The sequence below is a fragment of the Monodelphis domestica genome, chromosome 4 (assembly GCF_027887165.1).
Source record: "Monodelphis domestica isolate mMonDom1 chromosome 4, mMonDom1.pri, whole genome shotgun sequence".
Lineage (NCBI taxonomy): Eukaryota > Metazoa > Chordata > Mammalia > Didelphimorphia > Didelphidae > Monodelphis > Monodelphis domestica.
This window is the reverse complement of record NC_077230.1, coordinates 160,157,618-160,229,706: the sequence shown is the minus strand read 5'-3', so window position 1 is coordinate 160,229,706 and position 72,089 is coordinate 160,157,618.

Here is a 72,089-nt window from a genome sequence, read left to right as displayed (position 1 = left end):
ATTCAGTATGGTCAAATTATTTATATTCCTATATGTAAAGATGTTATTTTTAACTCTCAAAAATTGTATTCACTACTATAGTATTTAGAAGAATTATTTATAGGTAGAGATTGGGGTACTAAGTGTTCTCAGATGATATGCAAAAATAGAAAAGGGGGAGTGGATGACAAATGATGGCAAAAGAGAAACTTGAAGGAATAAGAAAAATAGGATAATCTATAGTACACAAAGGGGCACATGGGAAAGAGAGAAAAAGAAAACTATTATAAGAAGGAGAGAAAGAGAGTGTTAATAGATAATACTTAAACATTACCCTCAGTCATATCAATTCTGAGAGGGAAGAGCATCTAGATTCATTGGGGTATCTAATTCTTTCTTACCCTATAGGGAAAGTGAGAAGGAAAAAAACAAAGTAGGGAGTGGGATAAGGAGTACAGAAAGGAAAGGAAAGGGGTGGGGGAAGGAAATTTAATAGACACTAAAAAATAATAAGAGGTAAACAAAAAGAGAGGGGGTGAAAAGGGAAGTAAAATAAGGGTGGGAATTAGGGGGACTGATTAAAAGCAAACCATTTGTTTAAAAAGAAATAACAAAAGAAGAAAGGGCAGAACTAGCAGCAGAAATCAAAATGTTGAGGAATACACAGTTGGTAATCATAACTCTGAATGTGAATGGGATGAACTCACCCATAAATTTCAAGCAAATAGCAGAGTGGATTAGAAAGCAAAATCCTACCATATGTTGTTTTTTAGAAACACAAATGAAGTATGTAGACACACACAAGGCAATGGTAAAAGTCTGAAGCAAAATCTATTGGGCTTCAACTAAGAAAAAGAAGGCAGAAGTCTCAATCATGATAACTGACAAAGCCAAAGTAAAAGTAGATCTGGTTTAAAGAGATAGGGAAGGTAATTACATACTGTTAAAAGGCAGTATAGACAATGAGGAAATATCAGTACTCAACATGTATGCATCACATGGTATAGAATCCAAATCTCTAAAGGAGAAAGTAGTGGAGTTGAAGGAGGAAATAGATAGTAAAACTATGCTAGTGGAAGATTTGAACCTTCCTCTATCAGATCTAGATGAATCAAACCAAAACATAAATGAGGAAGAGGTAAGAGATGTGAATGAAATCTTAGAAAAATAAGAGTTAAAGATCTGTGGCAAAAAATAAATAGGGACTAAAAGGAATACACCTTCTTTTCAATAGCTCATGGTATATTCCCAAAGTTTCACCATGTACTAGGGCATAAGAACATGGCAAATAAGTGTAAAAGAGCAGAAATGATAAATGCAACATCTTCAGATTATAATGCAATAAAAATAATAATTAGTAAGGGTATATGGAGTGGCAAAGCAAAAATTAAATGGAAATTAAATAATATGACTCTCCAAAATCAGTTAAAGAACAAAACATAGAAATAATAGTTTAATTGAAGAGAATAACAATGATGAAAAATCCTACTAAAATCTATGGGATAAAGCCAAAGTAGTACTCAGGGGGAAATTAATATCCTTGAGTGCATATATTAACAAATTAAGAAGGGCAAAGATCAATGAATTTGGCTTGCAAGTAAAAAACTAGAAAGTGAAGAAATTAAAAATCCACAGATGAAAACTAAATTAGAGATCATAAAAATTAAAGGAGAAATTAATAAAATCAAAGTTAAAGAAATATTGAATTAATAAATAAGACTAGAATATGGCACTTTGAAAAAAACACAAATAAAATAGACAAAGTACTGGTTAATCTAATTAAAAAAAAGAAAATAAGAAAACCAAATGAATAGTATCAAAGATGAAAAGGGAGATCTTACCACTAATGAAGAGGAAATTAAGGCAATCATTTAAAACTATTTTGCCCAATTATATTGCAATAAATGCCACCATCTACATGATATGGATGAATATTTGTGAAAATAGAAATTGCCTAGATTAACAGAAGAAGAAATCGAATACTTAAATAATCCCATATTGGAAAAATAAATTAAACAAATCATCCAAGAACTCCCTAAGAACAAATCCACAGGACGACATGGATTCATAAGTGAATTCTATCAAACATTTAAAGGACAACTAATGCCAATACTACACAAACTATTTGACAAAATAAGCTAAGAAGGAGTTCTACCAAATTGCTTTTTTGACCCAAATATGGTACTAATTCCAAAGCCAGGCAGATCAAAAACAGAGAAAGGAACTACAGACCAATCTCCTTAATGAACATTGATAGAATAATTTTAAATAGAATACTAGCAAAAACACTCCAGCAAGTGATCATGAGGGTTATTCATTATGATCAGGTGGAATTTATGCCAGGAATGCAAGGATGGTTCAATATTAGAAAAATCATCCATATAATTGACCATATTAACAAGCAAACCAACAAAAATCACATGATTATCTCAATGAATGCAGAAAAACCCTCTGACAAAATATAACACTCATTCCTAATGAAAACACTAGAAAGTATAGGAATAGAAAGGCCTTTCCTAAAAATTAAAAAAAAACAGTATTTATTTAAAATCATCAGCAAGCTTCATATGCAATGGGTATAAATTAGACACTTTCCAAATAAGATTAGGAGTGAACCAAGGCTGCCTATTATCACCTCTATTATTAAACATGGTACTAGAAACACTTGCAGTAGCAATAAAAGAAGAAAGATAAATTGAAGGTATTAAAATAGGCAATAAGGATACCACGTTATCACTCCTTGTAGATAATATAATGGCCTACTTTAAAAATCCTAGAGAATCAACTAAGAAGGTAGTGGAAATAATCAACAACTCTAACAAAGTTATAGGATACAAAATAAACCCAAATAAACTATCAGTATTTCTGAATATTTCCAACACAACTCAGCAACAAGAATTATAAAGAGAAATTATATTTAAAATCACTCTAAACATTATAAAATATTTAGGAATCTATTTGCCAAGACAAACAGAGGAATTAAATGAACACAGCTACAAAACACTTACCACATGATTAAAACCGGATTTAAACTACTGGAAAAATATTGCTCATGGGTAGGACAAGCTAACATAATAAAAATGACAATCCTACCCCAATTTATTTGCTTTTTCAATGTCATACCTATCAAACTACCAAGTAACTTTTTTACTGAATTAGAAAAAAAAACTATAAGAAAGTTCATTTGAAAGAACAAAAGATCAAGAATATCAAAGGAAATGAGAGGAAAAAATGTGGAGGGGGAACTAGCAATACCAGATCTTAAACTGTACTATAAAGCAGTTGTAATCAAAACAATATGGTACTGGTTAAAAACAGAAGGGAAGATAAGTGGAATAGAATTTGGGTAAGTGACCTCTGCAATACAGTGTATGATAAACCCAAAGATATTATCTTTGGAGACAAAAATCCACTATTTGACAAAACCTTCTGGGAAAATTATAAAACAGTATGGAAGAGATTAGTTTTAGATCAAGATCTCATATCTGATGCCAAGATAAACTCAGAATGGGTGAATGACTTCAATGTAAAGAATGAAAGTATAAGGAAATTAGGTGAACACAGAATAGTATACCTGTCAGATCTTTGGGAAAAGAAAGATTTCAAGACCAAACGAGGATTAGAAAAAAGTACAAAATGTAAAATAAATAATTTGATTACATTAAATTAAAAAGATTTTGTACAAGCAAAACCAATGCAACCAAAATTAGAAGGGAAGCAATACATTGGGGAAAAAATCTTTATAACAAAACCTCTGACAAAAGTCTAATTACTCAAATTTAAAAGGAGCTAAATCAATTGTACAAAAAAGCAAGCCATTCCCCAATTGTTAAGAGGGCAAGGGATATGAATAGGCAATTTTCAGATAAAGAAATCAAAACTATCAGTAAGCACATGAAAAAAAGTTATCTAAATCTCTTATAATTAGAGAAATGTAAATCAAAACAACTCTTAGGTACCATCTCACACCTAGCAGATTGGTAACATGATGGCAAAGGAAAGTAATAAATTTTGGAGGGGATGTGACAAAATAGGGACATTAGTACTTTGCTGGTGTAGTGTGAATTGATCCAACCATTCTGGATGACAATTTGGAACTATGCCCATAGGGATTTAAAAAACTGCCTGCCCTTTGATCCAGCCAAACCACTGTTGGGTTTATATCCAGAAGATATAATTAGGAAAAAAGACTTGTACAAAAATATTTATAGCCATATTCTTTGTGGCGGCAAAAAGACTTGGAAATTAAGGGGAAGCCCTTTGATTGGGGAATGGCTAAACACATTGTGGTTTCTGTTGATGATGGAATATTATTGTGGTATAAGGAATAATTAATTGTTCAAATTCCATATTAACTGGAACAGGAACTGATGCAGAGTGAAAGGAGCAGAACCAGAAGAAACTTAAACACAGAGAAGAATACACTGTGGCCCAATCAAATGTAATGGACTTCTTTATTAGCAGCAATGCAGTGATCCAAATCATTTTTGAGGTACTTATAAGAAAGAATGCCATCCACATCAAGAGAAAGAACTGTGGGATCAAAAACACAGAAGAAAAACAACTGCTTGATCACATTGTTGTTGGGGGATGTGATTAGGGATGCAGACTCTAAATGATCACTCTAATGCAAATATCAATAATATGGAAATAGGTCTTGATCAATGTCACATGTAAAACGCAGTCGAATTGAGTATTGGCTATAGGATAGGATGGGAGAAATGGAGGGAAAGAATATAAAACCTGTAACCATGGAAAATTTTTCTTAATTAATAAAAAATTAAACTTAAAAAATCAATAATTCAATAAATTTTGAATATAAGGGGAAAAAATAAAATTTCCTTTTGAAAAGAAGATCTTGATTTAAGAATATAAAAGGATATAATTTTAATAGGGAGGAATTAAGGGAGAATAGGATTTCTAGACCCCCAATTTAATTATAAACTAGTAAACATAAAAATAAATTATTTAGTATTGGTTAGAAATATGGAAAAAAATTGTCAATGAAACACATTAGCCAAGGGAGAATTAGAAAAAAAAAAAGAATTTAAAAGCCCGGTGTTCAAAAGCCAAAAACTACAGTTGATAAGAATGGAAAGAAAAATGATGGGTTAGCTGAGCAGAAATTTGCCTTACAACAATATTTCATTCCATATTCTCCAATAAATTGAAAATGAATATATGATCTGAATATTAATGTCCATACCATAAAATATTAGAAGTAAAAGAGATAATATTCCTTTTGCATATATAGATGGGTAATGCATTCTTAGCCAAAGGATAGAAGCAATTGCAAGAATTAAAACATATAAGTTTGGTTACACAAAATTGAAAATCCTTTGCACAAATACATTTAAGATATTTTAGTTCTATTGGTGCCAACATTTTGTTAGGAAAGGTAAAGAGAAAAAATGAAGAGAAATATATAATTAACTCTTATTACTAAATTGAGTAGTAAAATTCTATGATGTTATTTTTGACTTCTCAAAAGAATTGTATATGATTAAACACAATATGAATTTCAAGTCAAATAAATCCTGAGTTTTTACCTCCACAGAAAATTTGCAAAGATAACAAACTATTAAAATATTCAATATTGGAAGGTTGTAGAAAAACAGATACACTAATAAATCTGGAGTGAAGTCAAGAATTGATAGATCTGAAAATTAACTTAGACTTATGCAAAAAAAAAAAACCCTACAAAATGTTCACATTATTTTGCTCAGAGATTTCACTTCTAGGATTAGGCCTCAGAGAGGTTATCAATTAAAAAAAGATCCATATATACCATGATATTGATAGCAACACTTTTTTTTTTGCTTTTTCCACTTTATTTTATTTTTATTTTAATATTATTTTATTTGGTCGTTTTCATACATTATTCACTGGAAACAAAGATCGTTTTCTTTTCCTCCCCTCCCCTCGCCCCCCCCCCCCCCCGCCTTTCCCTCTCCCATAGCCGACGCATGATTCCACTGGTTATCACATGTGTTCTTGACTCGAACCCATTTCCCTGTTGTTGGAGTTTGCATTATAGTGTTCATTTAGAGTCTCTCCTCAGTCTTATCTCCTCCAACCCTGTAGTCAAGCAGTTGCTTTTCAGCGGTGTTTTTACTCCCACAGTTTATCCTCTGCTTGTGGGTAGTATTTTTTTTTAGATCCCTGCAGATTGTTCAGGGAAATTGCATTGATACTAATGGAGAAGTCCATCACCTTCGATTGTACCACAATGTATCAGTCTCTCTGTATAATGTTTTCCTGGTTCTGCTCCTTTCGCTCTGCATCACTTCCTGGAGGTTGTTCCAGTCTCCATGGAATTCCTCCACTTTATTATTCCTTTTAGCACAATAGTATTCCATCACCAACATATACCACAATTTGTTCAGCCATTCCCCAATTGAAGGGCATCCCCTCATTTTCCAATTTTTGGCCACCACAAAGAGCGCAGCTATGAATATTTTTGTACAAGTCTTTTTGTCCATTATCTCTTTGGGGTACAAGCCCAGCAGTGGATAGCAACACTTTTTTTGTTTTGGCATAGAAACAGAAACAAAAAATATTCAGTAATTGAAAAATGCTTAACAAATTGTACAAAAATGTCAACAGATATTACGGTCAGAAAGAGTGAAACATGGAAAACCAGCATGAACTAATCTAATGAGAAGTAAGCAGAGCCATGTAATGAATAAAATGTAACATAAATGTAAATGAATAAAGTCAGTTATAAAGTAACCAAAACATTGTGAAATTATGCAGAAAATCTTGGCCTCAAAGAGCTTTAAGCAAACACTTATCCACTCCCCTTCTTCCTTCCAAAATTGAGGATAAATGAGTTTTGAGATGTTGCATATTAACATAATATTTTAAAAGTATTGATGATTTTAAATGTTTTGCTGATATCTCAACCTTCTTTTTCCCCTTTTTTTTCCACTTAAAAAATCTTGGTACTAAGAGATGTCTTGCTGAAAGGAGAGAGTGATAAAGGGTACAATTCAAACTACTTTATTTTTTTTAAGTTTGCATGAAAATAAGAACCCAGAGAATAATTTTAAAATGCAAGGGAAAATGAGAATGGGTCAGTCATCATTTGTGACTTCAGTGGACTTTCATTAATTATAGATAGAAAGATAGAAAATAGGAGAGATTATTAATCTTATACCTTATAAATATACCTAAAATTCTTAATACTACTTAAATTTCTTGAAACTACCTCTGTCTTCTGAGGACAGTTTCTTTTGCCTGGAACTCCAGGACTATCTTAACATACTCTATCTAAAAATTATTCACTAACTACCTAACTCTGTAAGATATAGATAGCAACCAGTCAATGAGTTACTTCAATCAGTTTTCTAGAGCAACCCAAGTAGCCCCTTGGCTCAGAGATAGACCTCTTGCTCTCTAGAGATCTTAGAGGCAAAAGACCCTTGTATAATTGTAAATCTGTTACTCTAAAAAAGAACTACATTTCCCAGTAGCCCACTGATTTCCTATCATTACATACTTCCTTTACACAGGGGATAAATATTGAGTGGGTGGTTCTGTTGGCTCTCTTAAGCCTCCTGTCAGCATGGTGATGGTGGTTAGTGGGGATTTTGAAATGGCTAATCAGCCATGGGCACATGGTCTTTTATTTTTGTATCCTCTTTATTCCTTGATTTCTAATGATCATTAATACATCTTTAAAAAAGTATAATTTTTATTATTGACATTTAATTTTGAAGTTTATATCCCCAACTGTAAGCTTTTATTCCCCATCTTTTTTTTTATAATTTTAAACATTATTTTATTTGGTCATTTCCAAACATTATTCACTGGAAACAAAGATCATTTTCTATTCCTCCCCGCACCACCTCCCGCCACCTTTCCCTCTCCCATAGATGACTCACGATTCCACTGGTTATCACATGTGTTCTTGACTCGAACCCATTTCCCTGTTGTTGATATTTGCATTAGAGTGTTCATTTAGAGTCTCTCCTCAGTCATATCCCCTCAACCCCTGTAGTCAAGCAGTTGCTTTTCAACTGTGTTTCCACTCCCACAGTTTATCCTCTGCTTGTGGATAGTATTTTTTTAGATCCCTGCAGATTGTTCAGGGACATTGCATTGACACTAATGGAGAAATCCATTACCTTCGATTGTACCACAGTGTATCAGTCTCTGTGTACAATGTTTTCCTGGTTCTGCTCCTTTTGCTCTGCATCACTTCCTGGAGGTTGTTCCAGTCTCCATGGAATTCTTCTACTTTATTATTCCTTTTAGCACAATAGTAATCCATCAACAACATATACCACAATTTGTTCAGCCATTCCCCAATTGATGGGCATCCCCTCATTTTCCAATTTTTGGCCAAAACAAAGAGCACAGGTATGAATATTTTTGTACAAGTCTTTTTCCTTATTATTTCTTTGGGGTACAAACCCAGCAGTGCTATAGCTGGAACAAAGGGCAGACAGTCTTTTAATGCCTTTTGGGCATAGTTCCAAATTGCCCTCCAGAATGGCTGGATCAATTCACAACTCCACCAGCAATGAATTAGTGTCCCCACTTTGCCACATCCCCTCCAGCATTCATTACTTTCCTTTGCTGTTATGTTAGCTAATCTGCTAGGTGTGAGGTGATACCTCAGAGTTGTTTTGATTTGCATCTCTCTGATTATAAGAGATTTAGAACACTTCTTCATGTGCTTATTAATAGTTTTGATTTCTTTATCTGAGAACTGCCTATCCATGTCCCTTGCCCATTTATCAATTGGAGAATGGCTTGATTTTTTGTACATTTGATTTAGCTCTTTATAAATATGAGTAATTAAACCTTTGTCAGAGGTTTCTATGAAGATTTTTTCCCAATTTGTTGTTTCCCTTCTGATTTTAGTTACATTGGTTTTGTTTGTACAAAAGCTTTTTAATTTGATGTAGTCAAAATTATTTATTTTACATTTTGTGATTCTTTCTATGTCTTGCTTGGTTTTAAAGCCTTTCCCCTCCCAAAGGTCTGACATGTATACTATTCTGTGTTTACCCAATTTACTTATGGTTTCTTTCTTTATGTTTAAGTCACTCACCCATTTTGAATTTATCTTGGTGTAGGGGGTGAGGTGTTGATCTATTCCTAGTCTCTCCCACACTGTCTTCCAATTTTCCCAGCAGTTTTTATTGAATAGTGGATTTTTGTCCCAAAAGCTGGGATCTTTGGGTTTATCGTGTACTGTCTTGCTGAGGTCGCTTTCCCCCAGTCTATTCCACTGATCTGCCTTTCTATTTCTTAGCCAGTACCAAATTGTTTTGATGACTGCTGCTTTGTAATATAGCTTAAGGTCAGGGACTGCAAGGCCCACATCATATGTGTTTTTTTTTCATTATTTCCCTGGATATCCTTGATCTTTTGTTCTTCCAAATGAACTTTGTTATGGTTTTTTCTAAATCAGTGAAGAAGTATTTTGGTAGTTGAATGGGTATGGTACTAAATAGATAAATAAGTTTGGGTAGGATGGTCATTTTTATTATATTGGCTCGTCCTATCCATGAGCAGTTAATGTTTTTCCATTTGCTCAAGTCTAGTTTTAGTTGTGTGGCGAGTGTTTTGTAGTTGTGTTCATATAGTTACTGTGTTTGTCTCGGGAGGTAGATTCCTAGGTATTTTATTTTGTCTAGGTGATTTTGAATGGGATTTCTCTTTCTAGTTCTTGCTGCTGAGCTGTGTTGGAGATATATAGAAAAGCTGATGATTTATGTGGGTTTATTTTGTATCCTGCAACTTTGCTAAAGTTGTTGATTATTTCAATTAGCTTTATGGTTGAATCTCTAGGATTCTTTAAGTAGACCATCATGTCATCCGCAAAGAGTGATAACTTGGTCTCCTCCTTGCCTATTTTGATGCCTTCAATTCCTTTATCTGAATATCCTTTATTTGAAAGGATGTCTCGCCATTGTCATTTTCCTTGATGAAATTATTAATTGTTTCTATGATTTCTTCTTTAACTAAACGGTTTTGGATTATCATATTGTTTAATTTCCAATTGGTTTTAGATTTGGTTTTCCATGTACCATTACTAATCATTATTTTTATTGCCTTGTGATCTGAGAAGGCTGCATTCATTATTTCTGCTTTTCTGCATTTGTGTGCTATGTTTCTGTGACCTAATGTATGGTCAATTTTTGTGAATGTGCCATGTGGTGCTGAGAAGAAGGTGTATTCCTTTTTATCTCTATTTATTTTTCTCCATATGTCTATTAATTATAATTTTTCTAAGATTTCATTCACTTCTTTTACCTCTTTCTTATTTATTTTTTGATTTGATTTATCTAAATTTGATAATGCTTGGTTTAAGTCTCCCACTAATATGTTTTTACTGTCTATCTCTTCCTTCAATTCTCCTAGTTTCTCCATTAGAAATTTGGGTGCTATATTATTTGGTGCATACATATTGATTAATGATATTTCCTCATTGTCTAAAGTCCCTTTTAACAAAATATAATTACCTTCCCTATCCCTTTTGATCAGGTCTATTTTTGTTTTGGATTTGTCAGATATCATGATTACCACTCCTGCCTTCTTTCTGTCAGTTGAGGCCCAGAAGGTCTTACTCCATCCTTTAATTCTGACCTTGTGGGTGTCAACCCACCTCATGTGTGTTTCTTGAAGACAACATATGGTAGGGTTTTGGATTCTAATCCATTCTGCTATTCATCTACGTTTTATGGGTGAGTTCATCCCATTCACGTTCAAAGTTATGATTGTATTTTGTGGACTCCCTGGCATTTTGATATCCTTCCCTAATTCTAACCTTTTCTTCTTCGGCTCTACCTTTTAGTCCAGTGATTTACTTTGAATCAGTCCCCCTTGTTCCCTCCCTTGATGTTTCCCTTTTTAGTCCCTCCCTTTTTGTTCCCTCCCCCTACCCCCTCTCTTTCCCTCCCTTTTGGTTTTCCCTCTCCCCTTCCCTCCCTTGGTTTTCCCTTCTCTCTACCCTTTTTGGGTAAGATAGAATTCAAGAACCCAATGGATCTGGATGTTTTTCCCTCTCAGAGTTGATTTCCCTGAGATTAAGATTTAAGTAAAAAACCCTCTCTTCCTCTCCTTCTTATAGGAGTTTTCTTCCCCTCCCCTTCCCATGTGAATCTTTGTGTGAGAAAGATTATTCTATTTGGTCTTTCTTTACCCCCTATTTATACATTACATTTTCCCCACATATTAGTATACATAGATTGATATAAATGTAGTCCTTATAGAAGAGAGTTTGAGTAAAAGAAGAAGATAACATTTTTCCCCTTTCCTTAATATTTACCTTTTCAGGTATTCCTTGCTCTTTGTTTTTCGGTATCAATCTTTCCACAGAGCTCTGGTCTTTTCTTTGCAAAAAGTTGGAAGTCTTCTATTTTGTTGAATGCCCCTACTTTCCCTTGGAAGTATATAGTCAGTTTTGCTGGGTAGCTGATTCTTGGTTGAAGACCCGGCTCTCTTGCCTTTCTGAAGATCATGTTCCATGCCTTACGATCATTCAGAGTAGAACTTGCAAGGTCTTGTGTGACCATGATTGGCATTCCTTTATATCTAAATTGTCTTTTTCTGGTTTCCTGTAGGATTTTTTCTTTTGTTTGAGAGCTTTGGAATTTGGCAATTACATTCCTGGGAGTTGTCTTTTGGGGGTTTAGTGTAGAAGGTGTTCTGTGAGCTCTGTCAGTGGCTGTATTGCCCCCTTGTTCTAGAATCTCTGGGCAATTTTCTTTGATTATATCTTGTATCACCATGTCGAGTTTGGTGTTTATTTCTGGCTTTTCTGGAAGTCCAATTATTCTTAAATTCTCTCTTCTCCCTTTATTTTCCATATCTGTCACCTTGTTGGTGAGATATTTCATGTTCTCTTCTAATTTCTTGGTATTTTGGCTTTGCTTTATTAATTCTTGATCTTTTACATGATCGTTGTCTTCCAGCTGCCTGATTCAGGCCTTTAAAGCCTGGTTTTACTTTTCACTTTGGTCAAACTGGTTTTGTAGATGCGTGAATTTATTTTGCATTATTTCCCACTTTTCCTCCCAGAAGGCTTCCATCTTTTTGGTCATTTCTGATTCAAATTCTTCATGGGTTTGTGGAGAGTTTCCATTTCCTTTGGGAGGTTTTGGAGCATTTTCTTGCGTATTATCTTCTATCTCCTCTGTATTTTGTATTTTGGCTCCATAGAATGTGTCCAAAGTCGCCCCTTTCTTCTTATTTTTCTTGGTATTTTGGGGCTTCTGTGCTTCTGTGGAGTTTGCCATCTCTGAATGTGGAGGATTAGCTTTTCTTATCTCTGTCTGGTGTTCAGAGGCTTTAGTCCTGGGCAGATTGTCGGTTCTATGAGCTTTCCCTGGGTTAAATTGAGTGTGTCTTTAGGCAATGACTTTCACTGGAACTGGAATGGAAGGGTCGGACCAGGGGGCCACACTCTCTCCCGGTTCTCTTTGTTTCCCTGCTACTAAAGTGCCCCCTCCACTGGGTCGGGTTGCTTTCCGGAAGTTGCCTTCAGAGTAGCTGGCCGTGAGGCTGTTTCGTCAGCCCTGAGGGTTGCTGTTGTTTCAGAAGACCCTGCTCTCTGTGGAGGAAGGAGCCTCGGCTTCCTGGAGCTCCTAGGGCAGTGACTTTCACTGAGACTTGGATAGCAGGATCCAGCTGGTGAGGCTGTCTTGCCCGCCCTGAGGGTTGCTGTTGTTTCAGAGGACCCTGCTTTCTGAGGGGGGCAGGGCTGTGGTTTCCCGGAGCCCTGGACTCTGTGCTCCTACCCCTTAGGTCCAAGTGATCTCGGGTTCTGGCTTTTGAGGGGGGCCATACCTTTTGATCCAGGTCCAGGTCCAGGAGGAGGATTCCCAGGGTCTGTGGTGTTGATCGTTTTGAATTTCGGTGCCTTAGGAGCTTATAGTTTGAGATCGGTCGGGAAGTGTTTTCCGGAGATCTGAACTTTAGCTTTCTCTAAGCCGCCATCTTGACCAGAAGTCCTCATCATTTCTTATTAATCATCAGACTGACTTTGAATGAAAAAGTCCTTTGCTGATTGACCAAGGGTTCTGAAAATCACCAGAGACACCAGGTCTCCTAGTCCTTCTTGATACTAATTCTGGGTCCATAAGTGCTCTAGATAAGTACAAGTGATGTCCTAATCATTCATAATTTGGAATACTTCAACTCAGTAAAGGTTCTCTAGCAACTCCTGATAATGAAAAACTTTCTGAAACAATTCAACCTTATATGTTCTAAAATAAAGTAACATCTCACATCTTTCAATGAGTTCCTCAGATAGGAAGCTAGGAAGGAAGGAAGGAAGGAAGGAAGGAAGGAAGGAAGGAAGGAAGGAAGGAAGGAAGGAAGGAAGGAAGGAAGGAAGGAAGGAAGGTGATAATCATTCTGGGAACTTAGCCATTAGACTACCAATATCTCCTCAACCAGACACTATGATAATGAAAATTATAATTAGAACTCTATTTGTAATAATAACCATAGACATTTGTGACTTTCCAGATGGTATAGTCAGAGGTGTCTACATAAAATGGACCTCTCTATTTAGGTTTTATAAAGTTTATTCATAATCAAAAGTAATTCCAAATTTTCCCTTCAGACTGAATTTTTATAAGGTATTTATCAGGGTAGAAATATGAAATTATCTCCATTCAATAAAAAAGAAAAATGCTACCACATTTTTAATCTCACCATTTTGGTGGTCCCACAATTTTAAATCAGTCCCTCTTTGGGTTATAGGCACTTATAATCATCATGGTGGCTGCTGGATCAGTTCTTTAAGTTGAGTAATTTCTATCTTTTATTCTAGCCTGTAACTGATCTAAACCCCCCCCCCCCAAAAAAAAAAAAACAAACAAAAAAAGAAAACATTGTTTCCTCAGAAAGGTAGCACAATTCCAAGGGCTTCTAACACCCTTTATTTTAAGGATTTGCTACATCTTATGGGTCTCCTTTTATTGAGGACTTTCATTAGTTGCCTAGGTATAAATTCTATTGAATATGTAATTTTCAAGTCAACAGAAACATAGAGTATTTAAATCATGAAAGAAAATAACTTTTCAAATTTTATGCCATATATTTATAACAGAAGTTAACCTTCTTGCCTATAATAATTATCATGGACCTATGTAACTCTCTAGAATGCATACTCAGATATATCCACACAAAAGAGACTTCTTTAGGTTTTTTTATTTTCATATACATAATAAACAAGTGAAGCCAAAATTTTCCAGTGACAGAATTTAGCATAAATCACACAATCTATTAAAACCAGAGTAATGGTGATGGTATTTGTGTATGGGTAGAGGGAGTTAGTGTGGTCATTCTTAAAAGTTCTTGTACCTGATATAAGTTTTCTGTGTCACTATCAACCTGAGAATATTGTTCTTTCTATATCTGAGAATATATTCTTTTTAATGAGATGAATGGAATTCTTTAATCTACACTGAGACTCCAGTGGTTCCTTTTAAGACAGTAGATAGCCTTTTTGTCAGGAGATTCTTAGAGTTATCTTTAATCCTTGCATTGCAGTTAATACTGAAGTAATTCACAGGTGATCATTATACACCATTGTTCTTTCTTTGTATAATACTCTGCTGGTTCTTCTCATTTCACTTTGTATCATTTCATGTGACTTTCTGGATTGTTTTTTATGATCATATTGTTCATCATTTCTTATGGCATAATAAAATCTCATTGCAATTACATACTACAGCTTGTTCAGCCATTTCCCAAATGATAGATAGTCCTCCAGTTTCTACTTCTTTTTTTGTCAAAACAAAAATATTTTTTTTACAAATAAGATCTTTCTATCTATCTTTGATCTCTTGGAATTACAGACCTAGGAGTGGTATTACAGGATCAAAGGGTATATCCAATTTGATTCCCTTTTGGACATCATTCCAAATTATTCTCCAGAATGACTGAATCAGTTCATAGATCCACTAATACTGTGTTTATGTCCCAATTGTCCCACATCCCCACCTACATTTATTGTTTTCATTTTTTTGTTACATTAGTCAGTCTGATAGGTGGTATTCCAGAGTTGTTTTCATTTGAATTTCTCTTGTCAGTAGTGACTTGAAGCATTTTTTTATATGATTAAAATAGTTTTAATTTCTTCAGCTGAGAATAGTCTGTTCATATTCTTTAATCATTTGTCAGTTGGAGAATTCTTTGTATTCTTATGAATTTGACTCAGTTTTCTATATATCTGAGACATGAGGACAGAAATGAGGATTTTGTCAGAGATACTTAGTATGTATCCCCCCCCCCCCCCCGTTTGATGTTTCCCTTCTAATCTTGGTTGGACACTTTATGAAAAAAATTCTTAATTAAATCTAGTCAGTTATCCATTTTACACCTCAATGTTTCTTATGTCTTATTTGGACCTAAATTCTTACTTAATCCACAGGTTTTATAGGTAAACTATTTTGTGTTCCCTGTATTTGTTCATGGTAATACCCTTTATTTCTAAATCATGTATCCATCTTGACTTTGCTTTGGTATACAACATAAGGTATTGTTTTATGTTTAGTCATATTCAGTTTTTCCAGTTTTGCCAGCAATTTTTTCAGAGTGATTTTTTTCTAAAAGCATTACTTTTGAGGTTTTTCAAATATTAAGTTATTATAATCATTTGATAACTGCTTAAAATATGCCATTGATTCATTACTCCATTTTGAATACAGAACCAGATTGTTCTTATGGTTACCACTGTATACTACAGTTTAAGATCTGGTATAATGGTCACCTTCCTTTTCTATTTTTTTTTACCATTATTTCCTTTGATAGTCTTGGCCTTTTGCTTTTCTAAATGAATTTTATTACTATTTTCTCTACTTCTATGGAAGTATTTTTTGAGTAATTTTGCTGGTATATCATTGATAGGGAAATTAGGTTGAATTGTCATTCTTATTTATTTGCTGTACCTACCCATATGCAGCTAATATTTTTCAAATAAGAGTTCTCTCTTTCTGTTGGGCATTACTGGTAGTTTAGAGATACACTCATGATTCATATGTTTATTTAAATAACCTGCAACTTTTCTAAGTTGTTAATTGTTTTGATGAGGTTTTTTTGGTTGATTTTCTAGGAATTTCTAAGTATCACCTTAATAATATCATCTAAGTAAATATCAACTACTAAATCAACTACAAAAATTAATAGATTTATTTCTTCATTACCTATTCTAATTCCTTCTATTTCTTCTTTTCTTATTTTTATTTCTAGCATTTCTGGTATAATATTGAATAGTAGTGGTGATAACAGGCATCCTTACTTTATTCTTGATGTTACTGGGGAGATGTCTCGATTATCCTTGTTACAAATAACACTTGGTGATGGTTTTAGATAGATGTTATTTATCATTTTGAGGAATATTTCATTCATTCCAATGCTCTCAAGTGCTTTTTTTAAAAATAGGAATGAGTGTTGTGTTGCCAAAAGTTGTTTTTTTTTTTACATCTATTGAGAAAATTGTATATTACTCTTGGTTTTGTTATTGACATGGTCAACTATTCTGATACTTTCCCTAACATTGAATCACCCCTGAATTGGTATAAAACCAACCTGATCATAGCGGGTTATACTTGTGATAAATTGCTGTAATTCCATTGCTGTTTCTTTATTAAATTTATTTTTTCTTTCAATATTCATTATGGAGATTTGTCTATAGTTTTCTTTATCTGTTTTTTCTCTTCCTACTTTAGGTGTCAATGCTATATTTGTGTAACAAAAGGAATTTGTTAGAATTCTATCCTCAGTTATTTTCCCAATTTTGTTTTTTTTACAAAATTGGAGTTAATTGTTTTTAAATGTTTTATAGAATACACTTGTGATCCATTTGGCTTTAGGAATTATTTTTTTCTGTTAGGGAATTCATTGATGGATTGCTCAATTTGTTTTTTATAAATAAGAGATGATTAAGAATTCTATTACCTTTTCCCTTAATCTGGACACTTATATTTCTTTAAGTGTTCATCTGTTTAATTAAATTATTAAATGTATTGGTAAATATATAAGAAAAACAGCTCCTAATAATTGCTTTAATTTTCTCTTCAGTGGTTGTGAATGTGTTCTTTTTATTTTTGTTAATTACAATTTGTTTTTCTTTCTTTTTTATGAAATTAACAAATAGTTTATCTACTTTACATATTTTAATAAAAATGAGCTCCTTGTCTTATTTATTAGTTCAATACTTTTCCTACTTTCAATTTTATTAATTTCTTCTGTGATTTTTAGAATTTCTGATTTGGTGTTTAATTAGAGATCTTTGGTTTATACCTCTTTAAAAAATTAATTGTATACTCAATTCATTGATCTGTTCTTTCTCTATTTTATTGATTTAAGAATTTAAGATAAATTTTCCTCTAATTACTGCTTTTACTGCCTACCTTTAATGTTATCTTGTTTCATTGTTGTCCTCTTTAACAAAATTGTTAATTGTTCCCATGATTTGTTCTTTGACTCATTCATTCATTAAGATAAGGTTATTTAGGTCAAGATGGCGGCATAGCGGCAGTGAAAGTTCAGACCTCAGAAAACCCATCCTCACCAATTAAAAATCAAATGCTCCTAGGGGACTGAAAACCAAACCTAACAACATAACAGAGCCAAAGAACCCTCCTGCTGGACTCAACTTAAAAGATACAGCCCCCACCCTGGCCCCAAAAGCCTGAATTTGAGAACACTCGGGTTTAAGGGGAAGGAAGAGAAAAGATCCCACAATCCCTCCCCCACCTACAATATTTCACCTCCAGCAGTGGCTGGAAACTATGGGCAGGCAAGGACACTAGTCTGGAGGGAATACTTTGAGGGCAAAGCTATGCAAGGCTCAGGGCTTTGAACACAGGTGGTGGGGAGGCAGTTGGAGGAGAAGCACAAAGTAGTCAACCTAGTTGCAGCCAAGAAAATCTATATTTCCCCCCCACTTCCTGAGGTTTTGGCCTCAGGGCACATTCAGCTCTGCGAGATCAACTCCACTGGGCTTAATTTTATCAAGTCTTCAGAGGGCAAGGAGGCTCAAACTTCAATACCCCTCCCCTACAGACTGCTCTTATAGCCTTGCTAAACTCCAAGGGTGAAGGTTGGCAGAAAAGCCCAAATCCATAGATCCAGCACATAATGAGAGGAGCAAGACTACAGTCAACTACAGGGGGGAACAAAGGGACAAATATGAACAGAAAACAGAAAAAGAAAAAAAGAAATTACAATCAACAGATTCTATCCAGGCAATGTGCAAAGAGCAAATGTAACAGAGAAGGATCAAGGAACACAAAGCAAAAACACAGAAACTCCAGCAAATTGGACATATGCTTTGGAAGAACTCAAAATACAATTCAATAGCCAGTTAAGAGAGGCTTAAAGGGATCTAAAAAAACACTATCCACAAGCAGAGGATAAACTGTGGGAGTAAAAACACCAATGAAAAACAACTGCTTCACTCCAGGGGCTGAAAGGAAATGACTGAGGAGAGACTGTAAATGAACACTCTAGTACAAATACCAACAACATGGAAATGGGTTCGAACCAAGAACACATGTGAAACCCAGTGGAATTTTGCGCCGGCTTTGGGAGAAGTGGTGGGAGGGGTGCGGGGGGAAGGAAAAGATAATGATCATTGTTACCAACGAATAATGTTTGCAAATAAACAAATAAAATAATGTTAAAAAAAAGAGAGAGGCTTAAGACAACTGGGAAAAGAACTTACAAAGCAAGATATGTCATCTGAAAACAGAAAATAATGTCTTGAAAGCCAAAATGAATCAGCTTGAAAATGAGGCAAAGGAGATAAAAGATGAGGCAAAGAAGGTGAAAGATGACCTCCAAAGAAAATCATACCAGAAGGAGAAGGATGACCACAATACAACCAATAGAAGCAGCAACTTCACAAGGCATCAGGAAATTATAAAACAAATAAAAAGAATGAAAAAAATTGAGGAAAATATGAAACATTTCATTCATAAATCAGAAGATTTAGAAAATCAGTCCAGGAGAGACAACATAAGAATCATTGGCCTACCAGAAGACTCCAAGTCAAAAGAAAAAGCTTGGGCATCATCCTACAGGAAATTATCCAAGAAAACTGCCCCAACATTCTAGAAGAAGAGGGAAAAGTGGAGATTGAAAGAATCCACAGATCACCCCCTGGACTTAATCCCCAACTGAAAACACCCAGGAATGTTATAGCCAAATTCAAGAACTATCAGACCAAGGAAAAATATTACAAGCTGCCTAGAAGAAGTAATTCAGATACCATGGAACTACAGTGAGGATAACACAGGATGTGGCTGCATCTACACTGAAGAATGGAAAGGCATGGAATATAATATTCCAGAAATAAAGGGAACTAGGTCTACTACCAAGAATCAACTACCCAGCAAAATTGACTATATTCTTGCAGGGGAAAGTATGGTCTTTTAATAAAAATAGAAGAATTGCAAGCATTTGTAAATAAAAGGCCAGACCTGAACAAAAAATTTGATGCCCAAAAACAGAATTTAAGAGAATCATCAAAAGGTAATTAAGAGGGGGAAGCTAGGTAGCTCAGTGGATTGAGAGCCAGGCCTAGAGATGGGAGGTCCTAGGTTCAAATCTGTCCTCAGACACTTCCCAGCTGTGTGACCCTGGCATGTCACTTGACTCCCATTGCCTAGCCCTTACTGCTCTTCTGCCTTGGAACCAATACACAGTATTGGATCCAAGACGGAAGGTAAGGGTTTAAAAAAAAGGGGGAATTAAGAAAGGGAAGACAACAATAACAAAACAAACAAAAAAGCAAACTTTTTTAAGGGACCTAATAAGTTAAAATGATATGTAACCCTACAAGAAAAGAGGATATTGGTAACTCTTAAATATTGTTATCACCAGGGTAGCTAGAAGAATTATACTTCGAGGAAACAGTGACAAACTGTATAGGATGAAATGCATAGAAATATATATATATATATATATATATGTATGTATGCATGAAAATATATACATAACAACTATAGTTATTTATACCAGGAATGCTGATGGAGTTGTGATTTGATCCAACCATTCTGGAGGGAAATTTGGAACTATGCCTAAAGGGCTTTAAAAGAAGGCATGTCCTTTGATCCAGCCATAGCACTGCTGGGTTTATATCCCAAAGAGATAATTAGAAAAAAGGCTGGTACAAGAATATTCATAGCTGTGCTATTTGTGGTGTCAAAAAAATGGAAAATGAGGGGATGCCCTTCAATTGGGGAATGCCTGAACAAGTCATGCATGTTGGTGATAGAATACTATTGTGCTCAAAGGAATAATAAAATAGAGGAATTCCACGTGAACTTGAATGACCTACAGGAATTGATGCAGATTGAGAAGAGCAGAACCAGGAGAACATTATACACAGAAACTGATACACTGTGGTACAATCGAGAATAATGAATTTCTCCATTAGTGGCAATGCAATGATCCTGAAAAACTCAGAGGGATCTAGGACAATGAACACTATCCACATTCTGAGGAAAAGCTGTGGCAGTTGAAACACCGAAGAGAAACAACTGCTTGGTTACATGGGTCAAGGGGGATATGATTGAAGATGGAGACTCTAAATGATCATCCTAGTGCAAACATCAACAACATGGAAATAGGTTCTGATCAAGGACACATGTAGTACTCATTGAAATTGTGTGTCGGCTACAGGAAGGAGTGACGGGAGGGGAAGCAGGGAAAGAATATGATTCTTGTAACCAAGGAATAATGTTCTAAATTGACTAAATAAAATTTTCAAAAAAAATTGTATGCAATATGCTAGCCAAAAAAAAAAAAAGATGCGGTTATTTAGTTTCCAATTACTTTTTTGTGCTTTTTTCCCTGCAGCTCTTTGGCCTACATGCTAGATTGAATAATTTTATGTCTTAGCCTTTCAGGGACAGATCTATATCATGCAATATCAGTTAGCAATAGCATTAACAAATGGCTGCCACCAAAATTTTAGACAGGAAAATCCATGAAATTAGATTGTACTTTTGTACTTTTCCCTGTAGTAAACCTGAAGAGTTTTTCAGAACCTTCTTAGTGATATGGCTTAGCATAATAATATTCTCCAGTTGCTTAGGCCCTGGTACAGCAATATATCCTTGCATGGAAGGAACATGGCTTTCAATGGATTATGTTCCAAACTCAGTTTCTTTGGGAATGGTGTTGAATTTCTACTTCAAGATAGCCTAGATCAGAGGAGAAATGATATTACTATTGTAATGGACTTTCCCAAATAAGAAATGAGGAAGGGTTTAAGTTATTCATGGCCACTTAAACATAAAGCATTTATATGTCATTCTATTTGCTAAAACCCAAACAAAATATGAATATCAACCTGTTAAAGGGAGCCAGGAATGTGACTGTGTGTGTGTGTGTGTGTGTATGTAGACATATATAGAAAGGTGGAGATATAAACAGATACAGAAAAAGAGGAGAGAAGAAGAAAGGAGAGAAGAGATGATGAAGAAGAAAAAAGAGAGAAGAGGCAGAAGGGAGAAGAAAAGAGAAGTGGGAAGAGAAAAGGTAGAGGAAGAGGGAAAGAAAGATGCAGGAGGGGAAGGAGGAAAAGTGAGATAGGAGTGTGAACAGGAAATGGAAGGGAGAAGTCAGATGAACAGAAAGATATGTACAAAAAGAAAGACTATTGTTAGCATCCTGATGGCTAGTATTTTGGTAATGTCATGTTGGCAGGAAGGTACAAACTCCCCTTTATAAATTATTGTCAGGAAAGAATAAAATTAATGACAGCACTTTAAAAAAAGAATTATCATGAAATTCCTTTTAATTCTGGTTTTCCTAGAATATTTATCAGTGCCCCAGATATTTTTAATGATGTATTTTTTTCCAATATGCACAAAAAGTAAACTGCCTTGACATTAGCTTTAAGCTGTAATATTTTCTTATATAGTAACTTTCTCCATGTGCCAGGAACCACCAAAGACCATGCTGTTCGGCACAGTCACATGTGGAAACCGGGGACTGCAAAGCAGCCCTCACGAAGGATGGAAACATCCACTGACCCCCCCCCCCCCCGCAAGTGACTTTCCTTATTAACATCCCTTATTATTGAAATTGCTATTATTATTATTATTATTTAGCCCAGGAAAAATAGATGAGAGTGACATGCTTTCAGGGTTAATACAGATTTCCCATTCTGTCCCCCCAGAATATTACCAGGAGATCCCACCTACAAAATTAAACCTAAGTATTCTTAGATAGGACACTATTTTCTAGGCATAAAAACTTCTAGCAAAGCTGTGTCATATTGATTTGAACTTCTGATCCTGCACTTAGCAACAATGTTTTGTTGACTCTCTTGACTATCTCCTTAGGCTTCATATCTGTTGTTATATTCTATGGAAACATGTATGTTGAGAATGAAATTGTGTGCCAAGTAAATGTGTGATCATGAGGGCATAAAATAAAGCTACGCTTCAGGCAAAGCAGAACAGTTTATCCTATGAAACCTGTGCTGTGGTTTGAATATGAAAGCTATCTCCCATTCATCATTATTTAGCCTAAGTCATCACATTCAGTCAGGAGGAACCCTCGGTTTTGCAATCTGCAAATTGGCTTGTAAAACCCATGGCAGTATCTTTCCCCTTATGAATATATAAATTTGTGGATTCTCTTTATGGCTGAAGATATTACTCATTTGCTTGGTACAAGTTTAGTACATCAAATTCTTCAAAGGAAATATCGTCCCATGAGCAGTCTATAGTTTTAGAAAGTAGTAGTACAAGTGATCAAAACTGTTATAAAACAATGTTCATGGAATTAATTAGCAAGATGACACAGGACTGCCATTGATGGGGTTCTGAGGTAACTGATTTGCCATGTGGTACCTCTATTTATACTAATAAGGGCTTTTATATTAATTAATTACATTAGAATATTTTTCCAGGGATACATAATTCATGCTCTTTCTCTTCCCTCTTCCCTCCTCCTACCCATAGCCAATGAGCAATTCCACTAGGTTTTACATGTATCACTGATCAAGACTTATTTCCATATTATGAATATTTGCAATAGAGTGATCATTTAGTGTCTACATCCAGTCATATCCCCATCAAAACATGTGATCAAGCAAATGCTTTTTTTCTGTGTTTCTACTTGCACAGTTCTTTCTCTGGATATGGATAGTATTCTTTCTCATAAGTCCCTCAGAATTGTCCTGTATCGTTTCACTGCTGCTAGAAGAGAAGTCCATTACATTTGATTGTGCCACAGTGTATCTGTATCTGTGTACAACATTCTCCTGGTTCTGCTCCTTCTCACTCTGTTAAATAATAACTGCTTGAGTTGCTTATCATCAGTGTTGTAATGTCATCCTAGCAAAGGTCAAATGAAGAAGAAAGGTGCCAGTCCTAACATATGGAATCTGGAATTATTATTTTGAGAATTAATATAATTATTTATTGCTCAAAAATGTAAAACAAAACATTTTTTATTGATAGAAAAGAGGAAAATATATCGTAGCACTATTTGGTTTTAGATTCTTGACCTAATTTCCTAACTAGAAGATATATAAGAGAAGAGAAGAAATAGAATTATACATGTATAAAATTTTTTAAAAAGCAGTTGCTTAAACATTTACTTCATTCTAAGCATGAAGGTTTAAATTTTTAGGGGTAGGAGTTTGAACAAAAACCATTGTGCCGTTTGTTAAACACAAAACACTTAGTTTGTTATTAGGAAATATAGATAGGAAATAGGAAGGAGGAAAGTGAAAGTAATCTTATAATAGCTTGTAACTATACCCTAGATTCTGTTCCTAACTAAATTTCTCTAAAACTCCCTAAATATATGTGCCTCAGAGGGCAGTATCTTCTGCTAGGCCAAAGTCCTCACCTAGTCTCCTATTCTCACTATCTAATAATGTAAGTACCATCTGTCTACCTTATCTACCCAGGTTATTAATAATCAACAAGGCTATTAAGGCTTTGATTCTGTTCTCTGTCTCCAATCAGAGAAAGTGCCTAGAGCACAACCTCTCTCCAGGAGACCCAAAGACCAAAAAGCCTTTGACAACTCTGTGCAACTGAATTAACTCCCCTTGGCCACACCCTTCTAACTGTCACTAACTGAAAAGCAGCACAACAGGGGGTCTCTGCCTGACAACCTGCACAGCAGGGGGTCTCTTACTGAAAAATATTATTGCTCCTTTTCCTCTTAAACATAAAAAAGGAGAAATTATTTAAAACTCTCTTAACATAAACCCTGCCTCACACAGATGCTAGATACTCTAGATAAGTCAAAACCTCTTATTGCTCTAGACAGTTCTCTGAAACAATATGTCACAAAGAAGGTATTGACCTGACTGATAGAAAGAAATTACCTCACTTGGGATTCCCCCATGTTCATGAAAATCAAAAGCCTTTTTCCCTAACCTTATCTAATTGAAAAAAGTAGTGGTATTAAAATGTTCAAAATAACAGGTTTTTCCCATTACATTAGGAATCAAGGAGGGTGATTTAAAAATGGAAATAAATAAATAAAATGGGAAATCAATCTGTATTTCAAAAATATCAGATGAACTATATTGTCACACAATGTGACAAAATATATTGTCACACCATTGAATTCAAACTTAATTCTGATTTGTACCCACTATTTGCTAAAAGAAAATAGTGACAATGAAGATGAATGGGAAGCATTTAAAAAACAAACTTAAAGAAAGATCAGATAGGTCTAATGTACTAAGATTGGTATTCTTTTTGGTTTTAGCTTCACAGTTCTCTACTAAGTCAAGTGCAACACATATGATGCAATAACAGGCATGATATGTTAAATCCTTCCAATATGTTTTCCAGTGCAACCTGTGCACAGAACATATATGGTTGAGTAAAGGCCCAGACTCATCTGAGCTCTTACAAATTCCTCTTAAAACAACTTTAAAATGCCTCAATATAAATTATGAAGTAGAAGAACTAACAAAAGAACAGGATAATGGAAGACAAGCCAAGGCAACCTAGAAGGTTCAACAGGAAAGATTTGACTTACTATGGTGAGGGTGTAGCACAGTTCATCATAGGCAGTAACTCAACAAACCAACAGAAGTTGTGCCTCCGCAAGTTAGAGCAGATGTTGAGGATGACTGAATAATCCACAACTGTTAGTCCACATACAGAAAGGGGCCTAGAGAACTGGTTAGAAGGCAATAGGATATTTTAGATCCATAAAGGGATACGCTCAAGTCACAATATCAAGTTGGAGACGAACATTATCACACTAGAGCTCGCAATCACAGGTAAGTAGGATCCCTGGTCAAGTTCCAGGGTAGAAAAGAATTCTTTCGGTCATACAAAAATCAGATGCCAGGCAAAGAAAGAAACAGTCATAGTCCTTCTTATATCATACCAACTTGGGAAAATTGAATATTTATAGACCACTAGAAAAAAAAAACACAGAAAAATCTAATGCTTGAGTGAGTTCCCCCATAGTCAATGAGCAGTCAACTTTAACATAAAAATAAAAGTCAAGAAATAGAATATTAAAGTTGACTCCTCATTGGCCTGAATGACCATGTAAATTTACACTGCTGAGAGGGAAGATGAAAACAAAAATTCAGAAGAGGAAAACAATGTCAAAATGGCTACCTGTAAATCCTCATAGAAATAAATGAATTAGTTTCAGGTCCAAAAAGATTTTCTGGAAGAGCTCAAAAATTATTTTAAAAATCAAATAAGAAAAGTAGAAGAAAAATTAAGAAAAGAAGTAAAAGTAATGCAACAGAATAATGAAATAGAGTTAACAGTTTGGTTAAGTACATCACAAAGAATGTGAGAAAGATGAATAAAAATTCACTAAAGAAAACAAATTCTTAAAAAGTTGAATTGGCCAAATTGAAAAGAAGATATAAAAGCATACCAAAGAATATAATTCCATAAAAATTAGAATTGGGCAAGTGGAAGCTAATGACTCAATACAACATCAAGAACCAATAAAACAATAGAATGGAAAAATAGAAGAAAATATGAGATATATCATTGAAAAAAAATAACAGACCTGAGAAATAGTTTGAGGATGGATAATTTAAAAATTATTCAACTGTCTGAAAATTCATGATAAAAAATAGAGCCTAGACATCATATTTCAAGACATTATTAGAGGAAACTGTCCTCATAGCCTATAACCAGAGAAAAAAGAAAGAAGCCACTGATCTAACTTAGAAAAGAGATCGCCCCAAATCCAAGAATATTATTGCCAAATTTCAGGGCTCCTAGGTCAAGGATAAAATAGTGCAAACATCCAGAAAGAAATAATTCAAATATTATGGAGTTACCACTAGGATAATACAGGGTTTGGTAGCTTCTACAGTAAAAAGGATAGAGGACTTAGAATAAGATATTCTTGAACTAGGATTATAATTAAGAGTTAAAAAGAGCTAGAATTGTAATTAAGAATCACCTCCCCAGGGGGAAAACAAAAACTGAGTATAATCCTTCAGGGAGGAAAGTGGATAGTAAATTAAATAAAGGATTTCCAAACATTTATATTGAAAAGAAAAGAGCTGAAAAACAGTAATCAAAGCTGTGAATATGAATACCATGAATTCATCCATAAAAAAGAAGTGGAGAAACCAACGTTGTTTACAAAAAATAAATAAAGTAGAGCAACACAGAGAGTAAAAGTAAGGGGCTAGAGCAGAATCTATTATGTTTCATCTGAAGCTAAAAAAGGCAGGGGTACCAATTATGATCTTAGACAATGAAAACAAAAACTAGATCTGATTAAAAAAGATAAGCAAGGAAACTATGCCTTGCTAAAAAGTATCATAGACAATGAAGTAATGTCAGTACTAAATACATAAGTACCAAATGGCATAATATCTAAATTCTTAAAGAGAAGAAAATTGATTACAAATGAAAAAGGGAAAACAAAAATAGTGGGGATCCCCAATTTTCCCTACTCAGGACTAGAAAAATCTAATAAAATTAATAAAACAAAATTAAGAAGATAAATATAATTTTGAAAGGGTAAATATGATAGATTTCTCAAGAAATTGAATGGGAATAGAAAGGAATCCACCTTTTTCAGTGTTTACATAGCACCTGCTCAAATCTTAACCATGTATTAGGGCATAAAAACCTAAAATCTGTATTTGACAAAATAGAAATATCAAAACAATCCTTTTCAGATAATAATTAAAATATTATAGTAACAATAATAATTACAAACATTAAAGCCTATAGAAATAGATAAAAAATGAAACAGAGAGAGTGATGGAGCCAAGATGATGGCATATTAGCATTAAAAATGGATATTTCGCTGACTCTTTTTTGAAACCAATTTTTAAAAAGTGCTTCAAAATAACAGGAGTCAAAAATCCAAAAGCAAGATAGAGGGAGAGGGATCACCTCTGAATACAACTTGAAGTGTGGGCAGAGAGAGATGATTTTCACTCAATAAAGAGGAAGTAGAAGCAAAAATTGTGCAAAGAGGAGTGCTGATCAACCTCCAACACACACACACACACACACACACACACACACACACACACACACACACATGCACGCACACACACCCTACTGTGCCAGATTCCAAATATGAGCATAGGCCAAATATGGGATTTTAGGACACAGGCTGCACTAATATAAGAACAACTCAGACCCATCCCCTTGAACTCCCAGGCACTGGAACCACCCTGCAATGAGGTCTGGAAGGCCTTAACACTTGGCCCTTTCAAGACTGCCATGCTACAATAAAGAGTTAGCCTCAAGACAAAAGTGCTCATAGTGTCTCATCCTGCAAGCTAGGAGAAGAGACAGAATCAGCAGGCAGTTTTCAGAATTCCCAATCTACAGGCAAAAACATCTAGGAAAATTAACAAACAGCAGAAGAAACATTTAACCCTTGAAAATTTCTACAGGGACAAAGAGCAAAGAGTAGAACCAAGAGGAGATGGTGAGATCCAAGCAATCACATGCAAATCTTCAACAAAACAAAACAGGAATTTGTCTCTAGCTTTAGAAGAAATCAAAATGAAATCCAAAAACCAAATAAGATAGGCTGAAGAAAAATGAAAAAAAAAATCAATGAAAGTAATTCAAAAAGAAAATAAGAGTTTGAAAAGCAAAATTGGTCAGCTGGAAAAAGAGGAACAAAAATCCAGTGCAGAAAAGAGTTCCATGTAAAGTAGAATGGACCAAATGGAAAAAGAGAATCATAGAAGAAGGTCAAGGAAGAAATTCTGTCTTTAAAAATTAGAATTGGGCAAATAGAAACTAATAACTTCTCAAGACATCAAGAAAAAATAAAACAAAATCAAAAGAATGAAAAAAAAAACAGAAGAAAATGTGAAGTATCTCATTGAAAAAAAAATTGACCTAGAAAAGGGAGAGAAAATTTAAGAATTACTTGGGTACCTGAATGTAATGACAAAAAAATGCCTTAACATTATATTACAAGAAATTATCTAAAAAAACTGCCCTAATATTCTTGAACAAAATGGTAAAATAGCAATTGCAAGAATCCAAAGATCACCTCCTACAACAAATCCACAAATGACAATTCCCAGGAATGTTATAGTCAAATTCAATAGCTCTCAGACCAAGAAGAATATTATTAAAGCAGCCAGAAGGAAACAATTCAAATACCATGGAGCCCCAGTTAGTTAGGAAATAATTAAAATGATACAGGAAAATCATGGAAAAAGAGTTAAAAGGTTGATAAAGGATGCACAAAAAGAATTGAATAAATTAATATCTTAAAAAACAGAATAGCCCAATTGGTAAAAAAGGCTCAAAAATCCAAAGAGGAGATGAACTTATTAAGAAGAAGAATAGGCCAAATGGAAAAAAGATATACAAAAATGCACTTAAGAGACAAAAAAAAACTTCTTGAAAGGCATAAGTGGCCACATTGTAGAAGGTGGAGGAAAAGAATTTCTTATAATATAGAATTGGCCATATTTTAAAGGAAGTACAAAAGTTTAAAAAAAATTAAATATAATTAAAAATTAAAACTGTCCAAGTGGAAGCTAATGACTTCATGAGAAATCAAAAAACAAACAAAAAAAACTGAAAAAGAGGAGAAAATGTGAAATATTTCTTGGGAAAAACAGCTGACCTGGAAAATAAATTTGAAACTAATCATTTAAGAATTATCACACTATCTGAAGCCATGATTAAAATTAAAAGGAGGAAAAAATAATTTACCTATTACCTTATTAAGGAGATTCCAAAAGTATAACTCCCAGGAATATTAAAGCCAAATTCCAAAACTCCCAGGTAAAGAAGAAAATATTGCAAAAAGCCAAAAAGATAACATTTCAAATATCATGGAGTCACATAACACAAGACTTAGTAGTTTATACATTAAAGGATTATAGTACATGGAATATGATATTTCAGTGGGCAAAGGAGGTATGACTTTAACCAAGAATCACTTGCCACTTTGACCAAGCATCAGTAAAGCTAAGCATAATCCTTCAGGGGGAAATGGATATTCAATGAAATAGAGGACTTTCAAACATTCCTGATGAAAGAACCAAAGCTGAATGGAAAATTTAATTCTCGAAAAAAAAAGACTCAAAAGAGGCATGTGAAGGTAAACAGCAAAGAGAATCAGAAGACATTCAGTAAGGTCAAATTCCTATACAGGGAGATGTATCTTGTAACACCAAATAACTTTGTCATTACTGGGACAGGTAGAAGGAGTAAACATAGAAAGAGGTTGAAGGTGCTACTTGAATATGATGGGATGATTTAAAAAATTAAACTAAATCAAAGTCTGAGAATACATTGGGAGGAGGGGGAAAAGAAAAAATACTTGGGAATCTGCCTGCCAAGAGAAGCCAAACTATTATATGACTACATTTATTTTGTAAATATCAGTAAAATCAGATCTGAATTATAAGGGGAAAAAACAAACCTTAATTGCTCATAGGCTGAGCCAATATAATAAAATTGACAGTTCTACCTATATTACTTGATTTATTAAATGCCATATCAATCAAATTACCAAACATTATTTTAAAAAGCTAGAAAAAAATAACAAAATTCATCTGGAAAAAGAAAAGATCAAGACTATCAAGGGAATTTAATGAAAAAAAATGAAAATAATGGTGACCTACAATTATAGACATTAAATTGTGTCACAAAGTTGTAATCATTATTTTTTTTATTTGAAAATTTTATTTAATTAATTAATTTAGGATATTTTCCCATGGTTACATGATTCATGTTCTTTCCCTTCCCTCCTCTGAAACCCCGCCCATAGCCAATGAGCAACTCCACTGAGTTTTACATGTAGTCTACATCCCCAATCATATCCCCAACAACCCATGTGCTCAAGCAGTTGTTTTTCTTCTGTGTTTCTGCTCCCACAGTTCTTCCTCTGAATGTGGATAGCATTCTTACTCATAAGTCCCTCAGAATTGTTCTGGATCATTGCATTGCTGCTAGTAGAGAAGTCCATTACATTCAATTGTGCCACAGTGTATCTGTATCTGTGTAAGGTTCTCCTGGTTCTGCTCCTTTCACTTTAAAACTATAATCATTAAAATCATTTAGTATTGACTAAGAGATAGAGTTTTGGATCGGTTAAATAGATAAGGTAGGTAGGTAATTACCACAGTATTCTGGTATTTGATAAACACAAAGACTGCAGTATTTAGGACAAGAACTCATATTTTACAAAAACTGATGGGAAAAGTAGAAAGTAATCTGGCAGAAACTAGGAATAGACCAATACCTCACACTGTATAAATTCTGTTTTATGAAAAGAAAAACTTTATCCAATTGTGGGACTTGTGAGAAAAACTTCTTTTATTGTTTGAACCCAGCCCTGTCTGACTAGGAGGCTAACAATCTCTACCTGTTTCTTAGTAAAGTACCTAGGTTATGCTAACCAGAAACACAGTTATATCCAAAGAGTGATGTGAGGAATTTTGTCACAATTATATATCTCAAGCAATCTTTATATCTCACTTAAAAACTGACCCCATACTAGTCAATCATTTATTGTTTCCTTGTTCCTTCACTTATTTAGATAGACAGTTGGGGGGAGTGGGACAACTCTTTTTCTGATTTCATGGAATCGTAGTTATTTTTTCTCCTTTCTATCTTGGAAATTCCCCATTATTTCCTCCAATTACAAATCATTTTACCTAAATTTGTATCCTGCTTAGTTGTTTCTTTTTAAATTAATTTGACTTAGTTATTTTTAATGCATTTTAGTCCATTTCTCCCTGTCTTAGTGGTCCAGTGTTAAAAATGAGAAAGGGGACTGATTTCTATTTCTTAAGCAATTGCTATGTATTGCTTTAGAAATTGATGCTCAGAAGCTCACACCTTATTCGTTTCATCTTTTACTCAGCATGATGCTATTTTTGTACATTTTACAGAAAAGGAAACCTAATCACAGAGAAAGTAGTGATTTGCCTAGGATGACATAGCTAGTAAGTGACACATACAGAACAGGATATGAAAGCAGGTCTTCCTGACTTCCTGATCCCAGTTCATGCACTATATCCATTGCTACATTGATCAATATCTACCTATATATCTTTCTATATACCTATCATCCATCTAGCGAACATGTTCTAAAAGTCTTGTGGTTTTGATTTTAAGCTATTAAAATGTCAAGCTGCACTAAGACTTTTGGGACATGTATTTTTCTTGTTGTTTACAATTAAACATGGAGGGATAAGGGTAATATTTAAAGTTTAAGTTGTCATTCTGCATTTGCTGTAAATTCAGCACAGTAGGGTCATACTCATATAACTAGGGAAAGTTATTTTCTCCTGATTTTTATTAAGATATCATAAAGACATTTTCCTTAGAAAAGTCTAACTCAATTCCTATTCCAGTTTTTCTAGACAGCCCTCTTTCCCTGCTGTTGCATCAATTCCGCTGATTCCTCACCAGAGTAGCTGTGACTTTCTTGACTTCATATTGTCTCCATGCTAGATCACTCAGATAACTAGCCTCATCCTGTCATCTTAGCTCAGAATATTTCTCAGTTTCAGCAGTAGAAGGGTCTGGTTAAGATAGAGTTAAAAACCCCAAGTTATGTTGTTTCATCTAACATAAATAATATCATCTGAGATACTCTTCTAGCAAATATGACTCTAGAAACAATAATATTAAGTTTTTTTTTCTCCTCTCAACCATTCAGTATTTGAATACAACAAAGCAGAACATATATTATTTGATAAGTATGCTAGCATGATAGTAGTTACTTACCTTGATGATGGCTTAATTTATGCATATTAAAAACCTCTTTTTTCATGCACCCCTATTTCTTGTAAAAGGAAATAATTTCTATTTTTTAATCAATAACAGTTGACAAAATAATTCTGCCTTTCAATGTTGTCTAAAGAATTTTATGCTAAAAATTCTCAGATACAAGCTACTTATTTACATACAAAGTCAACAGTGGGAGTATCTTGCCTTGAATAATTCTATTTTGCTATTTCTGCTTATGATAAATTTTATGTAACCACTTCCCCTTGTTATAAGTGAAATATTAACAAATTTTTGCCTTTCTTTATGACATTCCATCAGGTGTTTTTAACTGAAACATTTGAGGTCTCAATATGAGTTTCTTCTTTTCTTTATCTATTTTGGTATGGTTCAGATAATTTATTATGAAAACTCTACTGTGTATATACTCTACATGTTTAGGACTTCTAAGGAAGATGATGAGCAATAATTTGCACTCTCAGAAAATAATCTCTGCTTTAAGTCTGAGTTCTAGCAACATCTCTGTGTATGCCTATTCATCACTGCTTGAAGTAAGAGAAGTTTATAGCAGTGACAATAAATCGGTATTCACCTGCTGAGTCCTCAGAGTCATTATTCTGAACTTCTACAACGTCTAACATTACGCATGCATGTACTGCACCGTCATTTACAGATGCAATGAGAGAAAGCCTGATAAGATGAGTCTTTGGGAGAAGGAAAGGCATATAACAAATACAAAAATTAAAACACTCGGGAATAAGGTAAATACTGAGAGTAAGAACTGGGAATGAGACAAATATTGGATTAAGACAAATACTGCTGTAGATTCCAATGTCAATTCTAACAGTGCTGGTAAAGATTGGATTGTGTTGACAGTTGAAGATGAGAGGCTAAAGCAGAAAGCAAAAAAAAAATTCTTCTACACTTGAAGCCTATGTCATTGTATTATTTGGCTCAGTTGACTTAAATTACTGGGACATAGGAGACTAAATTTAATAATGGAAAGTAGTACACTTATGTATATCTAAGCTAATAAATTAATTCAAATTTTTGATAAGTATAAATTGACAGCAAAGAGAAATCTGTGAGGGTCATTTAGATAGGGGACTACATTTATTAATTTTGATGATTGTGGTAACTTGACTGGACAAAATAATTTTTAAACCCAGCATTTATTATAGGGTTTTCTTTATAGAAATGTGGACAAGAAATCTTAAATTAAAAGCAAAAATTGGATCATAAATAAACTATCGTTCCAGGATGAAATTTTAGAAATTTTGTATTCATATCACCAGTGTTTTGCAGCTTTAGCACAGATGTAAAAGTATGCTTATTATACTTTATCTTTAATGTCACTCATACAGAGTTAACACTAAGTAAAATAGTATAATCTTGTCATAGAATTTTGCTTCTTACCAACAATTTGGGTGATGAATGGAAGATGATCTCCTTAACAAGATATTAAACAGATTATACAACTATCTCTATACGCTCTGATTTATCAGAATGGGTTGATTAAGTATAGAAGTCTTTAATGACTGCAAGTGGGGAAACAGGGACTTGTAGATAGCTCCAGTTGGGGACTTCTTTTTTTAAACCCTTACCTTCTGTCTTATAATCAATACTATGTATTGGTTCCAAATCAGAAAAGTAGTAAGGGCTAGGTAATGGGGGTTAAAGTGACTTCCCCAGGGTCACACAGCCAGTTTAGGACTTCTGAGTCATATTAGGACTAGTACCTATTGGTTGTCTAGACTAGGTTGAAACACCATTATGGTGAGCCCCCAGGAGCAGTGGCACACTGACATGGATAGAAAGGAGCATGGGTGAATTGGCCCAGGTTGGAAATGGAGCAACTCAAAATTTTCATGTTAATCAATAGTGGACATTTCATTTTCAGCCTGTGTGAAATACAGATATTTAGTCACATAATAAGGCATGGACAATACATTAGAGTGCAATTTCCCAAATAATTTCACTCTAATTCTACTTGAGATACAAACAGTACTCTTCTGAATACAATAGGTTACATGTATGTATATAAACACATATTGTAACAATTAAAGGAATTGTTGAGGATGGAAGAGGTACAGGGGATAAGGAAGGTTTTGTAACAGGGAATGGAGGAATTGAAGGGATAGAGGGAATAATGATGTCAGTGAGGTAAAAGGTGAGAGATACGCCCTGATGAGAGGCTGTCTTTGAAAATGGGGTTCCTGAGAAATGGGCCCACTATGATAGGCTGAGGGGATGTCTTCTCTATTGATTGATGGTGAAGATACCCCAGAGCAGGTAAGCATGGACCCTCCTGAGGGACAAACCTTCCCCCGAACAAGGTCACCTGGCAGAGGTCCAATAAGGACCATATATGGTTGAATGACTGTCCTTAGTTTCAGCTCCCTCTGTGTCACCCTGAAATGATAGTTCTCCTCTTATCTGACTGCAAATTATTTAAATAAAAGATGAATTTAATAACAAGTTTGGATAGGGATGTTATCAGGGTAGAGGGAAGAGGGGTTCCCTATCAATTGTTTGAGTCTCTCTCAGCTTTTGAGCTGAGGCCAGGCCTTCCGGGCTTGTTGAAGGTTTCCTTTATTCCTGTTCATGCTAATCTATGTTAGCTTTCTTAAGTTCAAAGTCTTAGCAGTAGACAGCAAGAAGAAAAAAAGGTTCTGACCTTCAGATGGTTGGGCCTGTCTTTTCAACCTAATGTCCTAAAGATCAGCCTTACAGTTCAAACCGCTCCCCTTAAATCCTTTTATTAGATGGCATGATCACAAGAATCCAGTTAGAGCACACAGTTGGGAAATATCCAAGAATAGAGGTACTTCTATACAGAGACAGGGAGAGAACACTCCTTCTAGTATGAGGACCAGGAAAGAGAGAGTAACTGTCACTCTCCCAGTTGCCCTTTCCCCACAAACTGTCATCACTATCCATCAATCTTCACTCTAACATTCCAACTGCTGTATGTTCCACCCGAGTGGCATAAAGTCCAGAGCTTGATTCAATTTTCCTTTTCACAATATACATATATGCCCACATGTTGTAGGTGTGGGTATCTATATATGTAAATAAATTTTCTGTGTATATATACATATATATATGTAACTTAAACAAAAAAAAGTATTCCATACATAAGTGTCCAAAAATATGAACAAACAATTCAAAACAGAATAAATACAAATTATTGACAGTCTTACAAGAGAATGGTCCAAATTACTAAAAAAGAAAATCGAATAAAATTAATCCTTAGATTTTTTGTAATAACCTTCATATTGAGACACAGGCAACAAAAGATGTGCATGTTAATTTTGGAGAAGTCGTGGGAAGATGATTTGACTAGTACATTGTTGATATAGCTGTGGATTAGAACAACCATTTTTGAAAACTATTTGGAATGATGCATACCAGTGTACCAATGTCTCCTGTGTCTCATAATTGATACCAAAGTTCTTTATAGAGATCTTTAAAGGGTCTGTGAGTCTCTCCTTCTGAGCTCCTTGTGAGTGCTTGCCTTTTCTGGGCTCTCCATAAAATAATCGTTTAGGCAAACAGGTTTGGCTTTTGAACAATGTGGCCAGTCCATCAGAGTTGTGCTTTCTTCAGTAGAATTTGACTTGATAGGTTATCTCAAGAAAGGATCTCAGAGTCCAGTTCCTTTTCTTGCCAGGTGGTGTTCAGAATCTTCTTCAGACAATTCAAATGGAAGCCATTCAATTTCCTGGTATGGCATTGGTAAACTATCCAATTTTCACAGGTATGCAACATTAAGGTCAACACAATAGCTCTATAGCCCTTCTATATGACATGAATGATAGGTATCCTAATATCTCTTCTCTCCTACACTTTAAAACTTTTAGAGCTTCCCAAGCAGTGAACTAGCACCAGCAATGCTTTGTGTCAGTCTTTTCATCTTTGTACATTTCCTTAGAAAGTATAATGCCAAAGGAAATTAACTCATCCACAGCATTCAAAATTTTTCCATTTGCTGTTAACAATGTTAATGTGTATGGATGGTTAGGCATTGGTTTGTGGAGAAACTATATTTTCTTAGTGTTAATTGTCAAGCTTAAATTAGTGACAGAGAATTGATCCACTTTCTGTTCCATCTTGGTCTTAGAGGATGCATTGTGTTCATGATCATTTGTGAACAAAATTGTTATGCACCAACTCTCCCTCCATTTTAGTCTTTGCTTATAGACTTTTCAAGTTAAATAATTTACCTTTAGAGTGATAGTTGACTTTGATGCATTCTTTGTCCTCACCAAAGCTGTTCAACAATATTGTTGAAAACATCATGCTGAAAAAAATGGGAACAAAAATGCCAGACTTCATTCTATTGGTGAATGGAAAAAATTCAGGCATTCTTGATCTCCTAAAGGATAAATTCCTTTTGCCATATAACCTGGACAATGTCTGTTGACTTTTGTATGAGTAGACGTTCTGCCTTGTAAATCTCTTCTGGAATGGAATCAACAAAACACAAAACAAAAACAAAAAAATCAAATATTTTGCCAAGGAGAATTGCCTAATAGAACACAAAATCTTTTCTTCATTTGGAAGTTCAGCTAGAGAGAAATTGACTTTAGCCAGAGATATATGGTCAATGGATTCATCATTGCTTAGCAATGGTCTATTGAGAATACTATGGAAGTGTTCAGAACATCTCTTCAGGATTATATCCTTCTTACTAATTAGTGTGGCCCCAATAGTGCTGAATAGTTGAGATGCACCATAGTCTTTGGCACATAAATAGCTTTCAGGACATCATAGAAGCGTTTAACATAAAATTGAATTTCAATTGATTTTTTACTGAACCAAGAATTCTGCATCTCTCTATGATGAATTCTTTAAGGCAGATAGATGAATTATCTTGCTGGTAAATCCTGTACAGTTCTTATTTATTATTTAGTAGCTTCTGAATTTCCCCATCATTTTCATTAGACTAATCATGATGGTTATGAATGCTCTGACCCAGATGAGTAAATGTGGCACTGTACACCAAAATTTCTGAATGCTGACCATTCCTTTTCTGTTCCACTGTTTTCAACTGTGTTGGCTCAGCTGTCCATTCAAGTCAACAACATATTGTTTGGGCACAGAGAAATATTCTAATCTGTTGACATTAAGTTTTCTGGTAGTCATCTTGCCTTGGGGCTGCTGTTTTTGTTGAATGCTAATGTTTAATTGGAGAGGATAAATCTATGTTTGGTCTGACATATTGCCTTCGTTATTTTCATGATTTGTTCGTCTCTTTTCCTTACAATGATATTATCTATTAAATGCCAATGTTTGTTTTGAGGGCACTTTCATGAAATTTTCTTGCATTTACACAAATGGAAGATAATGTTAGTGATGAGAAGGTCATGAGATGACAACTCTTCAGAAGTAGCTATTGCTGTTGCTGTTTTTTACTCCATTACACCCAAAGACGCCATATCATTTATGATAGTTCTGTGCCTACTCTGTTAGTCATCCCGAATTACAAACTGATCCTCTTTAAGCATATTGAAGATGAAAGTCTTTACATCTTCATAAATTTTTTCTTTGACCTCATCAGAGTAATCATGGTGGGATCAAAGTTATTGATTAAGTTAGTGTGGTACTTTCCTGCAAGTAGCAATCACTGTACATGTTATAACTTCTTAGGACAATAGAAGAGAATTTGATGGCAAGTAGACACAAAAGGTGGATGAACAGTCCTTAAAGGGGCTCAGCAACCCTCATATCAGACATACTAGTCTTTCCTGAGTACCTTATACTCCATGTAAGAGATGGAACTTGAGCTTCATCTTGAAGAAAGAGAAGAATTCCATGATAGAGAGGTGAGCTAGGAAAGGATACAGCTGGGACAAAAGCATGGAGATAGAAAGTGAAATGTCACAAATGAGATACAAAGAGAAGACTAGTTTGGTTGGATTGAAGATGAGGCAACCAGAATAAAACTCAGCAAGATTGAAAAGATAAATTGATGCCTAGTTGTAAAATGATTTAAAAGCTAAAGAGAAGGGTTAATAATTTAATCTTAGAGTGAAATTGAAGCCACCTATGTTTACTAAATAGAGGAATGAAATGGTCAAAGATAAATTTCTTTCAATCACTTAATCAGCAGTGTTAGGAATGAAGTAGAATAGAGGTGATACTTGAGGCAAGGAAATCATTCAGGAGGCTGGTGCAATAATCCAAGAAAATTTTGATAAGAACTAGCATAAAGGTGATACTTGTATGATCAAAGTGTTTGAATGGAGAGGTCTTATGGAGGTAGGATTTGTGAATGGAAAGTTGTGGCAACTGATTGAAATCAGTCTATTTTCATATCAAACATCACATATAGATAGTAAATTCATGCACATGAATTCTTTCTCAATATGCTGCTAACATTAGCACTGTTTTTCAAAGAACTGCTACTCACAACACATGAGGTATTGGATTTTAAGGAATTTGTAACGTAACATGAATGGGAAATTTTAAAACATCAATGTCTCATACCTTACAGAATAGGGAGAATTCATGAATTCATGAGTGCTATCATATATGTGATCTCATTACTGGACCCAGAAGGAAATGATATGTGAAATTAACCCCTATTAAGGGATATAGAGGTCAATTATATGTAGACCTAACTAGACCAAAAGATATATGGATTGTATTCTTGGAAGATGAATTGAAGATTTGACCAAGAACTTGAGAAGGCCTATCAAACTTGATTATGTGTTCTTGCATCTGCTAACTTGTGTGGAAAAGAAGGGTTTTACAAAATAAACATATAGGTTATGTTTCAGATGCCTTTGATGTCCTAGGTATGAACCTAAGGGATTAATGGTTACAGGTGCTATTTTTATTTGAAATTTAAATTTAAGTCTAAGTTTTTGGGAAAGGAAAGGGGGCATAGGAAATAAGAGGTTGATGGCAAAAATAATTTAATATGATTTTGTGAATTATGACTTGGGATGTATGAATCAAAGATTTCTGACAAATTAGGTACTAAATTTCATCCTAACATTGTAAAATTGTTAGAGATTTAGTAACTTGATCAAGATGATTGTGATAATAAATATGGGAAGGAAGAAGATATACAGATTAAATTCAGATAAAGGTTTTATTTTATCTGTATCTTTATGTAACAAATCTGAGACATGACAAAGAAAGAAGAATGATTAGTATAATTTGGGTACCATGATGATGAAATTGATGAGCAATATTTATGTCATTAGATATTTATATTCCAATGCAGAGAATATAGTTAAGCATTAAATTTTAACACAAAGAAGTAAATATGACAACACAAATATAATTGAAAATTGATAGAATTGTACTTATGACTGGAATATGCCAGTGGAAGATCATCTTATAATATATAGAATATTAATAATATATTATATTACTAATATATATCAATTAATTATATTATAATATTATTAATAATATTATACTATTAATATATAAATGATAATGAATAGGAAGAGAAACATGTGACATAAATGTGAGAATATATCACACTAAACAACTACATGTATGACACTAAATTGATCAAGTTAAAAACTGCAATTAAAAATACATCTGTGCTGGGTGACTTCAGTATCATAGCATCTGCTAAAAGTCTCATTCTATTGAAAACAGAGGAACTGATGAAATTCTTTCATGCCATTAATATTCTATTACCGACAGTTCTAAAATTAAAAGTTTGTAAATATGGAAATTATTATTATTGATAACAACAGAATGAAATGACTAGATTATCTTAGCTTTTATAAAAGTTAAAGAAAAGGAACAGGAGACATAGTCATGCATGTATTCTAGACCTTAGGAAATCAGAATGTTATTACTGCTAAGTATTGTCTTCACAGCATTGCTAAAGAATCTAAAAGGGAAATTGATTCAATAGAAACTGGAGGCCCTGTAAACTGAAATTCTGGCAAATGGATTCCAATATAGTCTAGGGGAAGAATAAAAGAGGGAGGGAGGTAAATTAATGTTAGCACATGATAAGTTCTCTAATGAGTTCATGTTTTGAAAGGACTTTACACAGAAAGCAGGAAAAAGACTACAGAACCAATGATAAATGAAAGAGTAGCATAAACTTGTATAAATTATATTAAGAAGGCAAGAACCCTTTGGCTCAGAAAGAACTGAAACTTTCAAAACATGCTAAAATTATTAGATATATTCTTTGCTTAGAGGAAAGAAGAAAAAGGAAGGGATAGTCTACTTCTTGTGGAACACAATAAAAAACCCCACAACCAGAGTATTCAGTTGATATATATTCTTGGGGAATAACTTGGGGAAATGGTAGAAAAGTTATGAATATAATGAATATATAGGGACACATACAGAATGTATGGAAATGAAATAGGGGATAAAATAGGGGGAATAGTAAAAAGTATATAATTGGTGACTTAAGGAAGGGGAATCCAGATAACAGAGTAAAAGAACCACTATAGCCCACATCTCCCAAATTTATCCTCCCAAAATAATTTAAATTAACACATAAAATTCTGAAGCAGCAGAGCCAAACAGAGTTCAGGGTGAGATATTCTTCCACTCCAAGACAACTTAGGAGGTAATGAGAATTCTGGGACATAATGGTAGAGATTGGATGGGAGTCCATCTTAATGAAATTCTAGTGGTGGGCCTTGATGATGGTGACAGCAACTGCAGCAGCTTTGAGATCTCTCCAGTATGATGATAAAGAGATCTGATAACCAGTAAAAAAAAAGAGATTATAATGGATTCTTGGCTAGCATAAAAATATGGGATTGGATATTTTTGGCAATTCCATTGCCTATAAGCACTTCTGAGCTCAAAAGTGGAGAGGAACAACTTTAACCAAAGTGGATCAGGTAACCTGAAGAAAAGTACTGATTTCAAGGGAACAAGGGTTATGAAAAGCAGAATGGATTGAAATCCCATGCAATCAGAGCTCCATACTGAGTAAGAATCAGACCACAGAATAAGAGAGCCATCACCCCACCTCCTGTCAGGCCATATTATCTTGAAAATATCCCAAACTTCAAAATCCACAGAACCAACTTTGAAAAATAGCAATGAAAAAAGAATAAAGCTTAGGATAGTGTTCCTTTACTAATTGATTGGGAAAAGAGTCCAACTTTAACATTAAGTTCCAAGTCAGCATATAGACTAGAAAAATGAGAAAATAATAAAAAAGAAACTGATTACAAAAATCTAATATAGTAATAAGGAATAACAAGATACAAACTCAAAAGAAGATAACAATGTCATAACAAAAACAAGGATAGTATCAAAAGAAAAAATGAGAATTGGAAAATAATGTATGATAAAACTTACTTCAAGACATAACATTATTTACCAAGTAAAATAAGAATGAAAGAGTTCAAGAATAATAAGGGACTAGAATCAAGATGGTGGAGAAAAGGAAAAATCTTGCCTCAACTCCTCACAATTACCCTTCAAACCATGCTAAAATAGCACTCGAAAAATGAATCCTGGGTCCATAGAACCTATAATAGGACAAAGTGAATTAATTTTCCTCTCAAGACAATTTAGAATGTTTTAAACTTGTGCTATGGTGATGCCCATAGCCTGAGGCCAACATAGCTCTGAGTGCTAAGACTTTCAAGCCATCAGCATAGGAGACTGAATCATTAGCTTTCAAAACTCTCGGTACACAGTGCAAAAAAAGGCAGGCAAAATTAGCAAAAAGCAAAAGAAACACCTAACCCTAAAAAACTTCTATGGAAACAAAGAGTAAAGCACAAGATAAACAGGGAATGGTGACATCCAAGCAAACACATCAAAAACTTCAAAGAAAAATGGGAATTGGTCTCTGACTCTGGAAGTACTTTTAAAAAAAAACAATGAAAAAAATCAAATAAGACAGGCTGAAGAAAAATGAGAAAAAGAAGTGAAAGTAATGCAAAAAGAAAATAACAGCTTAAAACCAAATTGGTCAACTGGAAATTGAGGCACAAAATTCCAGAGAAGAAAGGAATTCCAAAAGAAACTTAATTGACCTAATGGAAATAGAGGCAACAAAATCCAATGAAAAGTAGGATGAACCAAATGGAAAAGAAGGATTGAAAAATTTATTCTTTAACCTAGACATTATTTCTACATCATGACTTTCCCCATTTTTGATATATTATGGGATATTTTGGCTTTAGAATTTTCATAAGAAATTAAATTGGAATTTTTGAAAGTTTTGTAGAAGCTGAATATGACATAGTAAGACCAGAAGATGACCCACACACACACACACAAAAACTGTAGGAATTCAGAAATTCATAAAATATATGTAGAATATTGGATGATATCAGTATATTTTATTTTTAATACCTTAAATACAAAATTTCTTTTTTAAAGTTAAATTAAGCAAAAAGTTAAAGTTTGCAAAAACAATGCAAAAGTCAGCAGATACAAAAAGACAAGATATGTGGAGGCATTTAAAAATTTTTTAACAACTAATAAATACATATAAGGTATAAATGTCCCAGAAAAGAAAAAGAAAAAAAAAACATTCAGATGTCTCCTCTGGTACAAAGGAAAAGCCAAAAATGTTGCATAGATCTTCTAGATCACAAGAGCACCACAACCCTAACTCATTCAATAAGTAAAAGACACATATATAATTACAGAAATTGTAAAGATTACCTAAATTGTATTTCATAGAACTAGAGAAAATAACAAATTCATCTGAAGAAAAAAGTCAAGGATATTAAGGGAATTAATAAAAACATTTCTGAAGGTAAAATACCTAGTCATTATATATATCAAACTGTACTATACAACAGTGATCATCAAAACAATCTGGTACTGGACAAAAAAAAAAAAGTAGTGGATCAATGAAATAGATTCAGTAATCAACTTTACAATTTGACAAAAGTTACTGGGAAAACTGGAAAAAAAAACATGTGACAGAAATTAGAAATAGACTAACATCTCACATCATAAGCAAAGATAAAATCAAAATTCATAAATCATCTAGAAAAAAGGGGTGGTAGTACCACCCTTTTGTGCTCTAGGGGAACACAAAGTAGTATACATATTTGACTCATTGATAATGGAAGAATTCATGACCAAAAAACACAAAGATAACATTATGAGAAGTGAATATAGATTTTTGACTTTTTTTAAATTAAAAAAAAAAACCTTGGCATAAACAATATCATTGGAACCAAAATTAGAAGGGAAACAAAAAATTGGGGAAAATTTTAGAGCAAATATCTCTGACAAAAGCTTGATTTCTTAAAAACATAGGTAAATGACAATTTTATAGGAATTTAAGTCATTCCTCAATTGATAAATGATCAAGGCTTTTGAGGACAAGCAGTTCTCAGATGAAGAAATCAAAACATGTGAAAAAAATGCTCCAAATTACTACTGATGATTGATACAAAAATTAAAACAACTCTGAAATGTCACCACATGCCTATCAGATTCCTAATATAACAAAAAAGAAAATTATAAATGTGGGGTAGAATGTGGGAAAATTGGGAAGCTTAATTCACTAATGTTATATCTATGAACTAATATAAGCATTCTGGAGTGTAATCTAGTCATGATAAAAAGGCCATAAAATTGGACATACCCTTTGACCCAGCAATAAAACTGATAGGTCTATAACCTCAAAATATCAAAGATCAGGGAAAAGGAGCTACTTGTATAAGAATATTTACAGTAGCTTTTTTTGAAGTGGCAAAGAATTAGAAACTAAAGGGATATTCATCAATTGGGAAATGGCTGAACAAGTCATTGTCTATGGTTGTATTGGAATACATTTGAGCAATAAGAAATAATAAATGAGAGGATTACAGAAATTAAAAAAAAGACATATGAACTCATATAAAGTGAACTCAGGAGAACATGGAGAACATTGTATACAGAAACAGAAATATTGTTAAGTGATCAAGGATTCAAGACAATCTACAGGGATACATGAAGAAAAGTGCCATCAACAGTCATAGAAATAACTGAGACTGAGAATATAGATCAGTCCATACTCATACCTTAGTTTCTCCATGAGCTTTTTCTTACATATATGATACATGTGTTCTTTCATAACATGAAAAATATGTAAAAATATATTGCATGACAACATTGGAATAACTTATATGAGATTATTTACCATCTATGGGAAAGAGGAAGGGAGGGAAAGTAGGAAGAAGAGAATTTGGATTACAAAATGTCAGAAAACAATCATGAAAATATTTCTTCATGTAATTGAAAAAATATATGAGGAATAAAATGTGTGTGTGAAGGAATTATAAAGGAAAACTGCCTGTATATACTAGAACCAGAAAGCAAGATAGAAATAGAAAGAATCTACCAATTACAACAAATTACAACAAAGATTGTAAAAGAAAAATTTTCAGGAATATCATTGGCAAATTCCAGGTCTCCCAGTCAAAAAGAAAAAAAAATTAATCAGTCAAAAATAAACTATTTAAAGATTTCAGAGGAATGATCAAGATCATGAAATATATGACAGATGTTTTATTTTTTTAAACCCTTACCTTCCATCTTGGAATCAATACTATGTATTGGTTCCAAAGCAGAAGAGTGGAAAGGGCTAGGCAGTGGGGTTAAGTGACTTGCCCAGGGTCACACAGTTGGAAAGTGTCTGAGGTCAGATTTGAACCTAGGACCTCCTGTCTCTGGGTCTGGCTCTCAATCCACTGAGCTACTCAGCTGTCCCCTGACAGTTACTATCTTAAAAGAATGAAGGGCTTGAAATGTGATATTCTAAAAGGTAAACTAGGATCACAATTAAGAATAACTTATCCAGTAAAACTAAGTAAAATATTTTCTGGAAAAATGGATATTTATTAAAATAGAAAAATTTCAAGCATTCCTAATGAAAAATGAGGGTTGTATAGAAAACTTTTATATAAAAACTCATGAGAAACATAAAAAAGAACAATTATAAAGAACCATTATAATGTACCACTATTTACCTTCTTAAATGGGAAGAAGATACATGTAAATTCCAAGCACTTTATCACAATTTGTGCATTTAGAAGCTAGATAGAGGACATGAAAGTGAGATGATTATATTGTAAGGACCTAAAAAAATATATCTGAGAGAAAGAGTAATGCACTTGGAGAAGGTGGAAGGTAGAGAAAGCATAAGCTAAATTTTTTCACACAAAAGAGCTTTTATGGAGGGGAAAATGGTAGGAGGTGAAGCTTGAACCTCACTATCATCTAAATTGGTTCAAGAAGGAATATACACACGTGTGTAAATAATTTTCATGATAAATTAATAAAAACTCTCCTTCTTGAATCTACACACACACACATGTACACATGCACACACACATATACTCACACTCTGTAATTTATACCTATCTATCTTTCCCCACAGGGGATGTAGCAGGGGAAAGGTATAAAAGAAAGAAATAGTAATAAAAGAGAAGCCAAATTAAAGAAGGTCATTGTAAGGAGCAGAATAGATTTCTTAAGAGTGAAAAAATAAAAAGAGAGAAGGATAAACAGAAGAAAATATGATGGAGGAGTTAAAGAAGTTTCCTTTCTCTCCCCTCCCCCATTCCTTTAAGAGACAGAGAAGCAGAAACATTTCACAGTAAGAGTCTTTTGATTGACAGGCTTGTTTGTAAGAAAGCTGAAGATTCCATTACCTAGGAGAAGGAGCTCTATAATGGAAACAGTATTTTGAAGTGGGCTTTGACCTCTGTAGTTTCCTAGAGGGAGGAGCTGCATGGATCTTTGTCTCAGTGAGATTGGCAGGTGGAGATTCTAACTGAGAAATCTTTCTGCCCCTTTGCCTTTTAAAGAGACAGAGTGAGAAATTAAGAAAAACTATTTTAAAAGAGGGAATGTACTCAGAAATCATAACTGTGAATGTGAAGGGAAAAATCATTGAATGTTTTGAAAATGATAAGCCATATCTACTAAAAAATCAAGCATTATCTGTAACATAAATTATAATCCTTCCCAATAAGATTAAGGATGAAGCAAGAATATCTATTATCACCACTTTAATTCAATATTTTATTAGAAATATTAGCTATAGTAATAAAACAAGAAGAAGAAACTGAAGGAATTAAATGGGAAACAAAAATGAGGTAGCAAAAATAAAATCTTTTAAAAGAATATGATGATATATTAGAAAATAATCTCAAAAATTAAATGAAACAATAAATATTTTAGCAAAGTTGCATGGAACAAAATAAATCCACTTAAATAATAAGCATTTCTATATACGACCCACAAAACCCATTCTATTTTTTATTATTGCTTTTCTTTTATTTTATGAGAGTATTTGATTTTTTTCTATTCTCATTTTTTGTTCTTAAGGTACATACAATCAATATTAATTTTTTTATTCAGCAGTAATATAAGTTATATATACAAACTTGCAATAATATTAATGCATACCCAGAAAGCATTAAACTGTGGGAACCTGCCATTTGTTGATAAAATGTTATGGGACTGTGATTATGTTTGTGTCTGATTGTAGGAAATGGGATGAAAAAAGGAGTTCAGACTTCATCTATACAATGCCATAGAAGCAGAGACTTAACCTGACTAGTGCCAAAAATAGCACACAGGTCAAAAAGAAAGAAACCAATCCAGGCAGGATTGATGAACTTCTAAGCCATTACAAAAGGATTTGAACCTAGTGTGAGACTCGAGGTTGTGATGCTTGACATATGTTAAGACATAGCACTTCCTTGTATCCACACTCTTTATGAAATACTCACAGACAAGTACCAAAGTTTAGCTATCATCCTGGCTCCCCCCATCCCTGAGAATGACAAAAAATCAGACCATGGAATGACACTTCCCTATCACAAACACAAAAACATCTAGTCCTTTTTCTTTCTTATAGCATGGCAACTTCCTGTAGTCTTGGCTGTGAATGGGTAAGTGAAATATTACTGCATTCTGTCCTACAGAGTTGTGAGATAGAAATTACTTTAATTGGACCTTAATACAAGGACCTATTATGAATTTATTCTTGCTTACTCAAAAATTTTTATACATAGATTTTTGATATTTTGATTCTGATTTTGAATTCTTCCTTTTCAGAAAAAGTTTAATTTTTCTTCAATTTTTTTATTTTATGTTTTTGTTTTATGTTTTTCTTTTGATAATTGACTCATACAACCCCATAACTCAAATATGCATCATGAGCTGACCTGAGTGTTTCTTGACACCCACTTCAGGGTGGGGATAGATTGTATTTTAATAAAAACCCAAGATTTAAAATTTTTGTTCAAGAAAGATCTTCAAGGAAAGAAGTCTGCTAACTCCTAAAATCCAGAGAATAAACTGTTTGCAGACAGATGCCTGAAAAACCTACACTACATCAAGAGTTTCCAGAATAATCTTTGGGTGTGGTTGATTGAACTGAAGGTTGATTGAACATTTAATTTGAATGTATACTCTTATGCCAAAAGAGGATTACCCCCCTTATTGTTTTTTATCAATACACCAAGCAAAACATTGGTTTTGCTTTCTCTCTTCTATTCCCCTTTTCTCTCTAACGATTGTAGTTTCTTCTTAGAAGGTAAACATTTTGTATGCACCTGCAGTTAGAAGAATTTAGAGGTACAAGATGATTATGTTTAGTGATCAATTGGGGAGCCTAGTCCCCCAATCATCATCAGGGGGGATTGTGAATTTTAGATTTACTCCACCTTCCTTAATTTTTAGAATTCTAGCAATCAGGAACATATATGCCCCCACTTAAGGATTAACTGTGATGAGGATGACCTATGACCAACATGTGCTAGCAAGTGACAAATCAGAAACAACTGACAGACACTCTGGGCTGTCCTAAGCCAAGCTTAAGCTACTATTGGTATATGTGAGAAGCAGGAAGTGATGTAAAGAACTGTATATTTGTTTTGTGTCACTTCAGAGCTCTCTCTCTCTCTCTCTCTCTCTCTCTCTCTCTCTCTCTCTCTCTCTCTCTCTTTCTCTCTCTCTCTCTCTCTCTCTCTCTCTCTCTCTCTCTTGCTCTGCAACCTTGGGCTCTTCTCTCTCAGAGACATTGGACTCTTGCTGGGTGCTGTTGGGAGCTCTGGGCGGCATTTAGGCATGCTTGTGGCATTTTGGTCCTGTAGCATGGTTTATGTGAGGAATCTTCTCTGAGTGACCTCGGTGAGGGCTAAGTCTGATTCCTCCTTTCCTTAACCTCTTAAAAGCACTATCCTCTGAGGAAGCCCCTCATCTTGGAGGAGATATCATAGCTAGAAGTTGAGCTAGATTTAATCTTCTGAGAAGGCCCCTTGGCTGAGGGCTCTGAACTTCCCTTGGCTTAGGCTAGGACAAAAAATATTATACCCTTTCTTCTCTCTCTTCTCCTTAATTTCTTCCTCCTATTGTAATTAAACCACCATAAAAATCACAAACTGACTTGAATATTTTATTGGGATTGAATTTAAATCCCTGGAGATGACTAAAATAATATATTCAGTCAACAGCCCTAATTTTACCCTTAACAGTACTTGGCCAATCTTTGTAAATATACTACATCTTGCTGAAAAAAAAAAGCATATTCCTTTTTGTCCCTATTTATTTTTCTCAACATATCTACTAACTCCAATTTTTCCAATATTTCATTCACTTCTCTTACCTCCTTCTTATTTATTTTTTGGTTTGATTTATATAGTTCTGATAGAGTGTAGCAGTCCACCCCTAGCTATGGGCAAGGGGAACAGTTGGTATGTACAGATTGTCTTAGAAGAGAGCATGCTCAATCTTGAGCATGCTCAGTATTGCACATGGCTGGGAAGGCCTCTGACCCTTGACCCCAGCTTCCTCCAGGTTAGGTGGGAACACAGGTTTCTTTGTGTTCACCTGGTTAAGAGAAACCACACCTATACCTTGTCATTAACCAATGAGAATCATCCCTATGTACTGTGTATATTTGCATATCAAAGACTATATTTAGCCCAGCAAGTTCTGCCTCTAGCTCTCTCTCTTTCAGGAGCTGATGGCTGCCCTGGCAGCTCCATCTTTAAATCTTCTCTATCTCTCTTTCATCTCTCCAACCTGTGTGGTAATAAATGTGGATCTCTGGACTGGTAAAAGCCTTCGAAAGGGTCCTTTGATCAAAGCTTGGCTGAGGCTTATGGATAATTAATAAAGACTCAGTCCTGCCACCTCATATCTCTAATTTGACTCCGTCATCCCCCTCATGGTATTTAAAACTTCTATCCTGTCTCTATCTTCCTACCTTAAAGCTTCTCTCCCCTCTGAGGAAGCTTTATAGAGGAAGGTTCAAGTCTCCCACTAGTATAGTTTTTTCTATCTATTGCATCCTTGAGGTCCACTAGTTTCTTCTTTAGAAATTTGGATGGTATGCTATTTGGTGCATGCATGTTGAGTACTGATATTTCCCAATTGTCTATACTGCCTTTTATCAGGATATAATTACCTTCTCTATCTCTTTTGACTAGATTTACTGTTACTTTGGCTTTGTCAGATATCATGATTGGGACTCCTGTCTTCTTTTTCTCAGTTGATAACCAATAGATTTTGTTCCATCCCCTTACCTTTACCCTATGTATATCTACCTTCCTCATTTGTGTTTCTTGAAGACGACATATGGTAGGATTTTGGTTTCTAATCCACTCTGCTATTTGCTTGTTTTACAGGTGAGATCATTCCATTCACATTTAGATTTATGATTACCAGCTGTGTATTTTCCAACACTTTGATTTCCACTACTAGTTCTGCCCTTTCTTCTTTCACTATATCATTCTACACCAATGTTTTGTTTTTAGTCAGTCTCCCTAATTCTCACCCTTATTTTACTTCTCGTTCTACATTCCCCTTCTTAATCCCTTCTTATTTTCTTTACAGTCATTTAAAACTACCCCCCACCCTCTCCCTCCCTTGTGTTGCTTTCCTCCCCACCAGACCATTTCTTACTCTTCTACTTGTAAAGATTAAAATTTAGGAGATACTGAGGCAGGTAGAAATTAGTTTATCTCTGCAAGGAGTATTATTTTTTTAGAGGTTTATTTAAGATTGAGAACCTAAGAATATACAAGTAAGAAAAGCATGTGTCTAGGCCATAGAGAGGCCTAGACACAACCACTCACATCTTGCTTGCTAGGTGGAGAGCTGCTATGCTCTGAAGTAAAAAGAGGGCCAAGCCTATTCACAACCAGATTTAAATACCCCATCTTGCTCTCGGCCCAGGTGAGAATTCAGTGAGATTAGAGGGCATTCTGGGGAAGTGGAGCAAGGATTTCTGGCGATTGAAGTTCTGGATTTGAGTCTATTTTTACATACTTCTCTATAGGGCACAAATCAATTCTCTGCCCCAATGGATTTGATTGTTCTTCCCTCTTTGAGTCAACTTCAATGCATGTAAGAAGTAAGTATTATTTTCTATCTCCAACCTCTTTACCCTTCCAGTATATTTGTGGTTTCCCCTACTTCTACCATGTGCTACTTTATGACATATAAATTTAGCCCATTTTGTTTATTTTCCCATTTCTCTTAGTATTAACTTCTTTTTTTACCTCTAGTTATATATATATATATATATATATATATATATATATGTTTTAGCATTTAATCTTAAACAGTTTGTCACTGTTCTCTCTAAATATAATTCTTCTAGCTACCCAGGTGATAATAACAATTTTTAAGAGTTACCAATATCAACTTTACTTGTAGGGATACATATCATTTTAACTTTTTGGGTTTTGTAAAAAAAATTTCCCCCTTTTCTAATTACCTTTTGGTGATTCTCTTGAGTTCTGTGTTTGGGAATCAGATTTTCTGTTCGGGTCTGGCTTTTTTTTTTTCCGAATGTTTGGAAGTTTTCTATTGTATTAAATTACCATACTTTCCTCTGCAAGAATATGGTCAGTTTTTCTGGCTAGTTGATTCTTTGTTGTAGATGTAGTTCCCTAGCTTTCTGGAATATCATATTCCATGCCTTTTGGTCCTTCAGTGTAGATGCAGCCAGATCCTGTGTTATCCTAACTGTACTTCCATGGTATCTGAATGACTTCTTTTTAGCAGCTTGTAATACTTTTTCCTTGGTCTGGTAGTTCTTAAATTTGACTATAACTTTGCTGGGTGTTTTTAGTTTTAGGGTATTAAGTACAGGAGATGATCTGTGTATTCTTTCAATCTCTACTTTTCCTTCTTGCTCTAGAATGTTGGGGCAGTTTTTTTGGATAATTTCCTTTAATTTTCAAGCTTTTTCTTTTGTCATGATCTTCTGGTAGACCAATGATTCTTAAGTTATCTCTCCTAGACCGTTGTTGCCTATTTTTTTAAATTAATCAACAAAAACTGAAAACTCCACTACTTAAAACTAAGTAGGGGAGGTTCCCAAGTGGGTGAAAACTCAGAAATGACTGACCACTCCCTGGACAGTGCTAAGCAAATATAAAGACTTCAATTGGTCCCCAGAAAGAGGAGGAACAGATGGAAGTGACATTAAAAAAAAGACTATGAAAGAATTTTCAGGTTGGAGGATCTTCTCCTTCCGGTATTTTACCTCAGACTTTGGTTTTTGAATTCACTTAGACCTTGGACTCTGGCTCTTGGACTGCTTATGGTGAGACTGCTCATGGATTTTCTACCTTTGGACCTTTGGCCTGATGAGTAAAAAGCTGTCACTCTTTTCCTGGCTTCTGGAGAGATCAGTTCTGTAGAGGCCTCTCCTTCTTGGAGGAGGCCATGTGCATTGAATCTTTGCTTAATTCATCAATAAGTCCTCCAGCTGAGGGGTTAACGAGTCCTTCATGGTCAACATTTAGGGTGATTAGCTAGACTTCTTACTCTACTCTCTTTCATATTTCCCTATTTTCACTCTTTCCCTTGTTTTTGTAAATAAAGCTGTTAAAAACTAATTTTGACTTGAGCTGTATTAATTTTAAAAATCGATGGCCACAGTATTATCTTAGAATTCTCATATATTTAGTCAAAACATAAAATTCAATTTCTTATAGTTAGGAATAGATAGTATTAAATGATAGTAAATAAATGCAGTCCAGTGTTTGATCAATTCACTCCATCATCAATAGATAAAGAGTGCTGATAAAAGTATAAAATTATTTGGCAGAAACTAGGGATAGACTAGTATCTAACACCATATCTAAAAATTAGGTAAATTTAGGGAACATAGAAAAATAAACCTGTTAAAACTATGAATAAGGATTTATGAATAAACAAAAAATGAGAAAGATCACATGAAGTAATGTATGCTTTGATTAAATTAAATTAGAGAGTCATTGCAGGAAGAAGAATATTACAGCTCAATTTAGAAGGAAAGCAGGACATCAAAAGAAAAATAAAGGAAATTTCTTTGATAATGTCCTCATTCTCAAATTTGTAAGTAGCTGAGCTAAATTTATAAAAACAAGATCATTCTCTAATGACAAATGGTCAAAGGATATGAAAAGGATGAAACAGTTAGATTACAACTAAAAGCCATCTAACCAGCACAACTAAGTCTATTTCTTTAGGGGGAAATTAACATTTAATGATATATAGGACTTTCAAGCATTCCTGATAAAAATATCAGAGCTGAGAAGATAATATGATTTTCAAATATAGGACTCAAGAGAAACATGAAAAAGTAAACAGAAAAAAGAAATAATAGAGGATTAAATAAGTTTAAACTTTATATTCCTACATAACTCCTGAGAACTTTATAATTTTTGGATCAGTTAGAAGTATACATACACCGAGGACACAGGTAGAGTTGATTTTGATGGGATGATATCCAAAATAAAAACACTAAAAATAAAATAAAATTAATGTGCTAGAAAAGATTAAAAGGGAGAAGGGAAAAGGGAGAAAGGAGAGGTAGAATGGGATGTTACCTCATATTAAAAAAGGGAAAAATAACTATTTTTAGTGGAGGAAGAAATGGAGAGGGACAATGCTTGAATTTAACTCTCATCAGAAATACCTCACACAGGAAATAACATTCATACTCAGTTGGGTATATAAATCTGGAGAAAAAAGTAAGGGAATGGTTTGATGACAAAGCTGATAGAAAGGAAGCCAGATTACCAGAGACAGTGGTCAGAGGTAAATGACTTGTGAGGAGGAAAAGGATAAAAGGAGAGAGAAAGAGAAGGAGAAACAGGGGAAAATAATTGGAAGGAAATAGATAACTGGTAATCATATCTGTGAAGGTGATCCATAATAACAATAATGAGTAGAAAAAAGAAATTGAAGGTATTAAGATAGAATAGGCATTGGGGAAACAAAATTATCACTCTTTGCATATTGTAAGAATAAATTAATATTGAATAATTCCAAGTATTATATTTTATGAGATTTATTAATAGTTACTTGAAGTAGAAGAAAAGTATAGCCTGACAAAGAACAGTTTTACTGGACCACAAAAGTAGAAGAGTAATTAGGGGTGTGGTTAAAGAAACCTTATCTCCATAGCATAAGGATGTAATGTAAGGATAACTGTGGGGTTCTGGGAAACAGAGTCCTAGAGTACAAAATTCTAATTACACAGTATCCCCTGTGATTCCCATGGAAAATGAGCATGTAGAAATCTCCTAGATTTACATATTTCGTTTCCCTATGGAATCAGAAAGCATAACCAACTTATAACTCTAAAGATTTTTAACTAAAGGCATATACAATATTGCAATTTCTAAATGAAAACTACGATAATTTGTGGATAAAAGGGAAATAAAAGAGGAGAACAAAACAATTGATTGCTACATTGACAAAAAAGAAACAAAACAATTTTGAGGCAGTCCCCTTTGGCATAAGAGTATACATTCAAAACAAATGAGTTCAACCCCAAAAGTTCAAATCAACACATCTCAAAGTTTACTCTGGATCTCTTGGTGCAGTTTATGGTCTCTGCAGTCATCTTCATGGTTCCTTCTCCAAACAGTTCACTTTCTGGATTTGGGGAGGTAGCAAGTTTCTTATCTAAAACAACTCTCAGAATTTAAACTTTACTTTATACAATTATAATACAATCCTCACCCCGCCCAAAGGAGTGTATTGACAAAAATACATCACCCAGGGATACATGTCTGAGTTATGAGGTATATGAATCAATTGTCAAAAGAAAATTAAAAAAAAAACATCAAAAAACCAAATAACAGAGAAAAAATAACTTCTGGATGGAATATAAAATGTTAAAGTCTCATGGGTAAAAATTATAATTAAGGAAAAATAAACCTATAACAGGTCCTTGGATCAGGGTCTGATTGAAGTGATTTATATCCCATAAGCCTATAGTAGCAATTATGCAGTTACCCAATCAGCAGCTGGGACTACAACAACAACAAAAAAAAAATGCTACACTATGACAGAAAGAAAAGGGGCTAGATTTTAGCTGCAACAGGGAAATAACATTCCTTGGTCTGCTTTTACCTTTGCTTTCAGGGATAGGGGAGTCAGAATGGTAGCCAAAGTGAGCTTCTTAGTAGAATTGTGAATCTGGCATGTACCTGACTTTGCAAACAGCCATTTCCTTGAACCCAAAATAAGTTCAAGTCCCCTGTCTTGGTGCAGATACTCATCAATCCCACTGGGATTAGTTGGTCTCTTTGACCTTAGGCTCTTTGTCACTGTGCAGGCTAATGTTGTGCTCTTTGGCACTCTGCAGTGGTTCCTTTGTAATCCCTTCTCCTGGAATCAGATACAATCATTAAGCAATCAATGGCAAGTTTCTATAGTTTAAAGCTTTTGGGTACACATTGATAATGGGGCTAATGGACATTTTCCTTAGTGGAAAATAAAAAAAGTAATACTGGTAACATGTGTTTTGAGTAAAAAAAATGAGAAAAAAGAAAACCCAAATACTCTATTCACATACAAGGGAAAACAATTGTGAACTAGATATTTAGTTCACAATCAGTGACACACTGGGTCAACCAAGTAGAAGCAGAATAGAAAGGTTTCTCACCCCAAAATGAGATCCATTTCCTTTTTAACTTGACCATGATGCACAGTGTGAATGCAAACATTCTCAAAAGGTTACTAATACAGGATTTGTCTAACTAGTTCATGGACTTTTATGATATTTTCTTCAATCCAGTGGAGAGGGGTTAACAGATTTTGAATCACTGGATGGATGGATTTCTCCAGAAAGAGGTTAAATGGAAATGTGAAGGAAAGGGATATGGGGTAATCTAAAAGTCTGAGGAAAGATTGTAGTATCTCTTCTTCCTCAAGATTTGGCTGATCTTAGAGCTTTGAACAATTTAGAGAGGGATAGAAGGGATTTGTCTACCTGACTTCTCAAAGATTTTCCACAAACTATGTCTCTGAGACTTGAATGTGGGCTCAGCTCCTGGGAAAAAGGTTGAATCCTAGACAGTCTTTTCAAGGGTATTTTGTTGTTGTTGTTGCTGTTGTTGTTAAACCCTTCCATATCAAGCACAGTGACAAGCTAGATCTTTGCTTGTCATAGATGAAACAAGTTTCAACTTTGGTCTTCTTCACAGTTTTCTCAACTTCTATCTTCTCTTGAAAACCCCAACCAACCCCCAAACTGATATAAACTGAAATGTATTGGAAGAAGATGGGGAATAAAATGGTTTGAGGGTTAAGGCAGCAGGATGGAGGCATAGGAATACCCTAATAAATATATTCTACAAAGATTGGTATTCAATGGTTCTTGGCCAGAGGCTTTGTGCCTCAAGTCTTACCCCACACCCTGTTTCTTATATCTCTACACTAAAATAACTTAAACTAATATCTCTATAATCTATCCAAAGAAAGGCAAAAAGAGGGAGGCCAAAAGGAAGAAGGCAGATTGACTCTGGCAGAGTCCAACTGTATTCTTTCATAGTCTTGAGAAGCTGGAGACAAGTCAAGGAGGGTTGTGGAGGATTTCTAGCTGGAGACAGGTACACAACAGGAAGGAAACCAAGTTCTTTCTTCCTCCTGCGGCTTCATATATCCTCTGATCCTCAAGAAAAGCTTCTTTCAGTTTCTTTACAAGACTGGAGTCCTTTCAGCTGCCAGTTTTTTTTTAACAGAATCATTTTTCTCCCTCTCCACTGCTGCTCAGTCAGCTGCCCCCACCAGGCTAGCTGTTCACCAAATAGCAGGATTCACTTTAATGTCTTTTTTTCATATATTATAAATCCCATTTCTCGTCTTCATGCATTGTTACCAGGATTAAACAAGTAATGTAATATTAATCTTTTCAAATCTAATTCTAACTATCTAATGTCCTTATCCCACCCCAAAGAAAAAATTCTGTCATTTTTAACCCATTTCTACTCTAATACAATTAACTATTATCTAAGAAGGAATTTATGGAAAACTGCATTAGGATTGGTGATTCTGGAGTATTATATGAATTTGAACATATGAGCAAAAAATTTGGGCAAACATTGTCCCAAAAACAATTTGTAACAATTAATTTATGCTAACTTGGCAACAATTCTCTATTGCTACTTTCTATAGCAATGTAAATGTTGCTTATGCAATACTATTTTGTTTTACTTTTAGTACCTACAATATGTTTAATGTCTTATTCCTATTCCCTGTTCTGTCCTTTCAGCTAGCTCTCTGAGTAGTTTGTCAACTTCCCGAATTCCCATTCTATACTGTCCCTAATCCTTGCATTATCTACTGAATTCTATTTTATGTGGTGTTAGTGCTTTTCTTCCTAAGTCTATTGGTGTTAATGATTTATGGCACATGTCATTTTCACTGTACAATATTTACATATGAGATATATATGTATGTATATATATATACACACATTTATATATACACACAAATATTACATATATAAAAAGTACTGCTTTTGGTGTCAGTCATACAGAAAGGTCTTTTGTACCTTTTTATCTGCCTGAACCCTAGCAAGAACTTTATTTATAACCTTTTGCAGTTTTATTTCTCATGGATCCTGTTTATTTACAACAGGATCCCTAAAATCAGTTGGTGCTGTGTTCATGTTCTAGATATGTGGTGCCTACTCCATGTTGCAAGATGTCTACATCATCATATTGTTTGGAGTGATCAATTTTCTTTCCTTTTTTTCCTTTAGAATAAGTTTATTTAGTCAATTTAGAACATTCCTTGGTTACAATAATCACATTATTTACTCCCCCCACTTCCACCTTCCTGCAGCCAATGCGCAATTTCATTGGGTATTACTTGTGTCCTTGATCAGAACCTATTTCCATGTTTTTGTTTACACTAGGATATTCATTTAGAGTTTACATCGCCAACCATATCCCTTTGACCCATGTATTTAAGCAGTTGTTTTTCTTCCATATTTTTACTCCTGCAGTATTTCCTCTGAATGTGGATAGTGGTTTTACTCATACATTCCTCCGAGTTGTTCAGGGTCATTGCATTGCAACTAATGGAGAAGTCTGTTACATTCATTAGTACCACAGTGTATCAGTCTCTGTGTACAATGTTTTCCTGGTTCTGCTCCTCTCACTCTGCATCAACTCCTGGAGGTTGTTCCAGTCTCCAAGGAATACCTCCACTTCATTATTCCTTTGAGCACTATAGTATTCCATCACCAACATATACCACAATTTATTCAGCTATTTCCCAATTGAAGGGCATCCCCTCATTTTCAATTTTTTTGCCACCACAAAGAGCACAGCTATGAATAATTTTGTACATGTCTTTGTCCTTATTATGTCTTTGGTGTACAAACCCAGGGGTGCCATGCCTGGATCAAAGGGCAGACAGTCTTTTATCACCCTTTGGGCATAGTTCCAAAATGCCCTCCAGAATGGTTGGATCAATTCACAACTCCTCCATCAATGCATTAATGTCCCAACTTTGCCACATCCCCTCCAATATTCATAACTTTCCTTTTGTCATGTTAGCCAATCTGCTAGGTGTGAGGTGATACCTCAGAGTTGTTTTGATTTGCATCTCTCTGATTATGAGAGATTTAGAACACTTTTTCATGTGGTTTTTAATACTTGTGATTCCTTTAACTGAAAATTGACTATTCATGCCCGTTGCCCATTTTTCACTTGGAGAATGGCTTGATTTTAGGCAGTACCAAGTTGTTTTGATAACCACTGCTTTATAGTATATTTTGAGATCTGGGTATACAAGTCCTTTTTCCTTTGCATTTTTTTCATGATTTCCCTGGATATCCTTGATCTTTTGTTTTTCGAAATGAACTTTGTTATATTTTTTTCTAATTCAGTAAAGAAAAAATTGGTAGTTCAATGGGTATGGCATTAAATAAGTAGATTAATTTTGGTAGGATTGTCATTTTCATTATGTTACCTCATCCCACCCATGAGCAATCAATGTTTTACCAATTGTTTAGACCTTGTTTTAATTGTGTGGAGAGTGTTTTGTATTTGTGTTCATATAGTTCCTGTCTTTGTCTTGGCAGATAGATTTCTAAATATTTTATTTTGTCTAGGGCGATTTTAAGTAGAATTTCTCTTTCTAAATCTTGCTGCTGAACTGGGTTGGAGATATATAGAAATGCTGATGACTTATGAGGGTTTATTTTGTATCCTGCAGCTTTGCTAAAGTTGTTGATTATTTCCACTAGCTTTTTAATTGATTCTCTAGGATTCTTTAAGTAGACCATCATATCATCTGCAAAGAGTGATAGCTTGGTCTCCTCATTGACAATTCTAATACCTTCAATTTCTTTTTCTGCTCTAATTGCTACTGCTAGTGTTTCTAGTACAATGTTAAATAATAGGGGTGATAATGGGCATTCTCATTTCACTCCTGATCTTATTGGGAAGGCTTCTAATTCATCCCCATTGCAGATCATGTTTGCTGATGGTTTTAGATATATACTGTTTATTTTAGATATATACTGTTATTATTTTTAGGAAAGGCACTTCAAAGGCATTTTCTGCATCTATTGAGATAATCATGTGATTTATTTCAGTTTGCTTGTTAATATGGTCACTTATGTGGATGGTTTACCTAATATTTAACCATCCTTGCATTTCTGGTATGAATCCTACCTGGTCATAGTGAATAACCCTCGTGATCACTTACTGGAGTCTTTTTGCTAGTATCCTATTTAAGATCTTTGCATCTATATTCATTAATGAGATTGGTCTATAGTTTTCTTTCTCTGTTTTTGACCTGCCTTGCTTTGGGATCAGTACCATGTTTGTATCGTGAAATGAATTCAGTAGAACTCCTTCTTTGCTTATTCTATCAAATAGTTTTAATAATATTGGGATTAGTTGTCCTTTGAATGTTTGATAGAAATCATTTGTGAATCCATTTGAACCTGGAGATTTTTTCTTGTGGAGTTCTTTAATGGCTTATTCAATTTCTTTTTCTGATATGGTCTTGTTTAGGTAATCAGTTTCTTCCTCTGTTAGTCTAGGCAATTTACATTTTTGTAAGTATTCATCCATGTCACCTATATTGTGAAATTTTTTGATGTATAATTGGCCATAATAGTTTTTATGATTGCCTTAATTTCTTCTTCATTTGAGGTGAGGTCTCCCTTTTCATCTTGGAAACTATCAATTTGGTTTTTTTCTTTCCCTTTTTTATTTAGACTGCCTATTACTTTGTCTATTTTATTTGTTTTTTCAAAGTACCAGCTTCTAGACTTATTTATTAAATCAATACTTCTTTGACTTTCAATTTTATTAATTTCTCCTTTGATTTTTTGGATCTCTAACTTAGTCTTCTTTGGAGGGTTTCTAATTTGTTCAATTTCTAGTTTTTTAATTTGCATGCCCAATTCATTGCCCTCTGCCCTTCTTAATTTGTTAATATATAAACTCAAGGATACAAATTTCTCCCTGAGAACTGCTTTGGCTGCATCACATAGGTTTTGAAAGGATGCTGAATCATTGTCATATTCTTCAATTAATTTATTAATTTTTTCTATGATTTGTTCTTAAACTAACCAGTTTATTTCCATTTAATTTTTGATTTACCTCTCCATGTTCCCTTACTAATTATTATTTTCATTGCATTGTGAACTGAGAAAGTTGCATTCATTATTTCTGCTCTTTTGTACTTGTTTTCAATGTTTTTATGCCCTAATACATTGTCAATTTTTGTGAATGTACCATGTGCTGTTGAAAAGAAGTTATATTCCTTTTTGTCCCTATTTATTTTTCTCCACATGTCTACTAACTCTAATTTTTCTAAGATTTCATTCACTTCTCTTATCTCTTTCTTATTTATTTTTGGTTTGATTTATCTAGTTCAGATAGAGAATGGTTCAGATCTCCCTGTAGTATAGTTTTCCTCTATATCATCCTTGAGCTCCACTAGTTTCTCCTTTAGAAATTTGGATGCTATGTCATTTAGTGCATACATGTTGAGTATAGATATTTCCTCATTATTGTATTTTGTTGAATGACCATACTTTCCCCATAAGAATATAATCAGCCTTGCTGGGTAGTTGATTCTTGGTTGTAGACCTATTTCCCTTGCTTTCTAAAATATCATATTCCATGCCTTTTGGTCTTTCAGTGTGGATGCAGCCAGATCCTGCATTATCCTTAATGTGGTTCCATGGTATCTGAATGACGTTTTCTTGGCAGCTTGTAATATCTTTTCTTTGGTCTGATAGTTCTTGAATTTGGCTATAACATTCCTGTGTGTTGTCAGTTGGGGATTAAGTTCAGGACATGATCTGTGGATTATTTGAATCTCCACTTTTCCCTCTTGTTCTAGAATATTGGGGAAATTTTTTTGAATAATTTTCTGTAGTATTGTGCCCAGGAATTTTCTTTTGTCATGGTCTTCTGGTAGACCAATGATTCTTAAATTGTCTCTCTTCGAAAGATTTTCTAAATTCTCTGTTTTGTGAATGAGATGCTTCATATTTTCCTCAATTTTTTTCATTCTTTTGGTTTTCTTTTATAGTTTCCTGCTGCCTTGTGTGGTCACTTAATTCTAGTTTTTGTATTCTGGTTCTTAAAAATTGGATTTCATTCCTGGCTTTTTGGTCATCCTTCTCTTTCTGTTCTGATTTTCTATGGAGGTCATCTTTCATCTTCTTTGCCTCAACTTTCATCTCCTTTGCCTCAATTTCCAGATGATTAATTTTGGCTTTCAAGACACTGTTCTCTGTTTCCAGATGACTTATCTTACTGTTAAAGTTGTCTTCAGCCTCTCTTAATTGTGTTTTGAATGTCATTTTGAATTCTTCCAAAGCCTGTATGCAATTAGCTGGGATTTCTGATTTATCTTTTGCTGATCATCCCCCTCTGTAAAATTTACTGTATAGAAGCTATCTATTATAATTTTTTCTTTTCTGTTGTTTGCTCATATCCACCCCTTCTTTGCTCCCCGTATTTGTCTATGCTCTTGCTCCTCTCATTTTTTAGGTTTTGGGAGCTTCTGTCAGTCTCCCCTCTTGGAACTTTGACAGAAGATCTCTTGGTGCAGTCTCTGGGGGAGGGTTGTTGAGGGTTTGAGCTTCTCTGTCCTCTGGAGGCTTTTGATTGGATTAAAGTCCAGCAGTTAAGGAGGGAGGGCTGTGGGGCTTGGACTTCCCTGAGTTCTGAAGACTTTTGATGGGATTAAGTTCAACTTGGTTGGGCTGGTTGTGCTCTGAGGTCAACACTTCCTGTAAGGCTAGAGAAAATATGGAGGATCTCCACAGCACTGGCCAGACTATCAGCTCTGTGTTCCTTCTCTAGCTCCTTCCCTGCCATCTGTGTTTGATGCTCTGAGCTTGGCTCAGCCCTGCCCTCAAGGTATGCCCTCCAGACCAGCATCTTTGCCCACCCAGAAGTTCCTGCTGCTTTTGGAGTCTCAGCCCTCTAGGTGGGTGGGGTGGGGAGTGGTTCTGGGACCTTCCTCTGCCTTCCTCTTAAACCTGAGTGTTCTCGGATTCCGTGTTTTGGGGGGCATACCTTTTGAATTGAGTCCAGCAGGAGGGTTTCTTGGCTCTGTCTTGTTGTTAGGTTTGATTTTTCAGTCCTCTAGGAGCATTCAGTTTGTGATCTGTAAGGAAGGGTATTCAGAGGTCTGAACTTTTCTGCTCCTTCTAGGCCACCATCTTCACTCTGCCTCTTCAATTTTCTTTCTTGAATTTGTGTATGTGTTTGTATGTTGGATGTATGTCTGTATTGTGAAGTTAATATGTTCATGGTGCAACCCTCTTATTTGCCTGGTCCTATGATGTATAGTTCTTCATGATTGTTCATAAATAATGTTTTAGCTGTCCATATCAGCTTATGCAGTTCTTTTGCTGTTTAGTGTTTCCTCTCTTCAGTTCATGATCTTATTGATTTTTTTCCTTTGTGCTGCATGCAAACTTGACTGTCATATTACATTTTGAATGAAAGTACATCAGATCATCTTCTTATCTCATCTCCTACAGTGGAACTTGTGTGTGTGTAAGATATTGTGTTAATTCGAGTGTGAGAGTGTGTAAGAGACTTTGCCTGGTTCTCAGATCATTGGTACAGTGCAATTAAGAGATCATATGGTTTTCAGACATAATGGCTTATTTTAAACTTTGCTATCTTCATACATGTGTAATGGTGAAATTGTTTGACTTTGCTCCAATGCTATCTTTAGTATTGTTTGACTCTAGTCCTTAAAGAAATAAAGAGTCAAATGATCATTCTTATCCCTTTCTTGTTACTTGTCTTGTTATTTAAGTATGATGAGATATTAGTGATAGAGGTTTAAAATAATATGTATAGTCTCTCTACACACTCAGGCAATTCTCAATGTCTGAAAAAACAATTGATTCACTGGAGGTCTAAGGAAATATCTTGATCAGGGCAGTCAGGATTTCCTGGATAGATCCACTAGTAGTGGACTTCTTGACATAGGATCTGGGATTGCAGCCACTGCCATAGGTTTTTCTGCCACGCTTTGGGTCTTTTGAAACTGGTGACTTGCTCTGAGGAGAAATGCTATGAGAGAAGAGAGAAGTTTTTTTAGGAATAGACCAGCTCTATAGCAGGTACCTCAGGTGATTAGTTGTCCTCTGGAGGCCTGGGCTTATCCCTTTTGGCAAGGAGCCCCAGGCTAAGTCAGTCAAACAAAAGTGGGCAGGTGGGTAGGGTAGCCAGGAAAAAGCCAAAAAAAGTGGCAGGAACAAGCAGCAGTGCACCAGAAGCAGCAGGAGATAAATGTGACTTTGCAAAATTTATCCACTCCCTATTTTTACTCAAAGGCTTTTAAAAGAAGAAAACTAAGAATTTTTTTCCAAGTTAGCTGGTTGCCAGAAATGTAAGATTAAAATTAATATCCAATAACTCTGTTTCATATTTTATAAGATTTATTAATAATCACTTGAAGAAGAGGAAACTTGAATCACTTGAAGAAGAGGAAAAGTATTGCTTGAGTAAAGATCAGTTTTACCAGATTGTGAAAGCTGGAAAAGAGTGAGGAGGGTCGTAGTTATAGAAACCTCATCTCCAAAATGTAAGGATATAAAGTAATAAAGAAAGTGAGGTTCTGGGAAATGCAATCCTGGGGCACAAAATTCTAATTATACATTATGATAAGCTTGTATACTTGGAAAAAAACAAAGAATTAATTAAAAACAGATGAAATAATTAACAAGCTGATCAAAGTCAAACAACATACAACAAATCTACACAAATCATTAATATTTCTACTAAGAAAATTACTAAGAAAATCAAGCATGAAGAAATAGAAAAAAAATTCCATTTGAAATAAATATGGACATTATTAAATACTTGAGCATATTCCTGCTAGGGCAAATGCAGGAACTATAGGAATACAAGAACAAAACATTTTTCACTCAAATAAAGTCATATCTAAACAATTGGGAAATGTCAACTTTTCAGGGATAAGACAAGTCAATATAAAATGGCAACACTCACTACATTAATATCCTCATTCTCTGTCAAACAAATAACCAATAATCATTTTATAGAGCTATAAAAATAATAAAATTCATTTGGAAGAACAAAAACTCAAAGAATATTAAGATACTTAATAAAAAATATGAAGGATAGTGGCCTTGATGTATCTGATTTCAAACTGAATTTCAAAGCAGTAATTATGAAAATAACCTGGTACTGGCTAAAAAATATACTGGTGGGTTAATGGACTAGATTACCACATGATAGGAAATGACCAAATATCTAAAATTTTGGGACAAGAATTTACTATTTCATAAGAACTTATGTGAAAACTGGAAAGAAATTTGGCAGAAACTAGATATGAACTAAATCGAGTTAGACATATATAACCATAAGCTATATAACTATAAGCCCAGAATAGTTTAACTGTAAGATATACTGATAGGAATAATATTTACCAAGCAATATATAGAGGATTCTGGAATATAAAATGGATAATTTTGATTACATTAAATTTTTTAAAGTTCTTATACAAACAAAAGTAATAGAGTCAAGATCAGGAAACAAAGTCAGATAACTGGCAGGGGACTTCACAAGCTTTTTCCATACTAAATGCCTCACATCTTAAAATTAAAATTAATTCTACAACTGATAAATGATACAAATAGGAGGCAAGGAGGAGAGAAGCCATGAGAGTAAGTTTGCTTTAATGTTAATTAAGTAAAAATGATTGAAAAGACAATCTATTGTTTTTAAGGAAGGACAACAAAAAAATAACTCATTTAGAAAACAGTAATATTAGTACAAATAGAGGGAAATTTGAACTTTACTTACATATCTTTAATTGTGAATAGATTAAACAGTACAAAAATAAAACACTGACAAAGTAGATTTTAAAAAATGTTTCACAATTTGCTTATCAAAAGAAACAAAAATTGAGAAAACAAAATAATAGAAAATTAAAAAAAAAAGATAAAATGTATTAGAACCTACTGGACATCAAGAATATCCAGAAACAAAGGAATTATAATCCCTGTATCAGAAAAAGAAAAAAAATAATACCTATGTGCAAACAGATTAACAATGTGATTTCACAATGCTAAAAAATTCCAAAGATTATGAATTATTATTTAACTTAAATGCTCCATCATAGCATCTAAAATCTTAAAGGGGAAAAAATGCCTATATTAACAGATGTTATTAAAAATGATATAATTCTGGGCAACCAAAACATGAATATAAGCCAAAGCAAATGTGGTCATATGTAATTGGGCAATTGGCAGGACGAGATGAGTTATACATTTATGGCATGTTTAAAAATAAACTTTTAAGATACTTTTTTGAAATTTTTTTCTGTTTCATGATTTATTATGGATAATGAATCCATCACCTGATGTCCAGTAGGAATATATTTTGAAACTACATCCATGATAAACAATTAAAACTTAATATATTAGTGGATATTGCTATATTAGATTTCATATGTAATCTCTTTTTTATGGTACTAAATTTTATTTCATCCTCCCCCATTTATTTGTAAAAAGAATTTCCAACATTTTTGAAAAAGTTTTGAGTCTTAAATTCTCTCCCTTCCTAACTCCCCTAAATCTGCATATCTCTCAAGATGGTAAAGATTCTCATATAGATTTTGTATGTGCAACCATATAAAACACTTCCCCATATTCATTCTTTTGTGGAAACAAAAATAATAAGGAAGTAAAAAAAAAGGTTGCTCTGGTCTGGATTCAGAATCAATTCTGTTTTGAAATTAGATGGTATTTTTTTTTTAATTTGAGTCCTTTGGGATAGTTTTAGATCATTGAATTGAATGCATTATCCTCTCTTCTTCCATTTTATGGGTGAGTTCATCCTATTTACTTTCACAGTTATCATTATCATCTGTGTATTCCCTTCTGTCTTGGTTTTCCTTTTTAATTCTGCCCTTTCTCCTTTCCTTCTATTCCTCCACAAAAGTGTTTTGCTTTTAATCACTCTTCCCTATTCCCTCTCCCTTATTTTATTCCCCTTCCCACCACAACCTTTCATATTCCCCTTCAAATTCTATATTTTTCCCCTTCCCACAACAACTGTTTTTATCCCCCTTATTATCTATAGGCTAAGATCTGATTCTATTCCCCAGTGAGTGTGTGACTGTCATTCTGTCTCTGAGCCAATTTCAATTAGAATAAAATTTAAGTATTACCCATCATCACCCTCATACTCCACTCCTATGTAATAGCTTTTTTCCCCTTGTGCTTCCTTATGTGATATAATTACTCCATTTTACATCTCTCTTCTTCTCCCATTTATCTCAGTGCAATCCTTTTTTGACCCCTTAATTTTAGTTTATTTTTAAAAGTTATTTATTTTTGAAATATTTTCCATGTTTATATCATTCATTTTATTTCCCTCCCTTCTTCCCCCCCTCTCCTGGAGCTGACAAGCAATTCCACTTGGTTGTACAAATGTTATCACTTGATACTTATTTCCATGTTATTCATTTTTTCTATAGAATAATGATTTAAAATCCAAACCCCAAATCATATACTCATATATACAAGTGATAAGTGATGTCATATGGAATTTTTTTGGTGGGGTTCTATTCCCATAGTTCTTTCTCTCAATATGGATAGCTTTCTTTCTCATAAGTCCTTCAGGAGTGTCCAGCATTATTGCATTGCTACTGATAGTAAAATTTATTACATTGGATGGTTACATGGTATTTTACTTTCTTTGTACAATGTTCTCTTGGATTTGCTCATTTCACTCTGCATCAGTTAATTGAGCTTCTCCCATTTCACATAGAAATCCTCCACATCATCATTCCTTACAGGACAATAGCATTCAATCATCATCATCTACCACAATTTGTTCAGCAATTCCCCAATCTAGGGACACTCTCTCATTTTCCAATTTCTTGCTACCACAAGGAACCTAGCTATGATTATTTTTGTACAAATATTTTTCATTATCATCTCTTTGGGGTATAAACCCAATAATGGTATTTTTGGATCAAAGAGCATGTAATATTTTAAAGCTCTTTTTGAATGATTCCAAATTGCCTTTCAGAATGGTTGTATCAATCCACATCTCCACCAGCAATGCATCAGTTTCTCAATTGTACCACATACCCTCCAATATACCAGGTAAGAGGGGATACTTAAGAATTGTTTTCATTTTTCATTTCTCTAATTAGGAGGGATTCAGAACACTTTTTCATGTGATTATTCATAATTTTGATTTCATCTGAAAACTGCCTATTCATGTCCATTGGCCATTTGTCAATTGTGGGAATGGCTTGATTTCTTGCAATTGACTGAGTTTCTAATACATTTGAGAAATGAAACCATTATCAGAGGTTTTTATTATAAAAATATTTTCTTTCTGGAGGTTATCTGTGAATTCTTTCAATTTTAATTTTATCTTCTTGTTCAAGGATGTTTGGACAATTAAAAAAATAATTTCTTGTACTGTGATGTCCAAGGTTTTTCTTGATCCTGGCTTTCAGATAGTCCAATAATTCTCAAATTTTCTTTCCTCGATCTATTTTCTATGTCAGTTTTTTTAATGAAATATTTCATGTTTTCCTCTTTTTTCATTTCTTTGATTCTGATTTATTGTTTCTTGATTCCTCATGAAATCATTAGTTTCTTGGTGGTTAATTCTGATTTTTAAGGACTGATTTTCCTTTGTCAGTTTCTGATTTTCCTTTCCAATTCACACATTTCTTCTTGTATCACTTACATTTCTCATCTTCACCTTTCCTCTGCCTCTCTTAATTGTTTTTGAAGTCTTTTTTGAGATCTTTCAGACTCTGTGTCCAATCCATAATTTTCTTTTGGACTTTGGGTGTATTTCCTTTGATTTCTCTGTCCCCTTCTGTGTCTGTACTTTGCTCTATGCCTCCATAAAATTCTTTAGACTTAGGTGCTTTATTTTTGTTGTTTGCTCATTTTTCCTATCTAATAATAAGTAAGCTCTGTTTTATGGGAACTTGGGGTATCCTCTTAAAATCCAGTCCTTCCTTAATGTTATTCTCAGCTTATTTGTGGGATTTTACCAGTTTCAGTTCTTAAAGGCTGATGTGATGGTCTGAGGGTTTAGAGCTCTGATAGTCTACTACCCCTTCTGATTCATTTGACCCTTGAGAAGCTGATGGCTTAAGGGTTTTCCTCAGGCTTAGGCATAAGCTTTTTTTTATTACTCTAAACTTTATCAGGCCAGGGGCTTATCAAATTCTAGCCCCAGGCTTAGACTTAAAATTCTGGTCTCACTTTGTACTTGGTCCATTCAGCACATCCTTTGTTTCCCTGACCTGAAGCTCCACCCTTAGTTTTGGGCAAAAAGATGTGTGTGTGTGTGTGGGGGGGGTGAATTTACCTGTGAACTATGTCTTTGCCCCAAAGTGTGAATTATGTCCTCATCCTAAACCCAGACTGGGATTTCTGGCTTCATTCTAAGTCCAGTGTCCCAGATTTTCTCTGCCTACCTTTCAGGTTACTCTTTTCTTGGTATTTGTTTCACTCTGTTTCTTTGTTGGTTCTTTCACTCCTGTATTCTTTTTGTGGCAATATTTTAAACTTGGTCAGAGAGAATTCTTGTGGTGACACAGATCTTCTATGATTTTCTCCTGAGTCTTGGCTCCCCTATAGATTTATAAAGGAGAAATTAAAAGCTTCAGGTGGAAATAGACATTAAAACTAGTAGGGGGCCTCAACTTGCCTCTTTCAGATTTAGAAAAATTAAACCAAAAAATGAATAAAAAAGAAGTAAAGGAAGTGAATGAAATTTCAGGAAATTTTGAACTAATAGATCTCTGGAAAAATAGAATAGGAATTGAAAGGAATATCTCTTCTTTTTTAGTGATACATGACTCCTACACAGAAATCAACATGTTTTAGGGCATAAAACTTAAGGACCAAAAGCAGAAAAGCATAAATAATTAATCTAAACTTTTCAGATCATAACTCAAAATTATAATCAATATTGGTCCATGAATTAAAAAATAAAAAATAATTGGAAACTAAATGATCTGAAGCTTAAAAGGGGGTGGTTCAAAGAAAAACTAATAGAAACAATAATTTTGTTAAGAAAAATTACAATGAAGAGATAAAATCTCAAAATTTGTGTGTAAATTTAAATTAATACCAATAACTCAAAGTATTATATTTTATGAGATTTATTAGTAATCAGTTGAAGTGGAAAAAATTTTAAAAATTGCAAAACCTAAGTAAAACCATATGAATAAATTTTTCTTTCCTGGCTCCCACCCAACTTCCACAACCAACTTACTGGGATCAGAGAGAGTGAGGGGCAGGTTTACATCAAAATATATCCTCTCTACATTATCATGTAGCATGAAAAGGAAAATGGGAAGCTTGGGAAGAGAGTTCTGTGGAAAAAATTCTAATTACACATGATATATAGTCAAAGCAGTACTTAGGGGAAAATTTTTATCTCTAAACACATATCAATAAAATAGAAAAAAAAAGCAGATCAATTGGGCATGCAACTGGAAATACTAGGAAAAAATTTAAAAATCCCCAAATAAAGACTAAATTGAAATGCTAAAAATTAAAAGATAAAATAATAAAACTGAAAGTAAGAGAACCATTGAAATAATAAACAAGACTGTGGAGGTAAAGCCAAATAAATTAGACAGTGCATTGGTTAATTTGATTTAAAAAAGGAAAGAAGAGAGTTAAAAAAAAGATATAAAAATGAAAACGTGAACTTGTCACCAAAAAAGAGGGAATTAAAGCTGTCATTAGGAGCTATTTTGTCCAGTTATATTATAATAAATCTGACATTTTCAGTAGTACATAAATTATTTGGGAAAATAGAAAAAAGAAGGAATACTACCAAATTATTCTTATGTTAACATAGATCATAACTCTTATCAAATCCAGGAAGAGTAAAAATGGAGAAAGAAAACTCAATTTCAATGGTGAAATTTAAAACTATATATTTTTGTAAAATATTCTTCTTTAGCCTAGAAATCTTAGTTACTTTCACTATTTATCACAAATATCATTTTAATGATTTTATCCATCCTTTTTGCTATTCTTTTTCTCCACAAAAATAATAATTTTCATATGAAAAATGAGCAGAGTTATTATTGAAAACCTAGTCAGCATTTAGCATAAAATTTTACTGGATATATTTGTTTAGATGGTTACGTTCTTAAATCTAGCCATATAGGATGATATATTCTTTTTTTTAATCACTTAGTTGATTTAGTTAAACTAATATAGTCCTTGCCTTTTAGGAACTTTTCATTTAAATAAATTTCTATATTAATTTAATAAAAATATGTACATATATAATTTATGAAATCAATAAATTTAATCCAAGTGCCTTATGAAGGCAATCACACAAGATGGGTTAGCTAGTAAAATATTTGACAGTTACCAATTGTTTGTATACATGTCATGGGAAAATATAATGTCTCATTCTGTCTGATTCTATTTAATTTTTACAACTATGCAATGGTAAAACCTATGATAAACAAAATAAATATGGTCATATAAATTTAAAATGTATAGATAATTTTAGAGATGCTAATTAGAATGTATATTAGGATTGATTTGCTACTTATTGCAAGTGAATCCTGAACCACTTTTGGATATGATATCTCCAGACTACTTAAAATTTCATTTGAATCACCATTAAAGAAGAGTCAACCATTATCGAGGGACCAATTAACCAGTTTGTGGATTATTTACACCATGTGGCTTTTTCTTCTTTCCTCCTAATCCCTGCCTTTTGACTATTTCACAGTTTGTTAGCATTAAGGAAGAAAGATGAATAATTGGAATGTGGAGAAAAAGGAAAATAAAGCAATTAAAAACTCAAAAAACAATAAATTAAGTTATTTCATTGCTCTGGAATAGTTTAATATTTGTTATGTTTAAAACTTTCTTCTTAATCCTGCCCAAACTGAATCAAGTTCAACTTTTTCTATCAATAGGAATAATGAACTGGACAGTGTAATTAACTTAAAAAGAACAATAAGATTGAGTTTCTTGTGTTAAAAGAAAGAAACAATAGTGCTATGGAACAAGCATTGGCTTTTGAGTCAAAAGATTTGAGTTCAAATACAAGATTTGGTATTAACTACTTGGTGATATAGGGTAAGATCATTAACCTCTCTTGTTTTCAATTTACTCTTTTGCAAAGTTATGGAAGTAGATTAGAGAATCTTTAAATTCCATTCTAGGGCTAAATCTGAAATCCTCTTGTGATCAAATACATAATTACTTCCACTTAAACCTGCCATTTTTTTGGCATTGAAAAAAAATTATTTGGTCAATTTCAAACATTATTCCTTGGTTACAAAAATCATATTCTATTCCTCCCTCCCCTACCCCTACCCTTACCATTGCCAACACACAATTCCACTGGGTATTACATGTGTCCTTGATCAGAACGTGTTTCCATGCTGTTGATATTTTCACTAGGATGTTCCTTTAGTCTATATATCCCCAATCATATCATTATCGACCCATGTAGTCAAGTAGTTGTTTTTCTTTGGTATTTCTACTCCCAAAGGATTTCCTCTGAATGTGGATAGTGTTCTTTCTCATAGATCCCTCCTGATTGTTCAGGATCACTGCATTGCCACTAATGGAGAAGTCCATTGCATTTGATTGTACCACAGTATATCAGTTTCTGTGTACAATGTTTTCCTGGTTCTGCTCCTCTCGCTCTGCATCACTTCCTGGAGGTCATTCCAGTTCCCATGGAATTCCTCCACTTTATTATTCCTTTGAGCACAATAGTATTCCATCACCAACATATACCACAATTTGTTCAGCCATTTCCCAATTGAAGGGCATCCCTTCACTTTCCAATTTTTTGCCACCAAAAAGAGCACAGCTATGAATATTCTTGAACATGTCTTTGTCCTTATTATCTCTTTGGGGTACAAACCCAGCAGTGCCATAGCTGGATCAAAGGGCAGACAGTCTTTTATCACCCTTTGGGCATAGTTCCAAATTGCCCTCCAGAATGGTTGGATCAATTCACAACTCCACCAGCAATGAATTAGTGTCCCGACTTTGCCACATCGCCTCCACCATTCATTACTTACCTTTGCTGTCATGTTAGCCAATTACCTAGGTGTGAAGTCATAATTCAGAGTTGTTTTGATTGTATTTCTCTGATGATAAGGTATTTAGAACACTTTTCCATGTGCTTATTAATACTTTTTATT